The sequence below is a fragment of the Vicia villosa genome, linkage group LG5 (genome assembly GCF_029867415.1).
Source record: "Vicia villosa cultivar HV-30 ecotype Madison, WI linkage group LG5, Vvil1.0, whole genome shotgun sequence".
NCBI classification, from domain to species: domain Eukaryota; kingdom Viridiplantae; phylum Streptophyta; class Magnoliopsida; order Fabales; family Fabaceae; genus Vicia; species Vicia villosa.
In genome coordinates, this window is record NC_081184.1 from 103,206,432 (window position 1) to 103,278,520 (window position 72,089).

The following is a 72,089-nucleotide window of genomic DNA, read 5'->3' on the forward strand; positions in this document are numbered from 1 at the left end:
TGTATATTAAACAAGACATTTACTTTACTACAAAGCAAATGAACACAACTTCACCAACTATGTCTGATTTTCAATATATTCACACCATGTACTCACCCATCAGTTGGAATACTGGTTGTGGTCAACTTTACAGGTAACAAAGGATGTGATACTGAAACCCAAAACCTATACGAGAGAGAACAGCAGAAAGCACGAAATTAGTGACAACAAAGTAAAAATGCTAAATAATATAAGGGACAGAGAACCTTCATAAAAAGGCTAAATAGTAAGTATCAGAATCTGTATTCTGTAGACGTAACTTGCAGATTAAGAAATAACATTATAGTAGAAGAGTAAACTTAAACATACTCACAACCTCTACAACTATTAATGGGTCACATTGGGGAAACAATAACAGCATGTCAATAATAAAATTATAACAATGCAACCCGGTACCATGTCACAACTACAAAGAAAGACCAGTTCATTAAACCATCAGCTGAGTACTACAATCACAACCTCCCGCTAAAACTGTTTCAGTAAAACCCTTAATACAAATTTAAAAATAAAAAATTAGCACTAATTCATGAAGATAAAAAAATTCAAACAAACCATTATCATTCACTCCATGACACAGCTATTAACTAAAATAAGAAGGGAACATGACATACGGGTCTGCACGACTGAGTCGACATAGTTCACAATAAAATTTATCTGGAACTGGTGGGATGCCTTCCATAGGTTTCTCCGGAATAATAACGCAACTGACGTGTTGCCACACTTGGCATCTTGCATCATCGCACTGCATTAAGATGAGAAAAGTTGGAGTACTAAAGTTATCAAATGTAAGCAACATGCATGAGGTCTTAATGAAAATTACACGTGATCACAAAAAAATGGACACAGTAGTTAGATGGTTATTATCAATAAAGAAATGTGTGTACAATTGCATACAATTTTATGGACCATAGAGAACAAAGAACCATATTAAATGTTTCACCTTGATCAAATCTTCTGTTTCCAATGTACTTCCACAAAGACAACGAATCTTTGTAGTTGTAGTTGTAGTTGTAGTTATAGGTGCGGCTGACTGAATTTGAAGGGAATCGTCAACTTCAGCTTTAACCTTCACATTACTACTATCTGACACAACCTGACCCTTTGATGCTAGATCAGTGGCCCCTGATATCTGCATTTTCCTGGGTAAATGCAAAATACAAAAGTTCCAGTGAAGTAATAGCCAAGCCAAGCGAAAGGATAAAAGAATACTAGAAGCAGCATAATCAAGCCAAACCAGACCTAATAACGAAGTACCACATCATTTCTGTGAATACATCCAAGCATTTTAAGTTTTGACATTAAAGCAAGAAAATGATATCAACCATTGCTCCTAGGTGCTACAACTGACCTATATGTGTCGTCCACTAATTTTGCCACCTGTTCTTTCCCAACAGCATTCTTCCTAGACCACAATTTGGAAGCTGGAACAAAAGTAACAGGTTTCTTAGTTTACAGGAGAGAGGATGAAGGAACACGAGGAAACCGATCCCAAGTAGTAAGATCACAAAATAAATTACATGCACAATACAACAAACGCTATATGATCGAATAACACATGAAAATAACCACCATTTCAAAATATTAGACTGTGGAGCATATAAAAGAGAAGGGGGAAATAAAAGAAATTTGGGTACAAAGAGAAGCCTGGATAAATGCAAACAGCTTGAATTTATCTGATAATCATTGCGGGGGAATAGGGCCTTGGCCTAAATCTAAAGTTGCACAAAGGACAATTACTATAATAACTATAATCGCTAATTCCAATGGGATATTGGAAGAGATATACAAACCAATGCAGATAAAGCCAATTTAGTAAATGATTCGTATTATAGAATCTACATTTTCATATGCAGTTATTGTTGAAACTTCCAATACCTAGGTATTATATTATGACAACCCAGACAAAAGCATAGTAGAGAAATATAAAGATAGAATTGGACCCAAAGAATCCAGGTATAATTTTACCTTGCTCATCTGAGAGAATGGATAATATCCGATCAACGAGGTCCTACAGAAGAAGAAGCACTGGCATTACCACATCATCTCAAAACTCCAAGACATCATTTAAATTCAAGATTAAAAAGGAAATAGCACATGGACTTCAAACTGAAGTTAGTAGCATTCATGTTTTGTAGAAAAAGCCAAATAAATAACTAATGGCAGATTTGGTAATAGTTTAATTGCCGCACCTGCTTCTTTCCCTGCTTTGAAAGTCCTAACTGTGTCAGCACATCTTTGAGCTCTTTTATACGGAAATATGTTAATTTCTCCTACAAGAGATGTCAGGAGCATAATAATTATTAACATTTCAGTGAATTAAAACTTAACACTAACATAAACCTAATAAGAACAAAAAGAGCAAGAATTCAAATATGCCAGAGTTTGCAGAAGTAATGTAATAGAAATTCAAGTGAAAAAATATAATAGCTATGTATCTATATTTCATTTCGTTTCTATAATAGAATCATAATCATAATAAAATAAACTTAAAAAGCATCTAACTATGAAATCATGTTCTTCACAAAGTGTAAAATACTTACACAAACTATAAGTCATGTAAAAAACAGTGATTGATTTAAAAGAAAGGAAAGGTAAAAGCACATAATGAACACCTTAGTATAATGCTTCCCTGTTAGCTAAAACTAAATAACACATGAAATCCAACCAGTCAAAATATGCACCCCTATATATATTTCATATATAATTGTTCAGTAAAAATGCCATCTAAACCTCTAAACCCATCTAGCTCATTTTCTGAATCAATAAAGAGTAGAGTAACCTCAAATTACAACACATGGAAAATCAATGAAATTCATAAGGAATCATATCAGTTGATAATGAAAATCTGTTATCTATGATGTGCCTGTGTCCGACACCGATATCCACACTTGTGATTAAGTTTAATTTCCTTACTTCTTCAAACTATTACCAGTGTCATGTTCGGAGTGGTGTTCAGGTGTCCGTGCTTCATAGATTATCTTTCTCTATGAAATTGAAGCATAAAAATAATCATGTAAAGAAAACTAAGAAAAGAAAACTAAGAGCACATATGAAATTGAAGCATAAATATAAATATAAATATAAACAGGTAAAGAAAAGTAAAAGCACATGTCAAATACCTTGACAGTTGTTACCAAATCCATGTCCTCAAACCTAATAATTGAGCACAAAACCGAATCAACAACGAGATAATCTATCTACAACGAAGCTAAACGCATACTGACGCCGCAGGAGCAATGATTCTGATCAAATCAAAACGAAAATCGATCGAGTTAACGAGTGAAATCAAAATCAATCCGAAAAAAACCGATTCGATTAGCATGAATTGAGCTGAAATAGGAAGAAACAAACCAGGTAACAGAATCGAGACGGTGGCGATTAGGGTTTGGAATGACGCCACCGACTTTACGAAAACGTTTATTGTGGGAGGATGAGTTGCGTTGCGTGCTTCCGTTGTTTATTTTGACCAAAGAGACCCAAAACCAGAACCAATCTCGCTCCACTTACAAAGTTGCGGACCTATCCACGATTATCCAATACGGTTAGTTTGCGGCAACACGTCCGGGCTGCGTTTCGGTGTGCTCGTGCTCAGGTGCAAAACACGCCTTTGTGAAATTTTTTTATTTATTTTTATTTTTTAATAATAAACGTATATAAAAAAATGTAGTAGGTAAAGTATTTCTTAGTAATAATCAACTAGTCTTATTTTTTCCATTTAAATATAAATTGGGGTTTGAAGATAGGAATATTTTTTTTGCAAATAAAAAGGGGAAACTAAACATGTATATTTCTCATGATATTGTTATGTATAATGAATGAGTGGTGCTCATTTAAAAGTTGTATTTCTTATGGTGCTATCATATACAATGAATGAGTGTGCTTCTTTAATCAAACAAGATATAATTCAAAGAGGAGTATCATGTTAAGTAGTATAATAGAGTTAGGTTAGGTATAAGTGTATAACACATTTTTAAGAAGGTGTGAAGATTTTTAAATTGTAATAAAATTATTTATTATTTATTGATGGACTTGAGTGGAAAGTCAATTCAAAAATATAAGGGCTATAATATCTCCTCATTCTTGACTATTTTAGTCAACGATTAGATTAGGTGGCACATTCGTTCGGATTAAAATGTTTAGTTGGATACACATAGTCTCATTCATTAAAAAAAATATTTATTGTCATGTCAACTTTTAAATTATTTTTTCTAAATAAACTAAAAAATTTAATTAATTTGTAATAAAGGTACCTGTATCCAACTATTTATACAACTATTTATTATGAGTACTAAGAATTTGAAGAAAAAAATGCACTTTTTAAATTCATATTAAGAACAAAAGCTTACACAAATCTAAATCAATTCTTTATTAAGAATAAGCACATTAAAACATATAAATTTTAAACAAATAAAGAAACATATATTATAGTTAGGGATGGCAATGGGTATGATTTTGGTAGTGTACTATAGTATCATCTCTATATCTATAATTTGAAAAAATCCTCGTATCCGAAATGATACCCTCATGGGCACCAACTTTTATACTCGTACTCGTATCATATGGGTATCTAAGTATTCATACTCCTATATGTTATTTGCAATTCTAGTAAAAATAAATTAAAAAATTAAAAAATATCCTTTTTATATTTTTAACTACATGAACAAAAAATTTAATGGTGATTTATTTTTTAAAGACTATACATTGTGCGGGTATGAAGCGGACTGGATACTAAGGTACATTGTGCGGATATGAAGCGGAATGGATACTAAGGTACCCTTACCTGCATCCACACCTGCTTTATTTTAGTGGATAATTATCCATCCCCGCATCCGTACCTATACTTTTAGCTTTTACCCTACCTATTGTAGGTAATTTTTGCGGATACTCATCGGATATATGTATAATTATCATCTCTAGATATAGTATTTGTTTCACAAATGAACATAACCATTATATTTTTCCAATAGCTCATAAAAAATCTTGGAACACTCTTTTTTTTTTAGTCAAAGCATTAATTTATCATTATCCAAAAACAGTTCATACACACTGATCACTAGGATCCAGGTAATTCCAACTTGACTCAACTAAGCATATTGGGTAATATGTGAACGTAGTTTTCTATGTATACTACTCTTAATTTTTACACTGTGTCTAATCTCATCAATGATTCTTGGATTTTGATCTTTTTGGGTAGAAATCTTTTCATTTCTACTTCTCCATATTGTATAAACCGTCCCAGCTAGTGCAATTTTTACAACTTGACTTCTGAGTCCCTTCTTCTTTGATTTAGTCACCAACCATTTAATTTCTCCATTCTAGTCCATAGGGTGTCTCCCTATTCCAAGTCATTGTAGCATTTTGCTTTAAATCTGTTTGGTTCCCTTACAGCTGAAGAAAATGTGGTTGATGCTTTCATCATTATCACAAAAACAACAATTCTACTCCACAATCATGTCAAATCTGCATAACTTGTCCCGAGTAGGGAGATTCCCTATTAGATCCATCCAAAGGTAAATATCGCTCGAGGCCTTGCATAGTTATTGAATATGACTTTCTTCCATTGAACTTGACTTCTACTGCCTTTGAGTTATTTGTACATTGTGCTAGTTATGTACTTACCCTATTGTATCGCATCTGCCCAATGTCTAATATTTCTGAAAGTGTCCCTGATCTTCATAATTTTCTTCATAATCCATGAGCAAAACTAGGAGCTACCTGTCATGTCATAACATCTTGTCCCTTGATGTAGTATGTATCCAACCACCTAATCCAAAGTTTGTCAGTTTTTGCTTGGATATTCATAAGCAACTTTCCCACTGTTCCTTTATTCCAAACCGGTAGTGATGTGATATTGAGTCCACCAACATTCTTTGGCTCATAGACTTTGTCCCATGCGACTGGAGCTTTTCTACTTACTACTTCAGTTCCACTCCAAATGTCTTCGAATTCCAACAACTACACTTTATCACTTTTTAATTTCTTTCAACAGGACTTTACCCTTCGATTTTTGTTAAAAACCGAGGTAAACAATAACGCAATTTTGAAAATAAAAAAATGCACCTTCTAAGGATTGAACCCGTGATCAATATTACCTTTTAATTTTTTAAAATTATTACCTCGATTTCGCTAAAAACTAAGGGGTAAAGTAGCGTGTTTTTTATGACCAATTTAATAAAAAAAAATTAAGTAACGAATATTTGCCGTCCAATTATAAAGTAACAATGGTCAAGACATTTCCAACTCATCAATCCACATGAAACATTAATGATCCGCACGAACTCTCACTAGCCAATCAAAATGTGAATGCCACAATTATCCATCTTGGATGCAAAGTGCTGAAATTTTATCTTAACATATTGAAAACAATGATAATGAAAGCAAGAGCAGGAATTTATTCTTTTCTACCCATATAGTATAAATTCTTTAATCGCTTATCAAGTACAATGTTTAATATTGTTGTTGTTGTTGTATAAATTTTGTATTTAACGATTCTATTGATTTTGTTTATTTGTCGTTATTGCTGATGTTGTTGAGATTTAATATTTAAAGACTCCATGGATTTTGTTGTTATTGTTGTTATTGTTGTTGTTACTTCTGTTTCGAGATTTAATGTTTAAGTATTCTATTGATTTTGTTTAATTATTGTTGTTGTCGTTGAGATTTAACATTTAAAGATTCCATGGATTTTGTTGTTGTTGTTTTGTTGTGAGATTTAATGTTTAAGGATTCTATTGATTTTGTTTTTGTTGTTGTTATAGGTGTTAGTGTTAATGATGATGAGGAAGATTTAGAATTTGTCAAAAAAAGTTAGTGCTTTGTAGATTAAAACGGAAAAAAAAAAACAGGTTAAAATTAAAATTTTATAAACAGGACTTTACCCCTCGATTATTGTTTAAATTCGAGGTATAAAGTAAGGGTGGCAAAACGGGATCGGCCTGTTAGGAATGCTTGTTTTTACTGCACTTTTGTGAGGGGAGGGCACAGGTTTTAGTCCCTCATCCTCTAATTTAACCGCCCCGCCCCATTTTTTATGAAGGCTTTTACGGGCACGTGCATTAACATAAATTTTGCAATTTTAGACTTATTGGCGCATCAATTTCTACTATACTTGCAATTTTTGTAAAAGTGATTTGGAGTTGCAACTATTTTTTAGACCAAACAACTTGCTAGTTATTTAAGTCTATTCCAAGTATAGTAGAAATTGTTATTTGTAGTGTAGTTCTTATTTAATTGTTACAAATAACATTTCTTAATTATTATTTGTTGTGTTTGTGTTCTTTTATCAGTGATGGATATACGAGCATTTCCCCACCACCTATGATAGGAGGGTGCATTATATAGAGGCGGCCACTTCATGAGTGAGGAGATGCAAGGCTAGGCAAGCACATCCAGGTGGTGTTATGGAGTACAAGATGAGGCTTGATGCGCTGACAATAGATGATATCGTCTAGACACCATACACATGTCACAAAGTCAATTGTGAGTTTGATGAATCATCTTTATTTTGTGGTTATATGCGGTAGAAGACCTTGGTCGCTAGACACTTTCCTAAGAGGTGTCTGCGACAATATGGTTGTGTCTAGAGCATTCCACAACCAATTATGGATGCTTCAGCTTCGGGCATTGACAAGTGGTTTCAAAGTAACATCATCGGCTCTTCCCGTGCCGTAATATATGGCACAATGAGGGTTAAGTACGACTCGCAGTGTGAGGATGATTACCTAGAGCGGTACCTCATTATATCACACCATCGCATCATCTAACTTGTTGACCATGCAGATGATGTTATGCCTTTCGATGTTGGGATACCTGCCGACGACATGCCACCACCTCTACCTGATGTTGATTACTAGCAGCGCCTACAGATGATCACTTCGATTATGGATAATGTAACACCTCAATTCTACCATAGAAATTATACGATGATCAGAGTATAGAAATTCCAAAACATTCACATGGATATCACATTTCGACATTTAAATCATATACTGCATTCACGCCTTCAATATAGATACATAACACCTTTAATCAAAACGGACAAACTTATAACAAATAATTTAATCCTTAAAAGTCATTTCATCAAATAAAATTAACCACACAGCGGACTCACAAACTTCCCGAAAAATCAAGTTAAATCGTAGCATCTTCGCATCAACGCAAAACAACTTCAAAATTTCAGTTTGAATGTAAAACACCAATAAAATTCAGCAAAATAAATAATAACTAAAACATGTGTTTGTCCCCCCGGGTGCTACGTATCAGAGCGACAACCGACTCGAACTCACGGTGGCTAATCTTCACTAACTGCTATCAACTGCACGTTGCCAATATAAAGGCAACGGCGAAACAAATAAAGGGTGAGATATCAAATAATATAAATAGAGTTATGATAAACAATTTATTCAGGTTCAAGTCATAATATACATCACTTCACATATTCAACCAAAACGATTTAATTTCAATTCAAAACTAGTTAGAGACTCGTGCTGTCTCCCGGATGCATTATTTGCGGTACAGTATTTTTTGAACGATACGAAAAATGTGAAGTAAAAAAGTTTGACTAAATTGCATATATAAAATGGAAATTAACCATTTAAAAATGATTTACTATAAGATATTAGTAGTATGAAAATTAAGTTCTAAGTTAAAATAATTATCCATAAAAAAAGTTTAAGATAGGTTAAGATCCGTTCGTCCACATGGGTAAAAACATTTATATCTTAAATTATTAATTTGAAATGGAATTAAAATAATGTAAAATTTAGACATGAAAGGATCATAACATAAACATAAATTATCCATAGGCCAATAACCACGATAAAGAATTAATTGAGTATTAACAAAATTATGAAATATTAATTAGGAACATATATTACACTTCATTTATATTTCATAACAACAATGGCAGTTTAGTGGTTGAGTGCCAAAGGTTAACATGTTAAGGTATATAGAATGATTCTTGGTTTTTCTTTTTGGGAAATTGTAGTTCTATACTTCTATACAATAATAATATTAAAATAACAAAAAGAAGAATTATTAGGTGTAACTTATTAAAAAATCCAGGGGCTGCAATTGAAGCCCTCATCCATGCCTAGCTCCGCCCCTGGTGCGGTAATACCAATAATATATAACTATGACAGAATAAATGACAATAATGCGGCAGTTCAAACTCATAAGTGGATAAATGACAAAGTAATGTGTCAGTTTGAATACATTAATCAAGTTATATACATTAACTAAGTTAATATGGTATATACATTAATCAAGTTAATGTGTTATGCTTGTCAACACAATGCTAATCAATTTTCTGTCATAACCAAGTTATATACATAAAATTGAACAAATAGTTAACTGTTTGGCGTAGTAGTGGTGAAAAAAATAGATAAAGACATCTTGCACAAAAACTGAGCCCTGTGTAAAAACAACTCAACATGTAGATTAAACTGTCCTGCTAACAAACCTATTAAACTGTCTTGGCGGCCATGTGTAAAAACAACTCAACATGTAGATTAAACTGTCCTACTAACAAACCTATTAAATTGTCCTGGTGGATGCCTCGGCAACACCTGGAACCTATGATCACTCTAAAATCATATACGATTCAGTCATGCCGGATTTCAATAATATAAACAGGAATGACAACTACACTTCTCTAGTTTCCATACTATTCCGAAATCATGATATCTTGTTAATTTAAATGGAAGTAGAATACCGACATCTATAATTATTGGATGATAAAGTAAGAGTTAGAGAAAACTACAGTAGAAAATACTTGTTGATTATTGTCATCTGAAAATTCTGGTATGACAGACTCGGATAGCAATTCTGATGTCAAGACATCTGACCTGTTATTAATGTAGCACAAGAAGAATACAAGGATCCCTCATTATTTGATTACTCTTAGGGAAGAGTCAATGAGACCTGGGATCACACATGTTCAGCATACATAACCAGATTATAATTTTTACATGGTTATGTATAGGAACAGCTAACACTTCTGAACCTGATGTTATAGACAAAGTCATAACATTCATAACTGAACAAATAATGCAGAAGATAAATAACACAGTTAATTGTTAACCCAGTTCGGTTCTAACTAACCTACTCTGGGGGCTACCAAGCCAGGAAGAAGATTCCACTATCAGTAGTAATATTTTATATAAACAACCTCTGGTTTACCTAGTCGCTACCCAATGCAATCTCTATCTCAGAACTCCATCCAAGATAAGAAAACCTTTGCTCACTCCCTGGTGATACCTAACTGTTACAACCCTGCAACAGCTATTTACACAATTAACAATGAACACATACTTGATCTGCTTCACAGCTTCAATCAAGCTTACAATACTCAACTCTTACCTACAGGTTTCGAGTGAGGACAATCACTTCTCTAACCTACAGGTTTCGAGAAGAACAAATCAGCAACCTTCCCACAAACCGGGAGGTTCACCTACACGGCTAAGCCTAATGGTTACATCTTTCTAAATGCCGGTTAGCTTACTTGACTAGGTTACAAAGTTTCCTATTTATAACCTGATCCCAATTGGACTTGGGCTTACAAATCGCAGCACTCTGGCTGTTACAAATATGCAGAAAATATTCTGCTACAAATAAGGTCTTTTAATCCTGAGTTTCTTAAATTAGAAACTGTTGAATCTTCAATCTTCTGATCTGATTCTTCCTGAATCTTCAATCTTCTGATCTGATTCTTCAATTATTCTTTTGACCTTTAAATGTGCACCACATAGGATTACATAATATTCACATAGAATATTATGTATCTGTTAAGTACAAACTGAATCTTCCTTCCAGTTCTGCAGGCGCGGTGTCATGAGTTGATGTCATGACATTCCATCTAACATCTTGCTTGTATCTGTTTTGTTCTTTATAAACTTGCAAGATTCACATTAGTATTATGTTTTACTGCTATTATGTTTTAACCAAACATAGATGCCAATCAGCTAATAAAAGCACTAACAATCTCCCCCTTTGGCATATTTTGGCTAAAACATAAAATTACAGCAAAAACATAAAACCTTCAAGACACCAAGGAAGAACAGAATTTTACATTCTCAGAATTGGGTTTACCTTCTGTTCTTCAGGACTTGAACCACATCATAACATCGTCAGTCTGCTACACAACTTTTTGCAGTAACAAAATCAGAAGATGGTATTCTTCTCCCCCTTTTTAGACACAATATGACAAAGAAAGAACCGATGTCATAATATGCAGTGGAACATCTTCATGCAACACTGATGTACATGAGGAAGAAGATAGGAGAAGCCATGCGTCTTGGAGGACCAATGGTGGCATAAGAGACCCCTTCCGCAGTCTTGTACCAGAAACCAAATCCTAGCATAGACCTCGAGAGAAGACTTGAGTGAAAACTGTCCACCAGTCCTAGTAACTCAGAACACAACTCACAATTGTGTTCATAACTCAGATCACAAATCACAACGAAAATGCTTCCTAAACTGAAGGTTGTATATAGTGGAACATCTTTGTTGTTTTTGCAGAAAAACCCATGGTAGAGACCATCAACATCCCCAGCCCGTGTTTTTCTTTTTCTGAGATAGTTTTGGTACAGCAACCCATCATAATACCAAACCCAGACTCGACTCACAAGAACGCACACGAACGACATTTTAGAGAGTTTGATTTCTGCAATTCACGAAGATGCTATTATATAGCAAATGAAGATCGTAGGAATTAACAAAGGTCTTTGGTCTTGTTCAATGGTTAACGGTTAATTAGGAAACAGTTCCAAAAGCTTTTACTCTTTCCAAAGCAGTTTTTGACTATTTTTCTTATAGAAGTTATCTTGAATTACCAGTGCATGCATAGTCATTGAATGAACTTTACACCGACCGCTGATGTGTAGATAAACTTCAATTCAGATTTCCTTGTTTGACTGTGAAGATTCAATGTCTTTAAACATGTCATGACATTATGTCAGACATTGTCACTTTTCTTTCCTTCAGGCACATAGCCCAAGATTCCGTAAAAGATTAAGACAGAGCATCAATTAGACCAATTAACAGACTCCCTACTTACTCACTAGTCATAGGCATAGACTTCTGTTGTTTTTGAACACCTTGAGACTGTTAGCACACAGCTACCTCATTAGTGTAGAGAAGGAATAGTGGTTACTTGTTGCCCATGGTTGACTTGAACCATTCAAATAACTAACAAAAGTATCACATTTTCTTCATGATGTAAAGGTATTTTTAACCAAGAAATTTTTCTTGAAAAAATAAGTTACTCCCCCTATCTGAGATAGTTTGAGCTCCCACAGACGGAATAAGCTTGAAATGATGAATGGAAAATATAAGACACATCTTCATATCTTCAAGAGCCGCACCCTCTGTTCAACAGTTCTGCTGAACACACTCATTATAGCAAATTTGTTCCTCACAATAAATACTTACACCAGAAGTAGAATGTCATAACATTGTGTCTGACATTTGTACTACCAGTATTCTCCACAAGTTTCATCCCCTTTTCTTTTCAACAGACCCTTGCCTAAGAACTTATCTTCTTCAGAAATGATCAACAGATGACCCCTTGATACTAAAATCATTCACAGAGAGGTTGCCACAATCTCAACAAACAGAACTGCCACTCCTTGAATTTTGTTGAGCATAACCCTACCATGTTTGAATCAGATCATGGTCTGCTTCAGATACTTTGAAATCTTTCTTGATAAGGTGTTTTTCAATCTCACACATTGATTAACATACTCTTTAAACATAAGAGATTCTCCTTTATCTTTAGCTGTGTTGATCCGATCATAGAACTTTTGTCTTCATAGTCATCTTCACTAAGTGAAGTCTTCATCATGGAAGTAATTGTGTATGGCCAGAACACATTACTTACATCCAAATCAGAACCTGCCCATTCTAATCCACATTATGTCCAAACTGCCACTCTAGACAATAATGTTGCTTTTTCAAACTTCTATATATTCGCAGTCCTTCTACTAGGGAATATGTGCTTTGTGATGTTGATACCTAAGACACAAGTTCATCTGAACTCAAACAAACTCTTGACTATCCATAGAGATAACACATCTCTATAGAGGACTTGGAACACAAGAAACGAATTGTGTTCACAACTCAAAATAAGACTCTTTATTCTTTACCAAACAGTTGTAAAGAATGACCTCAGACTTAGCAATGTCTGAACACTACCCTTAAACCCTATGATTGACTCAAATAGACAATCATAACCTAGACTCTAGATACTTCTCATATTCGAAAGAAGAAAATGAGGGAATCAAACAAGACTCAAACAAAAAGAAAAGACTCTATAATCCTGAGCAGTTTAAACAACATACTTGGACGTCATCCAAAGTCTTAATCAAGAAATGTTATTTGAGAACAAACTGCACCAGGTGGACTCGTGCATAGGTTGGATCATGCACTTAGATCAGAACAAGTGATACACACCATCAATTCATGTCGTCAGATGATAATGCAAAGAATATTCTTTGCTGGTCTTTGAGAATACACATGAGTTGAGTTATGTTCTGAGGATTTTGTGTGACTTTGTTCTTCTTTCTTCAAGATTAGTCTTTGAAAGACTTTTCAAATGAAAAGAAGTAGAAAAACATTGTCTTTGCTGATCTTCATACTCCTTTACTCCCCCTGAGATATACAACTTTAGGACATCTTTGATGTTCATCCTTGAAGTTCCCTTTATTTGGAATTTGCCATAGATTCCAAGTTTAGAAACCTTAGTTTGCTTACTACACAAGATCCAGATTGCCACATTCTGTAACTTGGAATAGAAGAAACTATGATTGTATAACCATAAATTGATCTTCAGTATACATGTCTGAGTTGTTTTATACAGACTTTGTAAATATCCATCTCCCATCAAGATATTTAACAGAATCAGTATCCCACATCAGAGACTTTTGCCTTCTTCTTTGATGCGTGAAGATAATTGAGAACTCATGGTTATAAGAACTTCTTCTCAGCATCCAGGTTCTAAACCTAATAAGTACTAAGTCTCCCGTCAAAGTACTTACCAGCTTTTCAGTTAGAATTTGCTACTCACACTAGGTCATTCTGACTGATTACCTCTTCACATTTATACTTTCTGTTTTTGGCAAATCCATAAAATAACTAAAGACCTTGAGATGTTGTAACATCAGATGTGACATCATCCTTCATGGTTCTTGGTTAATATCTTTAATGTCAATATTGACAATACTCAAGTTAGTAACAGAATAATCCAATGGTCAGCAATATCCAGACACATCAAGGGATAAAATAGCCAGCATCTCAATAGACTTTTCTTCAGACTTTAATTCTGATTTTGAGATGAAGGATGCCATGATCTGTACCTATAGAGGAGATTCCCTCAGCTAGGTTTCTGGAACAGACTTAGTCATAACATAACACTGAATTAGTCAGATCCAACTGACTTCCTTGATTTAAAACATACTACCCTTTTAGGATAACAATTAAGGCTGTACACATTCTTGACCATATTTCACTGTGATAGAGACACAGTATTCAGCTCCAACAACTGCTCTATGGTTATGAATACTTATATGGTTTTGTTGATCAGAGGAAACTTACAGATATAGGCTCTTCAAAAGTACAACATAAAGGATTAGGAAGGAATACCTTTATGAGTTTTTCTTAGTGGAACTGAGCACATGTTAATCGTGTCCTGATTAACTTAGCCAGATGTCTCCTCTTCCAGACCAGGAGTAGGTTCCAAGCCAATGTTCTCACACTACATTAGTTTAGCACCAGAACATCTGTTCTTCAGCTGGTAGCTGCATACCAGTTCTTAATGTCCCAACATTAGATAGGACATCTGTTCCTCCTTCTAGGAACACTTCAACCTTGAAGATTTCAAGGTACACACTTGCAGATAATTATGAATATCATTGATCAGGTGACATTCATCAGCTCTAATAAACCATGCCATTATGAGTGGACTTGAGAGGATACTCAAGTATCTTTGACACTTTAATTATGGTTGTCAATACCTGCCATACTTTTTGTTGAACCTTCATAGCCCTAGGGTTTCTCAGAGATTATGCAGCGGAAAAATAGTCATATATCAACAGAATTCATACAATGCTTACTTTAAGTGTTAGTAGTAAGCATGACAACTACAGATTGATTAATACTCAACCTTGCACAATGCTTGCTTCTGCACCAAGCAATTGATTAGACCAAACCAAAATCCTGACTTGATGAACTCACAGACAAAAGAGGTTACCTTATCAATATCTTCACTCCCGCATGAAGGTTTTTGATGAGCTTCTTCTCTATTCATAGATACCATTTGAATTTGTATTTAAATTCAAGTTCTTCACTCCCGCATGAAGTCCTTAGACTTATCACTCTTCGTTCCAGCATCACAGCTCTTAGGTCAGGTTGGTCTAATCATATAGGTCCATCCTCCACTTCAAAGGACGATACAATATGAACATTCTTGGTTCAAACACTCTTCTGCTTTTACCACAACCAGAACTTATCCCTTATGGATCTCATCCAGAAACAGACAGGATGCCTACTCTGATACCAATTGAAAATTCTGGTATGACAGACTCGGATGTCAATTCTGATGTCAAGACATCTGACCTGTTATTAATGTAGCACAAGCAGAATACAAGGATCCCTCATTATTTGATTACTCTTAGGAAAGAGTCAATGAGACCTGGGATCACACATGTTCAGCATACATAACCAGATTATAATTTTTACATGGTTCTGTATAGGAACAACTAACACTTCTGAACCTGATGTTATAGACAAAGTCATAACATTCATAACTGAACAAATAATGCAGAAGATAAATAACACAATTAATTGTTAACCCAGTTCAATTCTAACTAACATACTCTGGGGGCTACTAAGCCAGGAAGAAGATTCCACTATCAGTAGTACTATTTTATACAAACAACCTCTGGTTTACAGATAAACAACCTCTGGTTTACAGATAAACAACCTCTGGTTTACCTAGTCACTACCCAATGCAATCTCTATCTCAGAACTCCATCCAAGATAAGAAAACCTCTGCTCGCTCCCTGGTGATACCTAACTGTTACAACCCTGTAACAGCTATTTACACAATTAACAATGAACACATACTTGATCTGCTTCACAGCTTCAATCAAGCTTACAATACTCAACTCTTACCTACAGGTTTCGAGTGAGGACAATTATTTCCCTAACCTACAGGTTTCGAGAAGAACAAATCAGCAACCTTCCCACAAACCGGGAGGTTCACCTACACGGCTAAGCCTAATGGTTACATCTTTCTAAATGCCGGTTAGCTTACTTGACTAGGTTACAAAGTTTCCTATTTATAACCTGATCCCAATTGGACTTGGGCTTACAAATCGCAGCACTCTGTCTGTTACAAATATGCAGAAAATATTCTGCTACAAATAAGGTCTTTTAATCCTGAGTTTCCTAAATTAGAAACTGCTGAATCTTCAATCTTCTGATCTGATTCTTCCTGAATCTTCAATCTTCTGATCTGATTCTTCAATTATTCTTTTGACCTTTAAATGTGCGCCACATAGGATTACATAATATTCACATAGAATATTTTGTATCTGTTAAGTACAAACTGAATCTTCCTTCCAGTTCTGCAGGCGCGATGTCATGAGTTGATTTCCTGACATTCCATCTAACCTCTTGCTTGTATCTGTTTTGTTCTTTATAAACTTGCAAGATTCACATTAGTATTATATTCTACTGCTATTATGTTTTAACCAAACATAGATGCCAATCAGCCGATAAAAGCACTAACATCATCAACATGGATGTCAAATACATTGCACCTGAGCGTTACAACACTATAGTCACCAAGAAAAACTATTCCAAATTCTAGGTTTATTGATGGAACTGTGTAATCAATTCTAAAAGTAATCTCCAGCCACAGAAACATATCATATAAGAATTAAAGCAATTGAGTAAACCTGCAACATCATCAGCATTGAAGCAAACTTACATAACATCATATCCATAATGCAATAAATATGCATATGCTTCCTGGTTTTCTCCAAATTTCACCCCAAATTTCCTGGTTCTTGTATGCAAACCACTGCAAAATAAAAGATACATATTAATTATTTTCTATAATGATGTCATAACTATTAAAACATTTGAATTGAAATGAAGTAAACTCACCCCAGTGTAGCCAGAGTAGGGATCCACTCCATTTCTTAAAAAGAAATGGAGGTGCATTACTATAGTTTCATGTGTAAATTGCACATATTTCTAAGACATGTGACACATATTTAGTATTTATTTACTTTTATACATACAAAACTATAGTAATGGACTCTCAATTTCTTTTTAGAAAATGGAGTGGATCCCTACTCGTGTAGCCAATGCCTACAACTTCAAGAACTCCAGGAACTAAAGAAAGTCTATCAATTGGTTGTTATAGAAATTAATTAAGTGATGGTCACTACTTCCAAGAGCTTGAGAATTAGCAACCCAAGTAAGCATACAGTAGTATCTGATTATTTTCAAAGTTATCTGCATGGCTACAAACATTTATTGCATAGTGATATCTTTGGTTAGTTTTCTAACATTTATATTGAGGCCATTTTTTTGGACAGATATTGCATATGCATTTTTGTAATGTATTCCATGTATGATGATAATATATGTTTATTTGCCATCATTTATATTGAGTTAACTTTTGTTTGTCCCTAAAACAGTAAATTGCTCTTTGAGATATGCTAGTTGCACTAATGTCAAAGCCTTTGCAACAACCTGAAACTATTACATGTTAAGCATAATCATCAAACAATCTTAACAATAAGTTTCATAAACAATGACAGTACATAACCCTAACGCTGATTTGTGTAAAGAAGATGAGCCAATGTGTGCTTTGACATTCTAGTGGATTATCATATCAAACGGGATCTTTCTATCCTCTAAGTGGTTTACCAGCCATGGATGACCTAAGCATGAAATTAAGTTATAATCTAGAAAGATCATCGGATTATAAGATGAGAAATTTTAATACCACGACAATCAACAGAAAAGAGAACACAAACTGAGATCCTGGGATGCAGTTAATATTTTACGAAAATCTTTATTCAACAACCTTTTTACAAAATCTTTTGCATCAGCTGATAAAGAAGGCCAAGTAGCATCGTCAAATCTTAGACATGCATTAAGTACCGTCCAAAATATACCGAAAACTTGAGTGTCAAACAAACTCAAAGATGGCATGAAAGTGACGAGGATTATCAAAATGTATAGTATTTTATAATATCATAATGTAAGTATATGAATTCATAGGTTAAGAAATATCATACATGTCCAGACTATGACAAGAAGATTATTCATATACCCATTGTTGTTAAGCCTTGGATGCAACAAATCAATTTTCCATTCACCGTCAGCCCTAAACTTGATCTGTAACAAAATAAAAAGAATTCAATATTTCACTTGTTGTGTATATATTATTCACAACCACACAATGAACTACAATTTGGAATTCAATGTCAATACTTACTATTCCATCAAAACATAATTGTTGGTGTTACAACATACTTGAGAAATTCTATTATGTGAAAACGTATTTCATTAACAAACTTTACTAAAATAGATAGGAAAGAAAGCAATATGTAATACGGTGGGAGAACTGACTTTTTAAAATGTTGCGGATAGCAAGAGTCGTCACCGACTTTTATTTTAACCAATTGGAAAGGCAAAAAGAACATGAAAGACCTTTGAAATATTTTGAGTACGGGGGGTAGGTTATACAAAGGGAAGGTGTAAGCACCCTTTGTATCCATGGTTATCTATGGGCTCTTAATTGCTTAGCTTACTTTTTGTTTTCAAAAATGATTGAAGTGTAATGTGTGAATAAGAAAAGAGTTTGAAGAAGAACTTTAGCTTGTAAATAAGCGTAGTCTTTTTGAATTGATTTGAAAGAAGAGTGGGAAATGTATTTGAGTTTGAATAGAGCAAGCATTTAAGAGCACCTACCCTAAGTTTAATTTTTCTGTTCTTTAAGACTTTTGTTTGAAAGGGCTATCCATACCATAAGGAGGGCAGGTAGTCCTTTCATTGGATTTTGAAAAGGGTCATCAAAGGTATCGTTCGCCATAAGACCGTCCCTAACATAAAGAGGGCAGGTAGTCTCAGGGAAGGAGATAATAGTCATTTTTAGGCAACCAGTGAGGATACCTTAGCAATCGAAAGGGACTATCATCATTTTATCGTTGGCAACATCGACGGACTAGATCTCATATGATGATTTTATTCGTAGGCAGCAGGCTAAGGTATCTTCGTATTCGAGGGACTTGACTATTTTTTAAATTGAAAGGCAACAGGCAGCATGCATCATAAGAGGAGGTTACCGTAAAGGTGTGTGTGTGTGTGTCACAATCAAGTGATTCAGTTCGGATATTTTATCTTATAAAATTAGTGATTCTAAATTCAATTCATGGTTTTCACTCCCTAAAATTGAAGGATAGAAAAACACTTAGAAATGGAGGGTTTGAATAAGTGTGACTTTAAAAACTCTTAAGATAAAAACAATTGCACAATGATTTTTATCCTGGTTCATTGTTAACGAAACTACTCCAGTCCACCCCCTTAGAGTGATTTACCTCAACTGAGGATTTAATCCACTAATCAATTTTGATTACAATGGTTTTCCACTTAGATACCTGATCAGTCACCATTTTTGTTAGTATTTCACCATTTAAAAAGTAAGAATTCAGGTAAACTGTTTGTTTTAACACGCGATTTTAAGTTATCTTTGTTCTTTTTAGTAAAAAGTATTTTGCTTAAGGCAATCTCTTTCTGGTTTCTTTTTACGCTCTTTTTGGTATAATTAGTGGTTCCAGGTTTATGAGCATGGATGTCCAAGATTAGGAGCACAAAAGCTGTGACAAGCAAGAAAGGAAGAAAATCCAAATCAAGGCAGCCCATACGCGTATGGACCTTCTGATACGCGTATGGCTCAATCAGCCACAAGTCCCATACGCGTTCCTTAAAATCCAAGGCAAAAAACAAGTCTGATCATACGCATATGGGAATGTCATACGCGTATGCCCCCTAGCCTATACGCGTCTCATACGCGTTTTGTTGAAATCATGTGCAAAATTGACTCTGCCCATACGCGTATAGGGAGTATCATACGCGTATGAGGCCCAAAATGTTGCCCATCTCAGACCTATATAAACCAGTACTGCGAATTTCACCGGGTGGGACGATTTTTGACTGCAAAGACACGTTCAGAGCGCTGGAGAACTCAGAATTTGGCAAGGGTTTCACATCAATCAAGAGTTTACACAATTGAAGATTGATTCCTCGACAGATTTTGTAATGACAACAATTCTTTTCATTGCTTTGTTTTTGATTATGAGTAGCTAAACCCCCTTTTGCTAAGGGGGGTGACCCTGATTCTGAATGTAATGAATTCGTATTTGTCAATGCATTAATTTCTATTATTCATTGTTAAATTGATTTGTTCTTGTTATCGTTCTTAATGCGTAAACCGTCGGAAAAACGGATTATGAGTTTTTATAAATATTAAGCTGGGCAGCTATTGTTTATCGACCTGAATAAGAACATTTGATAATAAATATTATCTAGGACTAGAAATATTTTATCTTGACCGGAAAATTCTCGATATCTGAATGCTTGATCATTACCGTAATTGACTATGGACATAGAAGTTAGGGTATGTGTTCAAAGATCTTCTGACTAAGGATTTAGGCTTAGATGCTCAAGAGAACCGGTAATCAATTGCTGTGAAGTATATTATTGCACTGATAAGTCGAAATTATTGCAGGCAGAATCATTCACCTACCCCTAGCATATTACTCATATCTGTTATTCGTTTAACTGATTTATTCGCTCTTTCTGAATTGCATATTTTATTCATTTTCTTATAAACCAAACCATTTACCAGTGATCTTTTGTTTAATTGAAATCATATTCCAACTCTATATCCTCAAGCAGTCCTTGAGATCGACATTCGGAGAAAACTCCTTTTATCACTACAATAGGCAAAAATAGTACACTTGCTATTTTTCTATCAATACCCTCTAAGTCTTCTAGAGTATTCTGATCACACCTTGATCACTCTAGGAAATTCACCACTTAGAAACTTCTAAGTCTTCTTGAGTCTAATGATCACAATTTGATCACTCTAGGAACCTTTTACAAATCAATGTAAAATAAATGTTTACAAGAGCATACAAGTGCTTCTTAAAAAGCTATAATCACAACTATGATATTTCTCTTAAGTTATAAGCTTAAATCTCACTAAGATATTACAAGAGTAGTGAGGTTGAAGATGAAGTTTGAGAGCTTTTGAATTTGACAGCGTTTCTGTATTTTGTGCAAGAGTTATGTCTTCAGCTTCTCATCAGAACTTCTATTTATAGGCGTTATGAGAAGATGACTGTTGGGAGAATTTAATGCGTTGCATGATCCGTACAGCTTTGCATTTAATGTTTCACTCTTTTGTCAACTACCTCGAGCCTTGCTTTTCCTGCTTTAACTGACTTTGCCTTTAATAGCTTCTAACGTTCCTTTTGTCAATCAGCGTAGCCTGCCATCTTGTACTTGCTTCTGATCTGATGTTTGTAGATACAACATTTGAATATCAGAGTCATTTAGCTTGGTGCAGAGCATCTTCTTGTCTTCTGACTTTGAAGTGCTTCTAGCGTGATACCATAAGAACTTCAGTGCTTCTGCTTCTGAACTCAAGTTCTTCTGATGCTTCATAGACCATGTTCTGATTCTGCTTGACCATCTTCTGATGTCTTGCGAGAGCATGTTCTGATGTTGCATACTTGAACCTTCTGAGTCAGTGCTTCTTGCGCTGAATTGTGCATACTCTTTATATATTTCCTGAAATGGAAAATGCATAGGATTAGAGTACCACATTGTCTTATACAAAATTCATATATAGTGTTATCATCAAAACTAAGAATATTGATCAGAACAATTCTTGTTCTAACAAAAATTACTAACCACACAGTTAACAGCTGTTTATAATTTGCGGAAAATAAAATGTGGAAAGTAAAAGTCCTAATTACTATTACATCAAAAAACCTTGCGACCTATACACATTTTCTAGAATTTAAATAGCAGAAAATAAATAAATTAAAATAAAGGCAAAGAATTTAAATAAATAATAATAAAATCGAAATTTAAATAAAATAAATAATTAAAATTAAAGGCATGTGACAATCAAGGGAGTATGAGGTGAGAAGAGAATCACGCTTGAAGAAATTCAATGTTTGATTACAAAGACGAACCTAAACCTAGAAGGTAAAAAAACCAATAGGGTAAAAAAAACTAGCTTACAATTTAATAGACAACACCTACCACTTAATGGGTTAACACGGGTTAATGGGAAACTAATTACTAAACCTAACTGCACTAAATTAAAATGGCAAGGAACAGTCAATTGATTAAATAAACCTAATTAGCCTAAATTGCTTAACCTAAATTAAATTAAAAAGCCCTAATTATTTGACCTAATTTATTTAATCTAATTATTTAACTAATGGGGATTATTACTAAAATTAAAGCTAAATCATTTAGTCTAAATTAATCAGTTATCTTAAATAAAAAACCTATTAATTCAATTATCAAAACTAAATTAAATTAATTATCCTATAAAAAAAACTAATTGATTTAACTAAAAAAAAAAGAACTTATTTGTTAAAAAACGTTTGAAGTTTTTCGAAAAGAAATTAAGTGAAAAAAATAAAATAAAAAAATAAGAAAAGGAAACATACAACATAAATATAAATGAATAAAAAAACGTGGGCGCAGTGATTCAGTGTGATGAGTTCCTGCAGGTGCATGGTAGACCTGCAAGCTTGAGACCTTCAGATGTGGTTCTACGAAGATCCAACGGCATGAAGGATGGAGCGTATGCTGGAGCTGCATAGCCTGATTGCGCTGAATCTGCAAATAAGAAGAAATAAACAAAATAATGTCGTTAGTGGGAATCGAACCCAGGTTTGTGGTGTGATGAGAACTTCTCCCTTGCCAGCTGCGCCAGTTGTTTCATTCGTTATTGGAACAACCATCAAACAATAAATATAAAAACAAATGACAAGTGGAGAGATTCAGCGCGTGGGCCCTTGGTTCTTTGACCAGCCAATGAGAAGGCGAGAGAGAGACAGATAGTTGACCATCCAATGGATATGTAGTGCGTGTGGTCCAAGGGTCAAAGTGCCATGTCATCGTCTTCATCCTCATTACCCGCGGATTCTGCTGGGACTTTTGTTGCGGATTGACCTTCGAATTCCTGCAAAATCAAAACTCAAGAAAACACGTGAATCCAAACAACATGAAAGCCCAGATCCACTAAATATCATCTCCTGAGTTCAATGGTGCAGTTTGTTTGGCCTGGAACGCGCTGTAGCTATGAAAACGAAGGTGAGCTTCGTTTATGCCCTAACAATGGTGGAACATTGTATTTGCATCCAAGCTTCACGCAAATGGTTCTAATTGCTTCTATACATCATCATGAACTCAAAAATGTGGTTAGCTAGTATCAAAATACGATAAAACATGAATTTATGAAAATTAAAATATGCATGAAGATGGTGAATTGAACGTGAGCGTTTTAAAGGTTATATCCATTATGTATTGATCCAAACCTACTATATATCACCTCAGGAAGAGAATGGGATGCTTGTTTGGCTTTAAGATTCCTTGCAATGATAAATACGAAAATTCACTATTCTTTGATATTCTTGGAGTTTTGAAACCCTTGTCCTCTCTCTCAAATTCCGTCCCCTATTCTTTTGAGCTTGATGAATATATATATTAGAAGGAATTAGGTCAGACTTGGGTTTGGATGTTTGTGTTTTTAATCACTTGGAAATTTGATAAAATTGGTACAAATCTTTCTATTTTTGGTTCCAATATTTCTCATCTCTTTCCAATATATTTTGCATGAAATTGACTCTTATTTTAACCCATTGAATGTTTAAGATTGATTGGAAAATTAATCACATGATTTGAAACTAATTTTTTCACTTTTATAATGATTTATTCATATTTAAATGAATTAAAAATTCAAATAAATAAGATAACTATTATAAAAATAAAATAATTAGTTTAAGGGTGATAATAAAGTCCATGGACATGTTTGAAATCCAAAAGTTAAGCCCAAAAGTTCAAAACATCAAATTTCTCCACTTTGCATTTTATGTATTTTCTCAAAAATCGCCCAACTTGTACAAGACATAACTCCTTCAATTTTTATTGTATGGAAGTGTTCTAAGACTTTTTGGATAGCCCAAGATGTCCTCTAAAAGCCACTTTGGAACATATTTTCCATTTGGAGATTTTATCTTGATGATATTGCACCTGACAAAAACAGCTTTTTGCGAGCTTCTAGAAAGACCTATAATGTTTTGACCCATATCTCTTAGGCGGAAGCATTTATTGACCTTGTGTAGCGGGGAAAATCTGAGATCGAAGCCATGGAATTGACTCGACTCAATATTTCTTTTGAAATCGCCACCGCGTTTTATTGTTTCCAAAGAAAAAGGGAAAAGAACGAAAAACCCAAAGTTTGTTTTTAAAAAAAAAGAGAACTCAGGTTCGGGTGTTGATTATACAAGGGGAAGGTTTTAAGCACCCCTCATATCTGTGGTACTCCACAGGAACCTTTTTGAAAATATGTGTCGTGTGTGCTAAAAAAAGGGTTTGTTTTATTTTTAAAATAAGCTCGTCAAGACGTTAAGCCTTGTGCCTACATACCTCCTCGGTGAAATGGAGAAGTCAGAGCTAATGTAGTTCCGCTTAAAAGGGAAAAAGGTTTTAAAAACGAATAAACACTTTATCGTCGTCGGAGAGAAATACTCAGCCATTGATCTTGAGCATGAGAACAAATAAGTTCTTTGCATCGCAAATGAGAGAAGGGCTCCAACTCGGATAAAATCAACGAGTATGCCACTAGCTCTCTCACGCGAAAAAGATCTCATTATATCAATCAATTTCAAAATCGTGGGGTATAACCACTCATTTCAACAATTAATCGTGTCTAAACTTTTTGAAGAAAAGGGCCACTAAGGGCAAAAGATATTTTAAGAAAAAGGTTTTAAAAGAGGTTTTACAAACATAAGAAGGTTTTTGAAAAAGGGAGAAAATTTTGAAAATTAAAGAAGGGGAGGAGATGAAGAGGCTATCCTATTGCGTAAAATAAAAGCTAAGGAAAAGAACGGTCGAACCGAAATAAGAAGGCAACACTTGACATTAAGAGTCAAGGTAGATTTATCATCCTTTGGACTATCAATATCAAACCAACACATTACCACTTGGGGATCCAGATGAACTTATTGTCTTTAGCACCACTTTGCATTAAGCACATTAGAATTCTGACGAAAATCGGGCAGAGTAACGGCTGTTTTCGGGTAAAATACTTATCTCAATGCCTTGGTATTAACCATCAAGGACTTTCAAGGAAATACCTGCATACACAAACAGACAACAATCCAATGCAAGACAGACAGAACAATCACAGAGTAATAACAAAATAAAGGTCCAGAGGCACTAAGTTCATAAGTCCAAATCTCCAAAATGCTCGGGATAGTAACCAATAGTCCGAAAGAGAGCCTTATGTGTTTTTTAGATTTTTGTTGATTATTAGTGTTTTAGCATAAAAGTAAAGTATGGTCCAAGTGGACAAAAAGAAAATAGCGGAAACATAAACATAGTGTCCAAATGGACAAAGAGAAAATAGCGGAATTTAAATATGATATAATGATAAAGCATAAAGCAAAATATAAAGAGCAATATAATAAATTGCGGAAATTAAAGTCAATTGTTAGATGTTAAAGATAACCATCTTGAAACTTGTCAAGTATGTTATTAAAGTTAGTAAGAAAGATCGATGGTGAGTGAAGGATGTTCTCGGATTTAAATTCAATGGACATTTATCAGAAGCTTAATAAAATCATAGCGACTACACGATAAATCTCCATAAGTCTTAAATCAATCGCATACAATTCTCTTCCATATTTGATCTTTTATGATTCGGGACACGAAATATTGCGCTATGTTAAGCAGATCGCCAAGTGATTTATGTAGAAATCACCCTACAACGAGGCCGGTCAAAACTTTATGTGCTAATGCATGCGAGAGAAGCGATATGTAGATCACTCTCCGAAAGCAATACCGCACGATAAGAAAAATAAGAAGCGATCTAGTCTTTACCAAGAATCCATAAGAATTCTCAAGGTATTAAGACTTTCATCGATCAAAATAAAAAGAAGCAAAAGATGGAACCACATTAAAAGCTCCTTTCATCCGTAATTTCAATCACTTAATTTTGCGGATTTGGATTCTCATCCTATCGACGCCCTAAGTCCATTGAAATTAGAGACAAATTAGGCCTCTAATTTGTGATTCAAAGAAAATATTAAAAGAATGGAGTAGAAGAAGAGTTAGAACCAAAAACAAATCAAAAATAGCAAAAACAAGCATTCTGCCTCACTGGAAATCGATTTACCTCTGTAGGAAATCGATTTCCTGCCTGCAGACTTCAAATCTGGCTCAAAAAACAGAGTGGAAATCGATTTCCCTCTGTAGGAAATCGATTTCATGCGCACAGTTTTAAAAAAAACAGCATTATGAACCATAAAACTTGATTTAGGCAAACATTCAAACACCTTATGATCACATATCAATTAGAGCACGAATTTTCCATCAATTCACCATCAAATAGAACCAATATAGCATCAATGATGCATTAAACACAAGCACAAAAGAATCACATTAAGATAGATGAAAAAAGATGAAGAAAATTACCAAATCTTGAACAAAGTTTAGATCTACTTCAAGAATCACCAACACAAATCTTGATCTCTCAACAATTGAAGAAAAAAGAGTGAAATGGATGGTGGTTTAGCTCAAAGTTTGTGAGGTTCAAGATGTGACTCACAAACTTTATGAAAGAAAAGAGAGCTTTGGTGAATTTGGTAGGGATGAGAAGAGAAATTGCAAGGGGTTTGTTGGCTTTCCAAGCTTGAGAAATGAGAGAGTAGAGACCTCTATTTATAGGATGGGAGCAAGAGTAGTGGCAATTTGGTCATTTTGAATTTGGTAATTAATTTGTGTTTAATTGGTGTTTAAATGGGTTTAATGAAAGGAATTAATTTTGGTGAAGTGGAAAATTGGTAAAATGACAAAAATGATCAAAGAAAAAAGGTGCCAAAATGATGTCACACTTCCCTCCTTATTTTTTTGAATTTTGCGCACAGGAAAACGATTTCCCATAAGGGTAAATCGATTTCCACCTTCAAATTTTCAAAAATTTTCTTCTTGCACTGTTTTGATTTTTGTCCGATCTTTTACTTCTAAAATATAAACAAAAGAGACAAGAATGCATATTTTTGAATTTTGGTTAGTATTAAACAAATAAAAAGCTAGAAATGCTCGATAATTCCCCTCACAGATAATCACAGTACCAAATATAGAGCTTCACAATGGTGCTCTTGATTAGTGATTAAAATGCAAATGATGTATGATCTTAGGGTCAAAAATTGGGGTATGACACCTTGAGCCCAACATCAAAGTTGTAGAGAATTGAATTTCCTTGAGAATGAGCTTTGGTTGGGGAATTTCTGATAAAACATGTGGGAGATATGATCAGTCAAAGTTCAGTTGACTTTCTCTTACAAAACCCTAATTTAGCATTTATGAGTTTTGTTAATTTCTAAGCTTTCCTTGATGAATCATGATCAACCCTTGATCAAATGATGAATATTACTTCAAAATAAGGATGTTGACCAAAAATCAGGAGTTTTGACTGTAATTTGACCATAGTTGACTTTTAGGTCAAACTGATCGACTGTTGACCATTTGAGCAGTTGATTGGGCAATCTTGTGACTCAGGGCTTGAAAATTGGCATGAGGATTATTTGAGGCATATAAGAGGCCATGAAATCCATTTGAGGTCTTAGAACTTGATTTGATCTAGAGGGAAACAAAACCCTAGTTTTGGAGCCTTTGATTAGGAGATTGTGCGCTCAGTTAAGTTTTGAGCCTTTGATACTTGAATGAGCTTAACAGTAAAAATATGATGGGCAAATTTTGGGGTATGACAGCTGCCCCTGTTAAGTCTTCTTAAACCTGAGGATGTAGAATGGTTTGTATGTCAATCGGTATCTGAAGGTGGAAGAGGATTGAACACTAGAATACCCAGAAATTTGCCCATGCTGAGATAGGGAATTTTGCCGGAGATAGTCTTGAAGATGCCATCTGGTTTTGATAATATGAAATTCAGAATGAGTCATACATTAGACTGTATCCGAGCTTGAAGTATTGAGAAGTGCTTGTTGGAGATGGGCTTAAAGGTGCCGTCTTAAAGAGATGGTTGTTAGAAGTCTAGAGGGTGATGCTTTCAAAATATGCACCTGATAGGAATTTTCAGAATGTCCGGGTTTCGAGCTTCCGGAATGTATATCTGATAAGAATGTTTCAGAAGTCTGGGGGTCAAGCTTCTAGAATGTTCATCTGATTGGAACTTTCAGAATGTCCGGGGTTCGAGCTTCCGGAATGTATATCTGATTGGAATGTTTCAGAAGTCTGGGGGTCAAACTTCCAGAATGTTCATCTGATTGGAACTTTCAGAATTTCCGGGGTTCGAGCTTCCGGAATGTATATCTGATTGGAATTTTCAGAATGTCCGAGGTTCGAGCTTCCAGAATGTATATCTGATTGGAATGTTTCAGAAGTCTGGGGGTCAAGCTTCTAGAATGTTCATTTGATTGGAATGTTTTAGAAGTCTGGGGGTCAAGCTTCCAAAATGTTCATCTGATTGGAACTTTCAGAATGTCCGGGGTTCGAGCTTCCGGAATGTATATCTGATTGGAATGTTTCAGAAGTCTGGGGGTCAAGCTTCCAGAATGTTCATCTGATTGGAATATTTCAGAAGTCTGGGGGTCAAGCTTCCAGAATGTTCATCTGATTGGAACTTTCAGAATGTCCGGGGTTTGAGCTTCCGGAATGTATATCTGATTGGAATGTTTCAGAAGTCTGGGGGTCAAGCTTCCAGAATGTTCATCTGATTGGAATGTTTCAGAAGTCTGGGGGTCAAGCTTCCAGAATGTTCATCTGATCAGAACTTTCAAAATGTCCGGGGTTCGAGCTTCCGGAATGTATATCTGATTGGAATGTTTCAGAAGTCTAGGGGTCAAGCTTCCAGATTGTTCATCTGATGGGATTGATTTGTTGATGGTATTTGTCGGACCTGTTGGTCGACCTGAAAGGCAAAGTCAATTTCTATGCAATGTCATGATGTATGTATTATGTGATGAGCCTCTCAAAATAAATGAGAAACTTGCATGTTATGTATGAGGTACTGTATGCAATGTATGAATATGTTTATGATATATGATGTATGAACATGATTTATGCTATATGGAGTATATTAGTGATTTTTCTTGATTGAGAAAATAAATCTTTATATCATTGTGGTTTTGATGTCTGATCTTGTTTTGAAGATGCTCAGCTGGGGATTTATGATTTCTGCTTGGGGATGGGAGCCATTTGAATGATTGATCCTTGATGCACCCTGACTAGGGATAAGAGAGATTAATAGACCCTGTTGGAGGAGCGATTGAAGATAGCTACTTGAAGATTACTTTGTGGGGATATGATCCTGTGACACTGGCTATGTGGGAGGACGTGGATGCCTTGAACATTGCCCCCAGTGGTTATAGTAACTGTCATTCCTGGACTTGTGTTGATTGGGACACACCAATGTGTGTTGGTCGAAGTGTCAAACCTTCCTTGCACAGCTTTGCCCCTGCTAGTAGGGAATTTGAAGAGGTTCGCCTCGTGATGACCTTATGAGATGTGTACTATGAGTGACATGCCCCTAGCACCCATGAACTTAGTATGATGCCCCTGACTGATCGGGAAGTAGCTTCAGGCCTACTTGGGTGTATGCCCCTGATTGTTTGGCATTCTTGAGAGATTCTTGGAATCTTGACCTGATTTCCCCAGATCGATTGGACAAAATATGTCATGCCCCTTGTAGGAGATGCTGCTTCTAAAGTGATTTTGTCTGTCGGGATAACTGTTAGTCATTAGTCATACCCTGTGCAGATTCTTCCTGTTGCTAACGTTTGAAATTATGTAGCAGAATATGTTTAATAATGATTTCATGAGATGCAATGCATATGTCTGTGTTGAGTTTTGGAAAAACATTAAAATAGGAGATGTAAGAGCATGATATTTGTGAAAACGCGATATCAACTCAGCATTTATGGTAAACCTTAAGGAGTCAGGATACCTTTTTGGCGACAGTATGCTTTCAAGCTAACCATGCCTCAGTTAGGACTTTCAAGGGTTGTAACGTGGCTTGGTTCACGGTTTAAGAAACAAAGGATAATGGCTCAAAGTTTATTTGTACCCATCCCAATCTTCGTGATGTTCTTCGATCCTATGCTTAGTTAACTTTGCTTTTAAGTCCTAGCAGAGCTTGAAGTTGTATCATTGACATTTTGATGATGGTTAAAACACTGGTAGTTTATTTGGACAGACAGTCATCCTCTTTTTTTTTTTGGTAATTCTTTTTCTTTTGTTGAGGATTTGTAGTGACCTCTTTTTTTTGACTTTGTTATCCCTAACTTCTGCCTGAATTGTTTATTTTGAGATTATAGTCAGCGGGATGTTTCAATTTTTGATAAGTCTCCTTCATAAGTTTTGACTTAATAGTTTTTCTCTTTTTGGTGGATATTGACTGCCTGACTTAATGGTTGCGGGAACCCATCATTATTCGTGTAGACAACAACTAGTATAATTGAGTTAACCGAGTAACTACTCTGCCCCAGGTTATGATTAAGGTTTCAATTTATATGTGAAAGAAAACTTCTACGCTTTAGGCTCAAAGGGGTTGACGAGGGATTAACATCCTTATATCTCCACTGTTTAGGAATTGAAAGAATGTCTGTATATCGTTAGCATAGTCCGTTCAAAAGCATACTGTATGAAGTTGCGGTATCATTTTCGTCATCCTCCCTCAAAAGGCTTACAGCTTAGTAGGAGTTGATTATCACAAACAAAAACAAAGTAAAGACACAGTTTAAATGAGTGATAGCGAAATGATTTATTAGAGACAAACATATGCAATGCACTGATGATGATGATTAAAACGAATAATGTTTATCATAAGTCGAATGTGTAAGCAAACAGAATATAAATTGCAAATGAGAGTAGAACTAATGATCTGAAAGTCCATCCTTCTAGACATTAATCAGTCTTGTCATGACTAGGCATGGGAGCGGTGATCACCACAGGAGTCTTGGGAGGGTTGAACTCAATTTCACCAGCATCGATCATATCTTGGATATTGTTCTTCAACGGCCAACAATTATTTGTGTCATGTCTAGGAATGTTGGAATGGTACGCACACCTCGCATTAGGCTTATAGCCATGAGCAAAGGTGTTAGGATTCTTAGGAGGGTCCCTCGGAGTAATTAACTCTGCCTTCAACAAATGTTGTAATGCCTGAGCCAGTGATATATTCATCTTTGTGAACTGACGCTTAGGCGTGTCTTGCTTGTTTAGACGACTTTATTGTGGCGCCACTGTGGAGATCAGAACTGCCCCCACAGATTGGTTGTGTTCATTACGACTTTTATGGTTGTGCACAGCATCAGCCATATGAGGTTCCTCAGATGAATTGAAATCAATGATCTTGTCATCGATTAACTCTTGAATCCTATGCTTCAATGGTCCACAATCCTCGGTATCATGACCAGGACTGTTCGAATGATAAGCACATCTTGCATTATACTTGTACCTAGGAGCAGGGTTGGCAGGAACTGAATATGGAGGCAATAGGGTCATCAAGTTTTGATTGAGCAGTTGTTGCAGAACTTGAGACAGCGGCATGTGCAACGAAGTAAATGATCGCTTAGGTTTGGATTTTCGATTATCTTGACTACCTTGCTGCCTATGCTGATCCTTCTCCTTCTTGATTAGCAGTGCCTTTAATTTTTCTTGCTCCTTGGCCAAGTTAAGGATCATCTCTTGGAACTGGGCATTCTGGGCTTGGAGATTTCTGATAGATTGCTCGAGATCCATTTGTGCTGAAATAAACAGCGAGAGAGGATGAAAAACCTGTTGTGAAAACCCGTTATGCGATGTTCATGAATGCAAATGCAATGTTTTCAAGGATCTTTAAGGAATCTACTTAACAACATTAGATACGGATTTGGTCACATCTTCATTTGAAGAACTCTGGTTCTTGGATGTTCTTCTATGGGAATCAAGCTCACCGTATCCAGTGGGTCATAGCCTCTGATTCGGGACACTTGTTCCTGAGTTTGAAGGTATAGGACTAGAGGAAAATAAATCCTCTTGCCCTTTGATAGGTATTGTGTCTTTGAATTGGAAGACATATGGCCAGAGGAAAATAAATCCTCTTGCCCCTTGATGAGAATTTAGTCCTTAATAATGGCACCTGAATTGTGCGCCCTAAATTCCTAAGATCCTTGAAAGGGTTAGTTAACATGCTATGCTCGTGATGTCATGCAGATGTAATGCAGTAAGCAAAGCATAAGATAGTAAGGACAAACAAGTCCTACAAACAATTCCTGCAAGGAAATCAGAGGGTTAGTAGCACACACAAGGAAGTCACACAAATGTCCTTAGGTTTAAAGGCTTGCATGGAGTCTATAGGTAAGTACCCTTCCCACTGAAGTTTAGTTGGTTCAACCTGTCCTAAAATAGTAACCGGGTTCTATGGTGCTCATATTAGAGCTGTCAAAATGGGCCGAAGCCCATGGGCCGGCCTATTTGGCCCGAAATATCTGGGCCTCATTTTTCGAGCCCATTTACATCCGGGCCTTTTTTAGCCCGACCCTAAAAAACCCTAAAAATTATGGGCCGACCCGTATGGGCCATGGGTAGCCCACCGGCCCGAAAAAATTAAATATTTTTAATATAATTAAAATTTATCCTTTCCTAATTATAATTATTATAAAAATTTATAACATTTTCTTGTTATAATTATCATAAAATTATAATTGTCATGAATATTTATAACTTAAAATTTGTTGGAACAAGTTATTTAATTATTTGTGCTACATTATATAATTTGTGATGTATTTTGGATAGTTTAAATTAAGTTAATGTGTTGTTTTACATTTTAATTATTAACTTATATGAATTATTAAGAAATTATAATTTTGGATATAAAATTTAATATATATATATATATATATATATATATATATATATATATATATATATATATATATATATATATATATATATATATATATATAATGTATTCTTACATGCAATTATATGGTTACTTACAAAAATAAGGAGAAAATTTTAATTTTTTTTATAGAAATGGGCCCGTTTAGGGCCGAAGCCCATTTAGGGCCGGGTAGCCCGCAGCCCAGACAGGGTCGGGCCTGGGTAGTAAAATTAGAGCCCATTTAAAAATGGGTTTTTTGGGCCCGGCCCTAAAAAGCCCGAAGTCCATATGGGCCGGCCCATATGGGCTGGGTAGCCCATATTGACAGCTCTAGCTCATATCCCTGATCTTTCTCGCGGGCATTATCTCAACATGGCACTCGAACGGCCAGCCAAAAACATCCCTAGAGTCCAATCTTAATGAGTGTAGCATCGAGTCTCAACCAGCTTCAGTCAGGAATCCAAAGCCAGCTATCTCGCTACTTCCTATAGGCCAAAGTCAAGTTCAACTAGGGTTCTAAGGGCAAATTAGTGCATAATGACACCACGCGGCAGTCAAATGTCTCCTCGATCACTTTCAAGGGCCATCAAGACAAACCAAAGCGTCACACTAACGGTGGCCACCAGATCAACCATATCGATACAATTCGTACAGTCTCCTTGGTCTATTGCCACATGCCTAAGATACACTAGATCCGGGTGTAGGATCTTTCACACAAGAACATTCCCAAGCAGTACCGTTAACAATAAAGCAAACAAGACAAACAATTTAAAGTGATCATAGCTCTAAGGTAACCCCTCTTTTAAATTTCCCAACAGAATCGCCAGTTCTGTAATACGGTGGGAGAACTGACTTTTTAAAATGTTGCGGATAGCAAGAGTCGCCACCGACTTTTATTTTATCCAATTGGAAAGGCAAAAAGAACAGGAAAGACCTTTGAAAGATTTTGAGTTCGGGGGGTAGGTTACACAAAGGGAAGGTGTAAGCACCCTTTGTATCCATGGTTATCCATGGGCTCTTAATTGCTTAGCTCACTTTTTGTTTTCAAAAATGTTTGAAGTGTAGTGTGTGAATAAGAAAAGATTTTGAAGAAGAACTTTAGCTTGTAAATAAGCGTAGTATTTTTGAATTGATTTTAAAGAAGAGTGGGAAATGTATTTGAGTTTGAATAGAGCAAGCATTTAAGAGCACCTACCCTAAGTTTAATTTTTCTGTTCTTTAAGACTTTTGTTTGAAAGGGCTATCCATACCATAAGGAGGGCAGGTAGTCCTTTCATTGGATTTTGAAAAGGGTCATCGAAGGTATCGTTCGCCATAAGACCGTCCCTAACATAAAGAGGGCAGGTAGTCTTAGGGAAGGAGATAATAGTCATTTTTAGGCAACCAATGAGGATACCTTAGCAATCGAAAGGGACTATTATCATTTTATCGTAGGCAACATCGACGAACTAGATCTCATATGATGATTTTATTCGTAGGCAGCAAGCTAAGGTATCCTCGTATTCGAGGGACTTGACTATTTTTTAAATTGAAAGGAAACAGGCAACAGGCAGCATAAGAGGAGGTTACCATAAAGGTGTGTGTGTGTGTGTCACAATCAAGTGATTCAGTTCGGATATTTTATCTTATAAAATTAGTGATTCTAAATTCAATTCATGGTTTTCACTCCCTAAAATTACTAACCACACAGTTAACAGCTGTTTATAATTTGCGGAAAATAAAATGTGCAAAGTAAAAGTCCTAATTACTATTACATCAAAAAACCTTGCGACCTATACACATTTTCTAGAATTTAAATGGCAGAAAATAAATAAATTAAAATAAAGGCAAATAATTTAAATAAATAAATAATAAAATCGAAATTTAAATAAAATAAATAATTAAAATTAAAGGCATGCGACAATCAAGGGAGTATGAGGTGAGAAGAGAATCACGCTTGAAGAAATTCAATGTTTGATTACAAAGACGAACCTAAACCTTGAAGGTAAAAAAACCAATAGGGTAAAAAAACCTAGCTTACAATTTAATAGACAACACCTACCACTTAATGGGTCAACACGGGTTAATGGGAAACTAATTACTAAACCTAACTGCACTAAATTAAAATGGCAAGGAATAGTCAATTGATTAAATAAACCTAATTAGCCTAAATTAAATTAAAAAACCCTAATTATTTGACCTAATTTATTTAATCTAATTATTTAACTAATGGGGATTATTACTAAAATTAAAGCTAAATCATTTAGTCTAAATTAATTAATTATCTTAAATAAAAAACCTATTAATTCAATTATCAAAACTAAATTAAATTAATTATCCTATAAAAAAAACTAATTGATTTAACTAAAAAAAAAAGAACTTAGTTGTTAAAAAAAGTTTGAAGTTTTTCGAAAAGAAATTAAGTGAAAAAAATAAAATAAAAAAAATAAGAAAAGGAAACATACAACATAAATATAAATGAATAAAAAAACCTGGGCGCAATGATTCAGTGTGATGAGTTCCTGCAGGTGCATGGTAGACCTGCAAGCCTGAGACCTTCAGATGTGGTTCTACAAAGATCCAACGGCAGGAAGGATGGAGTGTATGCTGGACCTGCGTAGCCTGATTACGCTGAATCTGCAAATAAGAAGAAATAAACAAAATGATGTCGTTATGGGAATCGAACCCAAGTTTGTGGTGTGATGAGAACTTCTCCCTTGCTAGCTGCGCCAGTTGTTTCATTCGTTAGTGGAACAACCATCAAACAATAAATATAAAAAAAATGACAAGTGGAGAGATTCAGCGCGTGGGTCCTGGGTTCTTTGATCAGCCAATGAGAAGGCGAGAGAGAGAGTCAGATAGTTGACCGTCCAATGAATTTGCAGTGCGTGTGGTCCAAGGGTCAAAGTGCCATGTCATCGTCTTCATCCTCATTACCTGTGGATTCTGCTGGGACTTTTGTTGCGGATTCACCTGCGAATTCTTCCTTCGAATTCCTGCAAAATCAAAACTCAAGAAAACACGTGAATCCAAACAACATGAAAGCCCAGATCCACTAAATATCATCTCCTGAGTTTAATGGTGCAATTTGTTTGGCCTGGAACGCGCTGTAGCTATGAAAACGAAGGTGAGCTTTGTTTATGCCCTAACAATGGTGGAACGTCGTATTTGCATCCAAGCTTCACACAAGTGGTTCTAATTGCTTCTATACATCATCATGAACTCAAATATGTGGTTAGCTTGTATCAAAATACGGTAAAACATGAATTTATGAAAATTAAAATATGCATGAAGATGGTGAATTGAACGTGAGCGTTTTAAAGGTTATATCCATTATGTATTGATCCAAACCTACTATATATCACCTCAGGAAGAGAATAGGATGCTTGTTTGGCTTTAAGATTCCTTGCAATGATGAATACGAAAATTCACTATTCTTTGATATTCTTGGAGTCTTGAAACCCTTGTCCTCTCTCTCAAATTTCGTCCCCTATTCTTTTGAGCTTGATGAATATATACATTAGAAGGAATTAGGTCAGACTTGGGCTTGGATGTTTGTGTTTTTAATCACTTGGAAATTTGATAAAATATGGTACAAATCTTTCTATTTTTGGTTCCAATATTTCTCATCTCTTTCCAATATATTTTGCACGAAATTGACTCTTATTTTAACCCATTAAATGTTTGAGATTGATTGGAAAATTAATCACATGATTTGAAACTAATTTTTTTCACTTTTATAATGATTTATTCATATTTAAATGAATTAAAAATTCAAATAAATAAGATAACTATTATAAAAATAAAATAATTAATTTAAGGGTGATAATAAGGTCCATGGACATGTTTGAAATCCAAAAGTTAAGCCAAAAAGTTCAAAACATCAAACTTCTCCACTTTGCATTTTATGTATTTTCTCAAATATCGTCCAACTTATACAAGACATAACTCCTTCATTTTTTATTGTATGGAAGTGTTCTAAGACTTTTTTGGAAGGCCCAAGATGTCCTCTAAAATCCACTTTGGAACATATTTTCCATTTAGAGATTTTATCTTGATGATATTGCACCTGACAAAAATAGCTTTTTGCGAGCTTCTAGAAAGACCTGTAATATTTTGACCCATATCTCTTAGGCGGAAGCATTTATTGACCTTGGTCCCAACATCAAAGTTGTAGAGAATTGAATTTCCTTGAGAATGAGCTTTGGTTGGGTAATTTATGATAAAGCATGTGGGAGATATGATCAATCAAAGTTCAGTTGACTTTCTCTTACAAAACCCTAATTTAGCAACTATGAGTTTTGTTAATTTCTTAGCTTTCCTTGATGAATCATGATCAACCCTTGATCAAATGATGAATATTACTTCAAAATAAGGATGTTGACCAAAAATCAGGAGTTTTGACTGTAATTTGACCATAGTTGACTTTTAGGTCAAACTGATCGACTGTTGACCATTTGAGCAGTTGATTGGGCAATCTTGTGATTCAGGGCTTGAAAATTGGCATGAGGATTCTTTGAGGCATATGAGAGGCCATGGGATCCATTTTAGGTCTTAGAACTTGATTTGATATAGAGGGAAACAAAACCCTAGTTTAGGAGCCTTTGATTAGGAGATTGTGCGCTCAGTTAAGTCTTTAGCCTTTGATACTTGAATGAGCTTAACAGTAAAATATGATGGGCAAATTTTGGGGTATGACAGCTGCCCCTGTTCAGTCTTCTTAATCCTGGGGATGTAGAATGTTTTGTATGCCAATCGGTATCTGAATGTGGAAGAGGATTGAACACTAGAATATCCAGAAATTTGCCCTTGCTGAGATAAGAAATTTTGCCGGAGATGGGCTTGAAGATGCCATATGGTTTTGATAATATGAAATTCAGAATGAGTCATACATTAGATTGTATCCGAGCTTGATGTATTGAGAAGTGCTTGTTGGAGATGGGCTTAAAGGTGCCATCTAAAAGAGATGGTTGTTAGAAGTCTAGAGGGTGATGCTTTCATAATATGCACCTGATAGGAATTTTCAAAATATCCGGGGTTCGAGCTTCCGGAATGTATATATGATAAGAATGTTTCAGAAGTCTGGGGGTTCGAGCTTCCGGAATATATAACAAACTCGTACAAACAACATTCAGTGACTGACATGTCGGTACAAAAGCAAAGCATGTCACTGGGTTTTTCGAATCAAGACAAATATATATTAATACCTGAAACACTTATGCAAGAAAGAAGCAATGGAAATCAAAACCTGAAAAACCAAAACATTGTCATTGTTCTTCTTCAGTGCCACATCAACAGAATCAACAAATATTGCAAAAGTATTTGAAACGAAATAGTAAGAGAAAAGAAGAATGCATATCTAAGATTGTTTACAAATTTTAGATGCTTGTGAGAGTGAGAAGAAATTATAATTTCTGTATTGAAGAATGGGAGGAGAGAATGAAGGCGACTGAGGTAGGGTTTGAAGGAAAAGAGAGAGAGCAAAAGAGGTAGGGTTTGATGAGAGAGAAGGGCGAAAAGAAATGAGAGGAAGCGCCCAAATTTATTTTTGAATTGAAGAAGAATTCAAGTTGCCAAGTGTCAATTGTTGATTGTAAATTGAAGGGTTATTTTGCTAATTACCAAATTGGCCATATGATAGTGTAATTAAATTTGAAAGAAGGGGCATTTTGGGTTGTTTGGCCAATTGATGAGTAAACGCTTGATAGTAGATCACACAACGTCATAAATAATACAAATGAATGAGACACGACAAGTGCAAATGCATGTGGTACCTAGGGCTTCATCCCCCATCGCCAATTGCCAATTATTAGAGGCATTCCAACAGGCATAAGCTTTCGTCACTGTTTCGCCAAATGCAGGCCGTCACCAAAACAAATGCAATTCATGCGACACGAATGAAATGCAACATTCACAACAAAATTCACAAAATAACATCACGAGGCATTCACCTATATCATAGGAAAATATCAATAATCATTGATAAATTATCGTCGCTTTATTTCCTTCACTTCACCGCAATTCACAAATATTCACTGCGTCACAACAACACAAAACATCGCAAAACAACGGTTAGCGGACTATTCCCAGAACACTCCTAATATTATCCAACTCTGCTAAATTATTTTTGTCTGCTATTGTTCTATTTTCTGCTACTGCCACTGATATGCTATGGAATTGGTTTTGCTATTTTAAAAAGACACTGCTAGCAATTATGCAGAGACTACAAAACCTGTTATTAATACTACTCTGTTTCCATTATCATTCGTATGCACCGGCTATATCTAAGGTATTCTATTTTCAGCTACTGAATTCATAATGTTCTATCTGCAAGTTAATTTTAATTGTAATCATCCCTACTGAATTAAATTGTGAGGTAATTAATACAATTTTAAGGTACCTAATTTATACCAACCATAATACACAGGGTGCCTAATAAAAAGTAACATTTATACCTGAAACCCTCGTCCCGATAGAATTTGGCTGATTCTCCATAGCATGAGCCATCTCTTCCAAAGCAGCAACAATCACAACATCGTTCCTTCCAGCCATCTCAACTTATCACTACAACATAAACAACAGTTAGAACTAAATATCAATACTTGATTGTTAAACGACTTAACAACTTGGTCGGACTGACCGACTTGATTTAATACCACTAATGTAACACCCCAAATCTACCCAACGTTTATAATAAAATCAGAGTGCTAAAAATTCCAACCAACACGAGGTATTACATTTCAACTTGAAAACAATCGCATAAAAACTTATTACAATAGATACATAACACATATAAATAGGGAGAACCTCATAACAAGCAATTAGTCTTCAAAACGAATCAATATAATAAAACCATGCAGCGAAATTCACAACTTTTAAACTTCAACTGATAGCATCTTTGTCTAACTTGAAACAACTAAAATTGACTTCTCCAATAACAACTTAAAAGTCAACTTCAAAACAACAAAGAACAAAACAAACTTTCATTCCCCCTGAGTGCTACGTATCAGAGCAAATGACACAAACTCGAACTAATAACGGTAACAGCTACTCTTCTTAGTTACCTCCACGTTACCAACAGAGGGTAACAATCAAACATAAGGGGTGAGATATCGAATAATATAAACAAGTGCATGATAATTAATATATTAGATAAGAATCATACAATTGCGCTACTTTATAACAACAACAAAACGACAATCAACAAACAACATAATAATAACGACAACTTCCAAATGCGACAAAATGAGACTCAACTATGCATATGCATGTGGTACCATCGGAGTAGAACTCCCAACTTAAATATATGTCAGTTTAACGAGGCATTTCAACAAGGCATAAGCCTTTAAATTTCAACGTTGTGCCATCAAGGCCAACTTAATCATGTAATGTATGAAACGTTATGAATGAAATACAACAACAACATTAATAACAACAACTTAAACATGCATCAATCGCATCAACTTAAATTAACACTGGTCATTCGACCTACAACTCAAACATGCCCATGAATCGGGACAATTCAACTTCGGCTGTACCTGCAAACCAACATATTCAACATCGTTCCGAAAAAACAAACCAGTCACAATTACATATTAATATATACGAACTATCACGATGAATTTCAATCGATATCGAACAACTAATTCCTATTCTTAATTTGCTAAATCGGCCAATTCGGTTATGTTTCCATTCACTGTTATCACGACCAATTAATAACGCAACTTCTGCTAATTTTATAACACTACTATAATTACTTCCTTCTACTAAATTTATTTAATTATGCTATTGTTTCTGTAATTTAATCCTCCCACTGCTACTAGTTTCACTTCTGTTAGTACAGCCAAACCACTACACCACTACACCACTGCATTATTATTTCTCTGCTAGTATCTTATTCTCATCTTAACTCTACACAACTAAATGAATGATGTTAAGATAGTATTCTGCTAATTTTCTAACTATATTCAATTGCACTAGGTCGCAGAAGAAGAAACCAGATAAAACAAGTAAACTGCATGACAGAAGATCACAACAACCAAAATAGCACCCTGGCCCACTCCCATGGTATGTCGAACGACATACTTCCTCTTTCCTCCCATGTTCCGATCAACACAGGCCTTATAGAGCCTCCCTGTCGTTCGACAGGCTCCTGGAGTTCACCACCTTCTACCTTCAATGCAGTTTTCCAATTCGCGGGCTCGGTTTATAGTTCCGATTCAGTTTTTCTTGCATAACAGAGGAACATAAAACAATTGCTTCACAGAAATCATGATCGATTAACTTGTTTTCTAATCGTACCCACAAACAACATGGCATCAGAAAATCAACACAGTAATTACTTAATTTCAGACAACATCAACAACAATATCAATCGACAGTAACACACCTAAATTCATTCAACATAATTTCAACACATGTAACGGAAAATCATATAACCCCAATCCTACATACTAATCATCATATTCTCGGTTATAAAATCGAACCTACCCTTACCTTGGATTGAAGGCAACTCGAATTTCTCGATCGAATTTCGCTCCAGTTCCGGTTATAGTTTCTCACGGCGATAGTTTTTCCTCAAACCCTTATTTCTTTTTTTTCCGCAATTCCACGTTCTGGTTTTCTTTACTTGTTTGTTACTAGTAATACTACTTTTTCATTTTTTTATTTAATTATATCTTCTAACTATTCTAATGAGTCTAACAATTAACACCCCCCATTTGCTATTTCTTTCTCACAACTTGACCCAACTAATTAAATCAACATCTACTAAAACTAATATTATTAACTAATATTAATTTCTCTCGGCTAAATCAACCATTTACCCGATTGCCAACATATCAGCTCAAACAACTTATTCAACAAATATACGGAAAATACTTAAAATATTCAATTAAAACATTTAACTAAATACGGATGTTACAATTCTCCCCCACTTAGAATATTTTCGTCCTCGAAAATCTTACCTCAATCAAATAACTCGGGATAGGAGTCTCGCATCTTGATCTCCAGTTCCCACGTTATGCTTTCTCTGTCTGCTCCCGACTACACTACTTTCACCAAAGCAATCTCCTTGCCTCTTAGAGTCTTCATTTCACGATCTACAATCTGCACCGACATCGTCTCTACAGTAAGATTATCCCGTACTTGCACATCATCCATACGAATCTCGTGAGATGAATTCGGTATATACTTTCGGAGTTGCAACACATGGAACACATCATGCAAATTCGAAAGATTTGGCGGTAACACCACCCTATAAGCAACCTTTCCTACTCTGCCCAATATCTGATACGAACCAATAAAGCGAGGAGTCAGCTTCTTAGACTTTAATGCTCGTCCAACACCGGTTACAGGCGTGACTCTCAAAAACACATGTTCACTTTCTTGAAATTCTAAACTTTTCCTCCGCTTGTCATGATAACTCTTCTGTCTACTCTGGGAAGCTTTCATCTTTTCCCGAATAAACTTCACCTTTTCGGTAGTCTCTCGAACAAGTTCAGGTCCAAGTACTACACTTTCCCCCGACTCATGCCAACACAACGGTGTTCTGCATCTTCGACCATACAATGCTTCAAAAGGTGTCATCCTGATACTAGAATGATAACAGTTATTATAAGTGAATTCTATCAACGGAAGGTAAGTATCCCACGAACCTCTTTCCTCAACAACACATGCTCGCAACAAATCCTCCAATGACTGATTAGTCCTCTCTGTCTGACCGTCCGTCTCAGGATGATACGCCGAACTCAATCTTAACTTAGAGCCTAACGCGTCTTGCAAACCTTGCCAAAAATTAGAAGTAAACCTCAGATATCTATCCGACACAATACACAATGGAACACCATGCAGTTTCACGACCGCCTTAGTATAAATCTCCACAAGCTTCAGTACAGGAAAACTGATGTCAATAGGTATAAAATGAGCCGACTTCGTAAGCCTATCAACAATCACCCAAATTGAATTATGTCCTTGTACCGTATTAGGTAATCCCGTTATGAAATCCATTGAAATACTATCCCACTTCCATTCTGGAATTTCCAACGGTTGCATCAACCATGCAGGCTTCTGATGTTCAACTTTCGACTTCTGGCAAGTTAAACATGCATACATAAACTGCACAACATCAGGCTTCATCCCAGGCCACCAAAACAATTTCTTCAAGTCTTGATACATCTTAGTAGCTCCCGGATGAATGCTTAACTTACTTTTATGGCCTTCTTCAAGAATTAGTCTTTTTATCTCTGCATCATCAGGAATACAAATCTGATCACGAAATTTCAACACACCTTGCGCATTCAAATTAAAATCACTATTTCCAGACTGGTCGATCCCCACCATCAAATCTACCAGCTTCACATCTAACTTCTGAGCTTCTTTGATCTTATGCAGGAAATCATTGTTAATCTTCAAAATTCCTAGCATAACACTATGTGGTGTCGTTTCGCAAACTAAACTCATATCCCTAAACTGCTCAATTAATTCCAACTCTTTAACCATCATTGCTGACATAAGCAGAGTCTTCCGACTCAATGCATCGGCCACTACATTAGCTTTACCTGGATGGTAATTCAAACCAAAATCATAATCCTTCAATAGTTCCAACCATCTTCGCTGTCTTATATTCAACTCTTTCTGATCAAACAAATACTTCAAGATTTTATGGTCACTAAATACTTCAAATCTAGGACCATACAGATAATGCCTCCAAATCTTCAATACGAAAACAGCTGCAGCAAGCTCCAAATCATGCGTAGGATAATTCTTCTCATGAATTCTCAACTGTCTTGACGCATACGCAACTACTTTATCATTCTGCATCAGCAGTCCTCCTAACCCCATCTTAGAAGCATCACAATATACCATAAACGGTTCTCCAGGCTTCGGTAACGTCAAAATCAGAGTCGGCGTCAACCTTTCTTCAATTCGGTAAAACTTTCTTCACATTGAGCGTCCCACACAAAAGCTTTACCTTTACAAGTCAATTTAGTCAACGGGAGTGCCAACTTGGAAAAACCTTCAATAAACCTTCTGCAATAACCATCCAACCCTAAAAAGCTTCTAATCTCGATAGCCGACTTTGGAGTTTCCCATTGCAACACTGCATCTACTTTATATGGATCTACATTAATGCCACTATTCTAAATGACATGTCCAAGAAAGCTAACCTCTTTCAACCAGAATTCACATTTGGACAGCTTCGCATACAATTTCCTTTCTTTCAAAATCTGCAATACTGTCTTCAAATGTTCTGCAAGCTCTTCTTCCAACTTAGAGTAAATCAAAATATCATCAATGAACACCACCACAACCCGATCCAAATAAGCATGGAAGATATGGTTCATATACTCCATGAACACTCTCGGCGCATTGGTAACACCGAAAGGCATCACAGAATACTCGTAGTGTCCATAACGCATTCTAAAAGTCATCTTCTGAATATCTTCATCTTTCACTTTGATCTGATGATAACCCGATCTCAAATCGATCTTGCTAAACACACTAGCACCCACTAACTGATCCATCAAGTCATCTATTCTTGGAAGCGGATACTTGTTCTTTATCGTCACTTTATTCAACTGTCTATAATCGACACATAGTCTCATGCTTCCATCTTTCTTCTTTACTAAAAGCACTGAAGCTCCCCATGGTGATACACTTGGTCGTACAAACTTCTTCTCAAGTAAATCTTCCAATTGCTTCTTTAATTCTGCCAACTCAGATGCAGACATCCTGTACGGTGCCTTAGAAACAGGTATGGTACCGAGTACAAGATCAATGCCAAATTCAACTTCTCTTTCCGACTGTACATTTGGAATTTCATCAGGGAAAACTTTAGGGAATTCTCGCACCACTTGCAACTCTTCAATTATAGCTTGATTCTCAGCTGATAGAGATGTCGTCAACGAGAATATCTGAGCTTCACTTATCACCAACTTCTTTAGTTGTTTGATAGTCAATAAACCAGCCTCTTCTTATTCAAGTGAAGAAAACCTCCCCGACTAATTATACCAATTAATATGAACATAGTTATATTCTAACTAGTTCATACCTAAGATTACATCCAATCCACCCAACAACAAACAAAATAAATCAAAATCAAAGTCTCTGTCGAAGATCGACAAAGGACACTTTAAACACACAAGCGGAGTAGTCACCGATCCTTTAGCAGGAGTCTCGACAACCATTTCTCCATTCATAGAAGACAATACAAGACCCAATCTTTCAACACAATCAACAGCAATAAAGCAATTAGTAGCACCAGTATCAATAATAGTAATTAAAGGAGCACTATTAATGAAACATGTACTTCTGATGAGTCTTTCCTTACTAGCTGTCTGAGTACCGGCTAACACGAACACTCTTTCACCGGTCTGCGCCTTCTTTGGCTTCTGACACTGACTTCCAATGTGTCCCTCTTCACCACAGTTGAAACATACCATCACGCGATGCTTACAATCAGACATAGCATGCCCGACTTTGCCACAACGGAAATACTTCTTCACTTCATAATTGCACGCATTACTCTTATGACCAGTTTTTCCGCAATTAAAATAAGTCACACTAGCAGGAGCATCTCCCCCACTAGTCCTTCGACCTTTAGCAACTCTCTATTTGCCCCGAACAACTAGAGTATCATACGACTTACCACGGTTCTATTGGTGCTTCCCTCTTTTCTTCTTAACAATCTTGTAATGAGCATCCCTATCCTTCTCATAAATCCTGCAGCTATCAACCAAATCAGGAAAAACACAGATCTTCTAATACCCAATTGCCTTCTTGATCTCAGAGTGCAACCGTTCTCAAACTTGATGCATTTTGAAAATTCAGCATTAGCACCATCAAAATGCGGATAAAACTTAGTCAGCTCGACAAACCTTGCAACATATTCAGTAACAGACATATTACCCTGCTTCAGCTCAAGGAATTCAATTTCTTTTTTTCCCTGAACATCTTCAGGATAGTACTTCCTTAGAAACTCTCTATGGAATACATCCCAAGTGATCTCTTCACCTGCGGCTTCCAACCTCGGCCTTGACTGCTAGCATATGAGTCCCATAACAAACCTTATGCGCTGGAGTTAAGTCCATCACACGGAAGATCCTCTCGATTTCCTTCAACCAATCCAACACCTCATCAGGATCATACTTGCCCTTTAAAGTAGGCGGATTCTCCTTCTGGAAGGTCGCCAAGCTACGAGATCCAGCATCCCCGATAGCATTCGACTGATTCTCCATAGCATGAGCCATCGCTTCCAAAGCAGCAGCAATCATAGCATCGTTCCTTCCAGCCATCTCAACTTATCACTATAACATAAACAACAATTAGAACTAAATAACAATACTCGATTGTTAAACGACTCAACAACCTTGGCCGGACGGACCGACTTGCTCTAATACCACTAATGTAACACCCCAAATCTACCCAACATTTATAATAAAATCAGAGTGCTAAAAATTCCAACCAACATGAGGTATTACATTTCAACTTGAAAACAATCTCATAAAAACTTATTATAACAAATACATAACACATATAAATAGGGAGAAACTCATAACAAGCAATTAGTCTTCAAAACGAATCAACATAATAAAACCATGCAGCGGAATTCACAACTTTTAAACTTCAACTGATAGCATCTTTGTCTAACTTGAAACAACTAAAATTAACTTATCCAATCACAACTTAAAAGTCAACTTAAAAACAACAAAGAACAAAATAAATGTTCATTCCCCCCGAGTGCTACAAATCAGAGCAAATGACACCAACTCAAACTAATAACGGTAACAGCTACACTTCTTGGTTACCTGTATGTTACCAATAGAAGGTAACATTCAAACAGAAGGGTGAGATATCGAATAATATAAACAGGTTCATGATAATTAATATATTAGATAAGAATCATACAATTGCGCTACTTTATAACAACAACAAAACGACAATCAATGAACAACATAATAATAACGACTACTTCGAAATGCGACCAAAATGCGACTCAACTATGCATATGCATGTGGTACCATCGGAGTAGAACTCCCAACTTAAACATATGTCAGTTTATCGAGGCATTTCAACAAGGCATAAGCCTTCAACTTTCAACGTGGTGGCATCAAGGCCAACTTAATCATGCAATGTTTGCGACGTTATGAATTACATACAAAAACAACATCAATAATAGTAACAACAACTTAAACATGCATCAATCGCATCAACTTAAATCAACACTGGTCATTCGACCTACAACTCAAACATGCCCATGAATCGGGACAATTAAACTTGTTCGGCCGTATCTGCAAACCAACATATTCAACATCGTTCTGACAAAACAAACCAGTCACAATTACCTATTAATATATACGAACTATCACGACAAATTTCAATCGATTTCGAACAACTAATTCCTATGCTTAATTTGCTAAATCGGCCAATTCGGTTCTGTTTCCATTCATTGTTATCATGGTAAATTAATAATGCAACTTCTGCTAATTTTATAACACTAATATAACTACTTCCTTCTACTAAATTCTTTTAATTATGCTATTGTTTCTGTAATTTAATCTTCCCACTGCTACTAGTTTTACTTGTGTTAGTACAACCAAACCATTACACCACTGCATTATTATTTCTCTGCTAGTGTCCTATTCTCATCTTAACTCTACACAACTAAATAAATGATGTTAAGATAGTATTATGATAATTTTTCTAACTATATTCAATTGCACTAGGTAGCAGAAGAAGAAACCATATAAAACAAGTAAATCGCATGACAGAAGATCACAACAACCAAAACAGCACCCTGGCCCACTCCCATGGTATGCCGAACGGCATACTTCCTCTTTCCTCCCATGTGCCGATCGGCACAGGCCTTGTAAAGCCTCCCTGCCGTTCGGCTTGCTCCTACTTGGGTCCACCACCTTCTACCTTCAATGCAGTTTTCCAATTCGCAGGCTCGATTTATAGTTTTGATTAAGTTTTTCTTGCATAACAGAGGAACATAAAACCATTGCTTCACAGAACTCATGATCAATTAACTTGTTTTCTAATCGTACCCACAAACAACATGGCATCAGAAAATCAACACAGTAATTACTTTATTTCAGACAACATCAACAACAATATCAATCGACAACAACACAACTAAATTCATTCAACACAATTTCAACACATATAACAGAAAATCATATAACCCCAATCCTACATACTAATCATCATATTCTCGGTTATAAAATTTGAACCCCACCCTTACCTTGGATTGGAGGAAGCTCGAATTTCTCGATCGAATTTTGCTTCGATTCCGGTTATAGTTTCTCACTGCGACAGTTTTTCCTCAAACCCTTATTTCTTCCTTTTCCCCAATTCCACGTTCTGGTTTTCTTCTACTTGTTTGTTACTAGTAATACTACTACTCCTTATTCTTTATTTTATTATATCTTCTAACTATTCTAATGGGCCTAACAATTAACACCCCCCATTTGCTATTTCTTTCTCACAGCTTGGCCCAACTAATTAAATCGACATTCTACTAAAACTAATATTATTAACTAATATTAATTTCTCTCGGCTAAATCAACCATTTACCTGATTGCCAACATATCAGCTCAAACAACTTATTCAACAAATATACGGAAAATACTTAAAATATTTAATTAAAACATTTAATTAAATACAGATGTTACACGTCCCAAAAGGGACACCGAAAGCATTAAGGGCGCCCGCCCCTCACTATGGGCCGCCCGTCCCACAACATTGTGGGGCCTCCCCCACTTTTTCCACATGGGACGTGCGTCCCCTAATTGTGGCATTCGTCCCACATTATTTTTCTTCTCCTTCCAGTTTTATATTTCCTTACTTCACCTTCATTAATTAACCCAGAATTATTCCGGTTCCAGAAATCAATAACACCACATCTCAGAATAATTAACAACACAGTACAGAAAATTCATCAATCAATAATTCCAATTCATCCAAAACTCACAGACAGCACAATTAATCAATAATCAACATAGCACAATTTCACATGGAATTTTCCAGAGATTTCAACACAGCAAACACCACGGACATCAAAATTATACTGAAACACAGAGATAACATTATTACCCTAAACCCCACATACGGTTCATTATATCCCCATTTATAGAGCAAGAACCCCACCCTTACCTTTGGATCGAAGGTTGCTCTAAATTCGGTTCCGGTTGAAATCACCAAATTGCTCTTCTATGCAATCTCTGAAACCCTCTTCTTCTCCTATCTCTCTTCTACTACTGCTATTCTCAATGTTATGTTTCTAATCTCTCTCCAAACCTAAGTGATACCACTTCTAAGTTTCTCAATTTTCTATTTGGGCCAATTTAAATGCACGTACAATATATACTCCCTAAGCCCACTTATTAATTTAAGTATACTCCCCTATTATTATTATTATTATTATTATTATTATTATATGTCTCAATTACTCGGTTAATTTAATTAATCGAAATATTTCCCAAACGCCAAATATTACTCTACTAATATTTTTAATACTAAAAATACTAAAATTCACTGTTAAAACTCGACCCTCTATTCCAGTAAAATACCCGACTCGACTACTCAAAACGCGCTATAACATGATAGATACTAAAATTAACCAAATTTAAACATTAAATCGCATTACGGGTGTTACATATAACCTCATGGGTTTGGTAAACCCACATGGTGAGGTTTTTACCAGGTTAGCGCGAGCATCACACACAACATGTGGGGGACCTATTTAGTTATTTGATTTTACAATTGTATTATTCGCATATTTTATGACTCAAACTACTTAGAACTGTACCTTTTATTACATAATATTTTGTCGATTACATGTTTCATAGATGAACATAACTTAAGACATTACAAGTAACATGAATTAACAATAACGAAACATAGTTAAAACCTAGACACTACCAGATGATTCTGGATGTTTCAACATCTTAATTATGTCATTGATAGATCTTGAAATCTCACACCAAACTCGATCGGACCATTGGTTAGCCTACGAGGAAATGATCTCCATATAACTGTCAAATCTTCACCGCTCTTCAGCTCAATAAAGTTGTACTTCACCCTTCCATTTGTATCAATCTAATCTTCATGAAACTCAATCTTTTTCACCTTTTTGTTATCGGTATCAAGCAACAATTCATTCAAATTGGATGTAAATGAGGCGAGAAATGTGGTGTCATCTGGAAGTCATAACTCTACATGAGGTTTATCCCCGTTGAAGTACACTTCTGCCATAATCAAAAATTGGGGAACAGACATTTTGAGATGTTTTTTCTCAACAACAGATGACCCATATTTATACAACTTCTGATTCACTCTGGACGACACAAAACGGTTGATGCAATCACAGCCATACAAAATCGTCGGCAGAATTCGAACCGTTGAAAAATCTATAAAATTGCACCATCAAAAATTTCGCTTTAGTTGAAATTTTTGGCATCACATGGCATTTTTTGAAAATATTGATATTACTTTTAGTGTATCGGAAATTTTTGAGATTCCTAGCATTAGTTCATACCAAAAATTATAAATACACTACCATGAATTTTGTTTGTATCGGAAATTACGTATGCGTATTTGTCTTCAAATTTAAACAGAGGTACTTTTGAAATTATGAAGTAATGTGGAGGTGTCAAGTATAAATGGGTGGGAAAGTTAATTCTTCAAAAACTCCTTTGTGTTCGAAATTATACATGTCACCCCCCAAATTATACATGTCACCTCCAATTTTTTATTCCAATTTTACCCTTGATGAGATAAAAAGAATTTTCGAACGAAATTTCTGGTACACCCTACCAAATTTTTGGTACGAGGAAATTTCCGATAGTGTATTTGAAATTTTTGGTATAACTTAAATTCCGGTATGTTTCAATGTTAAGTTTTTTTAACGGTTGAGATTTTGCCGACACTTTTGGAGGGTCTTGATTGCACCGACACATATGTGTGGTCTAGAATGCATCACTATTTGTATAAATATGGGTCTTAGGATTATTGGATAACATATCTCAACAAAATGTCTCTTCCTCATTATTTGATTAATGTAAAAGTGTATTTCAATGGTTGCAACCCTGCTGTGGAAACCAAGGTTCCTCAACCACCGGCTCCTCAACTACCTGCTCCTAAGTACCTGCTCCTCAACTACTTGCTCCTCCATAGTAGTGGATGCTCTACCAGTTCAGCGTCGAGGTGCGCGAAACCCTGTCACCACCTGCTGCTCAGCCCTCCGTTCCCGGTTAGAACCGATCGGAGGAAGGCGTCCAACACGTAGCTCTGAGGCATGCGCCTCATCAGCAGCTCAAGCAACCGCGCCAGCTCTATCGATGGTCCGTCCCGCAATAGAACCATCCCTACCTCTAGTCCTCATTGCAAAATTTAAAAATATAAGGAAAATAACTTCTTTTTTTAAATTGAAATACCGGAAATTTCCGATATGATAATACGCATCGAAAATTTCAAAATTTCCAGTAATATTGGTAAATGATAATACCGGGAATTTTGAAATTTCCGGTAGCAAATATCGGAAATTTTGAAATTTCCGGTACAATATATAAGAAATTTCACAAAATATACCGTAAATCTTATTTGTTTTCGTCAAATTTCCGGTATGCCTTTGAAATTTCAGGTATCGTCATAGAATTTGAAAAATCTGGTTATTCCCTTAAATTTGTAAAAAAATGGTAATGAAAATTAGTTGGACAATTAGTCTTTTCATAGATTTGGGGGGTGCCACGTATAATATGAGGGGTGGGAAGATAAATTCTCCTTGTGTTCATCCATCAACCAACCCATGAAGACACTACGGGCTTTCATTTCAGCCCGTTCTTTGTTCATTATTTAATTAACTTTTTTGAAAAAGAAAATATAAAAATAGTTTTCTTGCGCAAAGGGAAAACAACGGAGAGAAAAATTTCTGATATTAAAACCAAAACACACAAGCACTTTTTCTTTTCTTTTTCAGCAAACCAATTCAATCTTATTGCACAAGTTTTCATTCTGGCGTTCTTTGAAACTCTTCAGTTGAAAATTCAAACAATGGACTCTGTAACAGAATCTCAACGAACTCAGTATCTCTTCTCTTTCTCGCTCTAATACATTCATTGATGCATGCTTCGTTCTGTGTTTTTCAATTAAACTGAAATTGTTTGTTTCATTTCATTCGTTCATTGTAAAATCGTTTTTAGTTGTTGTTGAATTTGACCTAAATTTTACTTGGAATTTTAGGACCCCGTATGTGACTGGATCATCTGTGATTGCAATCAAATACAAAGATGGGATTCTCATGGCTGCTGATATGGGAGGTTAGAACCAAATGCTGATGCAACTTTGAACCCTATTTTACATATTTCTCTTGTACAGCATTAGTTAAACCCTACTTTGCTTATTTTAGTATATGTTTGGTTTCACGGTTCGAGCAATTAGAATTGATTTTGAATGTGTAGAATTGATTCCTTTTCAGAATTTATCATACTTGAAGCTAGGATTTGATTTTTAGCTTTTGAGTCTAAATGTAATTTATACCGCTCATTTTTATAAGAATTTCTCCAAATATAAACCACTTTACCTTCAAATCACTTTTAGTCCGAATCAATTCACTCGGAATCAAATTTTTTTGACACAGAGCCAAACACATGCTTATTTAGTTTAGGTCGAATTAACTGGAGTTTGGTATCGGGCTGGAACATTACTTAGTTGGAATTTATTTATGTTTCGGCCGAACTTTGGATTATTTGGGTTTTTTCCCTAGGACTTAGAGTATTAAAAGCCAAAAAAATGTTTGTTAGTTTGAGTTAGTCTTGGCTTATTTGTTAGAATTGAATGTTTCAATTGTTTTATTTTCTTTTCAATTATTTTGTTGTAAAGCGAATATTTTATCATGTATTCCTTGGAAGTGCTTGTTTTAGTATTAAACTAGTAATAATGTATGAATCATGTTTGTGTTAGCAATATGAAGTTCAAATCCCCTTCTTGAAAATAATGGGTTCACTTTGTGTCTTGTGTACTGATAGGTTCCTATGGGTCTACCCTGCGATACAAGAGTGTTGAGCGGTTGAAGACTGTTGGGAAACATTCCATTATTGGTGCCAGTGGAGAAATAAGTGATTTTCAAGAGATTCAGCGTTACCTCAACGAGCTTATGTAAGACTTTGGTTAATTCTCATAAGATAAAGACAGTAGGATTTGATTAGTCAACTTTTTTGCCTTTGCTTTTGCTTGATTTTTTACTTTATTTTCTTCAAACTTCACAGAAATGAATTTATCTGTGCCATCCCTCCTCAATTATCTCAGATTTGATTACTTCATTATTACCACGTTAGTGTTGATTTTGAACTTTGATTGTTGTAGCCTCAATGACAATATGTGGGATGACGCGAATTCTCTAGGGCCTAAGGAAGTGCACAACTATTTAACTCGGGTGATGTATAATAGGCGTAACAAGTTCGACCCTTTATTGAACTCCCTTGTACTTGGCGGTGTGAAGAACGGTCGAAAGTACCTTGGCGTGGTAGGCCTCGGCTTTTCTTTTTACTTTGTTCAACAATCAGTACTCTGCAAGTTTATTCGGTTGGTATACTTATGAATCTTATCCAGGTGAACAACATTGGAATTAGTTTTGAAGACAACCACATAACTACTGGGCTAGGAAATCATCTTGCTATGCCCGAGCTCCGAAAAGAGTGGCATGAAAATTTGAGCTTTGAGGAAGGTGTCAAGTTACTGGAAAAATGCATGCGTACGCTTTTATATCGCGATAGGACCGCTGTCAACAAAATACAGGTTTGATTTTCCTTGAAGTGAAGTGGGTTATTTCTTATTTGTTGGTTTTCACATTTAGTGAATCTGTTATGTTGATTTTACAGATGGCTAGAATGACTGAAGAAGGTGTAACTATGTTCCCACCATACTCATTAACAACATACTGGGAACTCTCTGCTTTCAAAAATCCCTCGGCTGGCGCCGAAGGTTCGTGGTAACTGTTTGGATATGAAATCAAATGAAATTGAAATATTATACGTATAAGAAATGACTTCAAACTCTTGGAGATTACTGTATTATTTTGTAGTGTTTTTTTACAGAAAAAATCTACCTAGGCTGTAATTTCACATTTCGACTTTGCACTATATGACATGTTTTGTTGATCTATTAATATAGTGTTTCAACTTATTGACAATGGTTTTCAGTTACATTATGTTTTCTGCCCCAAAACAAAGGCTAGCAGGTTCATGTAACTAAGTATTGCTAGCTATGTCCCAAATCAAAACTTGTTATTTTATATGAGAACTAGTCAGAGACCCGTGCTGTCGCCCGGGTGCATTATTTGTGGTGTAGTATCTTTTGAACGATACGAAAAAATGTGAAGTAAAGAAATTTAACCAAATTGCATATATAAAATGGAAACTAACCATTTAAAAATATTACTAATAAGATATTAGTAGTATAAAAATTAAATTGTAAATTAAAATAATGATCCACAAAATGAATAATAATCATAAAATTAATTGTAAAATGAATAATGATCATAAAATTAAATTGTACAGTATTAAATAATAAATAATAATTAAAAAAAAACTCGTGGAATAGAGAAATGTGAGATACAGAAAAAAAAAATGATAGTTTAACATTGGAATATAAAAATTGTGTCTATCAAATAAATGTAATTATTAATTAAAAAATATTAATCATTGAGAATAATTTTTACGCATCAGGATCTAACTGGTTATGTCCCGTGTATTAATTAAAAAATATTAATCATTGAGAATAATTTTTACGCATCAGGATCTAACTGGTTATGTCCCGTGCATCCGCACAGATACGGCCATTTATATAACTTTTTATTATTCGTTACGTAAAATTTGATAATTTAAAAATTAGATAATCAATAATATGTAAAATATCTATATGTAAGTATAATCTCAAAAATATTTAAAACTTAAATGATTCACCATGGTATATTGGAAATCTATTAGAATTAATTTTAATAAAAACGATGTACTCAGTGGACAATTTACCTCAAAATATAGAAAACCTGCATGGGTAAAATAACTTTCTACAACACAACTATACTTACATACACGTAAGAATACAATTTATTAAATGTATCTTTAAAATAAAATCATATGTATTATAAAATGAATTGCTTAAGGATAAAAAAATAACAATCACATCTTCAAAAACTTATTTTAATAATAATGAAAAGAGTTATCATAAGAAATCTGCACATTTAACTTCTAATGAAATCACGTGTAATTAAAACATAAACACAATAGTGCTCTGCAAATTTTTGCACGATCCTCGGTTTGAACGATATTAAAATGCAGCATCGAGATCCATATCCAATTGAACATTGTCAATTTGATGATTCCGCACAAACCTCCAATACTGTAGATAAAAAAATATTCTACAAACACCCCGACAGTGTCTGCACTATTAAGTAGAACTACATACTATAAAACATCTAATGAGCTACTTCCCACCAAGTGAATATGCATAAAGGCAGCTGTCTAGTTTTTTTTTGAAAGGGCAAATATCATTAGCATAAAGCTTGGCATAAGGGATGTCAATAACAAACAGTACAGCATACATGTCAAGGCATATCGGATGCCAAAATTACACCCGTTCAAACTCCTAAAACCATAAAAAATATATCCTAATAAAATTATTAACAGGAAGAAAACAAACACATGCCGAGAGAAACTATATATCTAAGAGAACTCCCTAATTGAAAGCATAATATTCGAGGTGTCGACAAACGTTACAGAGCACTAAAAAGCTGCCTTGCCAAACTCACAACCGATGGGATAAAACCGACGCCTGAATCTTTGAGCATCTCGCACCTTTACAGAAACCACACCAACTCCACAACTGTCTAGTTAATCAAGAAATTTCACTTGCTGTTGTACATTGCTGGGACAAGTTGAAGGGACACTTCCTCTCTTTTCAGTCTATGAAGGGATAGGTTGCACCAAAGAGTTTAAAAATAAGTCACTTCACTTTAACTAATGACATATTGAAGGTAATATAAAAATGTATAAGTTGAATATTGGTAGAAGTGCCCTACAAAAACTAAAGTGTACCGGCTAGCAAACTTGCATTGGAACCAAGAATGTAGTGACCGCAATATGTATACATGTAGATGGTAGCAATTGGACTATCTAGCTGAAAAAAGCAGGAAGTTTGTCAGCTTTTGGTATAGTATAGCAATGTGTTCTCTCTCTAAATAAACAAATAATCACACATTATTGATTCAATGTTCACTTACAATAGTGCTAATTGTAATTGTTTGATCTTACATATGTCTGGAAAAATTTACAGCCATAATATTTAATGAACAATGTTAGAGCCTATAAACTAACATAAGCAATAAGTATAAGTATCTTGGAAAAATTGATAGCTTAATGATAATTAACATTAAATCAAGAATATAAATAAATATGGCCTACAAAACAACTATATCTTATCACAACAACAAAGCCATAATATGCACAACAATATGAAATCTAAACGATTCATTTCTTCAACATGACCTTTTTCAACTTGTTTCAAATCTTCAGCCAACATCTCATAAAAATGTTACTCTTATGTTACAAAAATGTGTGTCTAAATTATTCAAATAAAAACTCATAAAATATTTTTTTCTACAAATTAACAGGAAGCAATTAGTTAGCATCACACCTTTGTTTATCATCACATCTCATGAATATATTAACATCTCATGAATATTGAAACAAATAATAAGGAGTGATGAACTGCATATAAGAAAGCATTTTGACAAAAGCATAATCCATGGGCATTAGAACTTTTCAAAAAGGAGAAATACCTCTCACAAAAAATAATTTCATCAATCCTAACCTTCCTATAGAGCTTATGCATTCATAACTGACATTAAAACCCGTTGAAAACACCAACATAGCAAAAAATTGAGAAGACAGGGAACAAATTTTAAAATTGACAAGAAACCGACAGAAGCATTTCATCGAGCATTTTGTAAGCAAGATTGAAAGCGAAATTTTCTTCTCATCGTCGCTTCACCTACTACTACTACTACCACTGGTGGTCAATTACTTGTAAAAGGAAAATGCAGGAGCCAAACCAAACACCTCAAACAACACTTACATGTAAAAACACCAGACCATGCAAGAAACCAATGATAACTAAGGCCAGATACATTTGAAAGTAATACACCTGCAAAGACCATAGAGTTAGTGAGCTACTTAAACTTTTTTCTTTTGCATAGATAATGAAGTGTTGAGGCTAAGGGTGATATATCACAAACCACAAAAAAATTTGATGTTGAGAAGCAAAGGACCAAAACTCCAACAATATTTTGTAAGTGTGATTCCACTGACAAACCAAGTAAAAGAAAAGGTTCATTAGATTAATAATGCAGATACACAAATAATAAGGCCACAATTCAAATAAATTTATTTAACATTCTAAATACTTGCAGCATACTTCCAACAAACAAAGTTAAACAAAATTATATAAAAAAAAACCTTATCCTGATTACTAAAAAGAAAATGTCAAATTTAAACCAAAATAGTGAAACAAAAAAATATATAAAAAAACTTATCCTGATTGCTTGATAGTTGCTTCTTTAGCTTTAGCTCTTGATGATGAAGAGACTCTAAGTAGTTGATTTCCAGTCACTAAAAGATATTAAAAATAGAGTACAATATTTAAAAAAATGAATATTGTAAATCCAAAAATAGAATAAAAAGCACTCACATACCGTTGTTTTGTCACTACCCTTTCTATCATGATTGATTGCTTATAACAACTGTCAAGAGACCCAGCAGAAACCCTTTGAGAGAGGAAATCCTAAAACGAAATATTTTTGCAAGAATGAAGAGACGAGAGTTCATCTTTGGTTGAGATTTGTGAGAGATTAGATATGAGAGTGGAGCGGAGAGATTGAGAGGAAAGGGTTTTTGATTGAGAGGCATAGAAATTGAGAGATAAGGTGACTCACGGTGCTTAGGGTTTGAGAGGAAAAGCTTAGAATCCTGAAAAGAAAAGTTTAGAGTCATGGCTAGGAAGCAGAAATCGAAAGAGAGAAGAAGGATGACATTGAAGAAGGTGGTGAAAGAAGAAGCTGATATTGTTGAAGAAAGAACATGAAAAATGTGGTGAAAGGAGCGGTTGTGGTAGGGTTTATAGGGGAAAAGGGAGAGATGAAGAAAGAGACGAGAAAGAGGGGGAAAGGGTGAGGGAGAAGTGGGTGTTTCAAACGAGGACCAATAGGAGTGTAACACTTGGTGCAAGAATTCAGAAAAGTAGCTATTTTGGAAGGGTTAATTTGTTAATTACTGTTTTGGCCATTTTGTAGTGTAAAATAATTTGAAAGGAAGGGCATTTTGGGTAGTTTGGCCAATTGAATAGTAATGGCTTTATTATAGTAGATAGTAGATAGTAGAAGAGAATTTAAAAATAATTTTACAAAATCGTCATTAATATAGTAATAAATAATAAAGGTATAAAAGAAAATACATTATTAATAATTCATTGCTAATGTAAAATGACATATAGTTATGTATAAAGTTTTTTTTTAAAGCAACTTATAATAAAAAAAAAAAAAACTGAAGAGGTATAAGTCGTTAATATATGTAAATTGAGTCCTTCTGTCTTTCTTCAAAAGTCAGCCATAGGTATTAACAAATTCTTTGAGCAACAATTCCAACTTTGTATTTAACAAATTCACCATTTTTATTTTGTTTTTTCACAATATTTCATGTGTATAACTAACTAGCTACACTCGTTTAGGTGTTAGTGTTAGATATATATTTTTTATTTTGATCAATCATATCTATATTATCTTAGTTAATGATGATAGTTACATTTATCAAATTTAACGTTACATATGTTTAAATATCGTGTCCTCTAATTTTTTTAAAGTGAAAAGAAAAGTTTATTAATTGAGAATCATAGAAACCATATTATGCTATTCTCAAAAAGACTAATTTTAACATCTTATAACATAAACATACATTATTGAAGATCAAAACATAGGAAAAAAAATACTAATTGTTAGTTGGTATAATGGTAATTGACACTGGATTGACTAGGGAGGACAACTGTGCCGGAACCACTTGATTTCAGAACTGATCCTGAATCGAACCCAATAGTGAAAAGCGGAAAAAAACATAGAAAAAAAATACAATTTTTAAAAAATTTATATTTTAAAGATAATCTTTATAAAATAAATATTTGAAATAACTTTTGATAGGCTTGGTTTAGTTTTTGTGAGAAAAAAAAACCAATAAAAAACAATTAATATGCTTAATTCAAAAATGTGTGGCCACCAACTCTTGATAAGAATATATTATGTACCAAACATTATGATGACAAAGCCCCAAGATCAATCATATCCTTTGTTTAAATCCACCAAGAATGATGTCTTAAAAGCCCTTGAAGAAACTATCAGATCAAGCACCTTAAGAAAGAAAAATGTGGATAGGCTGATTAAGATGATGTCCAAAGAAGAGGATGTTAAGGAAGAGGAAGAAGTTATTCACATGCCCCAAAGGGTTTGTGAAAGTTGTTTTCTCCATGTCTTATGGAGCCATCTTTATCTGGTTATGACTGGAATATTCATCCATGAAGGAGAATACCGAGGACTGATCCGTGTTGTCAACCAATACATTGATGTGAAGTAATGGGAAATCGTCTTTTAGACTTGCTCTATTCAGATCTCGATGGTCTACGCACATACGTACCTTCCCATATTTCTTAGGAATGGGCATGATGTTTGCAACCCATTGAGGATATTCACACACAGATAAGAACCCTGCGTTGAAGTGTTTTTCAACCTTTTGTTTGATCTTGAGAGCCATATCTGGTCGAGTTCTTCGTGGTTTATGCTTTACTGGTGGACATTCTGGCTTGAGTGGAAACTTGTGCATGACTATATCAGTGTCTAAACCAGGCATATCCTCGCATGACCAAACGAAGACGTCAACATACTCTCGAAGTAGCTCAATCAACCCCTTCTTTTCTTCAATTTGTAAGGTAGCATCTATCTTAACTTCTTTCTTTACCTCCTCTGTCCCAAGGTTGATGACTCCTACGACTTCCTGGTATGGTTGGATAACCTTTACCTATTGCTTTAAGAGTCTTTCCAATTCCTCAGGAACTTCATAATCTTCACCACTGTCTTCGTCAGCATGGTCAATTGGACTCTCAAAGACATAGGGAACCATAACAATATCGTTTTTTTATGGATTTCGAGGCGGATCTGCATGATTGATGAATCATGCTTGATTTTAGAATGTTAAAGAAAAAGAATTGCCATTTTTGAAAAAAAGTAAAGTAAAATTAAAAGACAGGGAATAAAACTGTATGCAAAAATGCAATTTTTTATTCGTTTTAAACAAAGAATGAAACATATGGGGGCCCTTTTTACAAGATGTCACTATGCCTCGGGCTAGGTACATGACTTACTGAAATAGGAAATTACATGTCAAGGAAGACAACTTTGGGAATGTCCTTGGCAATGCAGTTCTTTAGCTTCTGATCTGGTGCGATATGTAACACCCCATATTTTCCTATTATTTAATTTTATCATAATTAATTATTTAGAATTAATTAATTCATGGAATTATTGGGAAATTGGGGAATGGAGAGCTATTGGGCTTAAGTTGTGGTTAGTAAAGAGGGTGTGTGATGGTTAGGCCTTTTACTTAAGATAATTTCTATTTTTCATAAAATAGAGGAAATTGTGAAAAAGGATTCAAAAAGGCAAAAAGGGGAGAAGAGCAAGAACACGTAAAAGAGGAGAGAAGAAGAGGAAGAACTATCAAGACTTTGAATCAAAGTAAGGGGGGACTCTTACTTTTAGTATCTCTTATGTGATTATAGGTGATAGAATTGATTAAGATATGAATTGATTCAATTGGATATATTGGGATTGTTAGGTTTGGGGATGCCATAGTTTAGGGTAATTGATGAAATTGCATGAACTATTGTTTGAAAACCCGTTTTGTTGATGTTTGATGATGTGTGATGATGTATCTGATGATTTTATACCTTTAATCGATGTTTAGAAGGGATTTTGGATGAAGGATGTGTTGAATCGCAGGTCTATCACAAAGGTGAATTTCTGCATAATCGCACGTCCGCTAAGCGGCCCCTGGCTCGCTAAGTGGATGTTGTTTGTTTTTCAAAAATTAATTAGGCTCGCTAAGCGGAGCTAGTCCGCTAAGCAGAGGTCCCAACGTAGTTAGCTTCTGCCATAGACCGTTTGAAGCGGGGTTATTGAAAATTCAAGTGCATAAGCGCGCTTGAAGGTCACTGAGCGGACCTTGCTGTATGCAACTTTTTCCAAACTTTGAAATAGCGTATCTTTTGATTCGTGTATCCTTTTTAAGTGTCGTTTTGGGCGTGCAAAGCTAATTAACTGTTTTATATGATAAATTGATGAGATGGTCAGTGGCCCAATTTTATTTTAAAATTGTTTTGGTGAAATGTACATTGTGTATACATGTGATTTTGTGAGTATGGCAGTGTATTGGTGTAGTGATGAATGAATTGTGATTATTACCATGTTGATTTCGGTAAATTTATAAATGATTGAATGATTGTGGAGGCATGTGCATACTTGTTGGTGATGATAATGGTGAGTTATGGTGAGACGATGTATTTCATCGGACCGGTGATGTTGTAAGTATGTCATATGTGTGCATTCATTTCATAAATCATTTTGGTGATGGATCCCGGTGATGTTGGATCATTGGTGGGCATAATTCCCATTGTGTAGAATTTGTGCCGGTAGGACCGTATCTCGGTGATGTTTAGATCGGTCGGGTGGATTAATTCCACAGCTTATTGGTACCACATGCATAGTGTCAGTTGGTTCATATGCATTTTGTCATAACATGATTGAATGGATTTCAGTGTTATGTTGGGTGATGTATTTGTTGTGTTTGATGAATGACAGTTGAAAATCTGAATATGTTGTAATTGGGTGAATGATATATTATGACGCTTTGTTGCTTATGAATGCATAATATTTATTAATTGTGAATGAGACTCACCCTTACATGTTGACATTTTCAGATTGAGAAGTAGCGGCGTATTGCTCGGTGAGGATGGCTTGTAGAGTTCATCCGTTAGTTGGTGTCGTGTTAGTCATGCTCTGATAGTGTAACACTGGAGAACGATTTAGTTTAGAGTTTAACTAAGTACTCTATTTCATAGTTTTCGGTTTTGTTTTGTTACCTTGGTTTCGGTGATGTGTATTTTCCGCTGTGTTAAACATGATATTGTATTTTGCCAAATCGTTTCTAATAATACATGACAGATGACATATGTTTTGGTTTAAATTAATTGTGGCACCCTTGGTTGCATGTTTTTACTCTAACTATCTTAATAATTGTCGCGGGGTTTAGAAGGGTGTTATAATAGTGGTTTCAGAGCATAGTCGGTCATTGTGACTAGAGTCTTGGTGTTAGTCATTCCCTTGTATGCGATTAGTGCGAGTTATCATTGTCGATGCTTTTGGTGCTAATGGAATTGTTTTGTGATTAGCAGAACAATGGATGGAAGAGGTGGAAGAAACGACGATGCTACTGCTGAGGCTCTGGGCATGATTGTTGGTGTGCTGGGAAAGAATGCCAATAGAGCTGGGATTGGTGATGACAGGAAATTGGGGAATTTTCAGAGGAACAATCCTCCATTGTCCAAGGACACTCATGATCTAGAAGGTGCTCAGAAGTGGCTGAAGGAGATCGAAAGGATTTTCAGAGTCATTGATTGTGCTGAGAACCTGAAAATGAGGTATGGTACTCACATGTTGTCTGAAGAAACAGATGACTGGTGGGTCACTATGAGAGCTGAACTGGACGCTGACAGTGTAGCTATTTCTTGGTCTATATTCAAGAGAGAGTTTCTGAGGAAGTACTTTTCTGAAGATGTTCGGGGAAGGAAGGAGATAGAGTTCTTGGAGCTGAAACAGGGTAATATGACGGTACCGGAGTATGCTTCCAAGTTTGTTGAACTAGTAAAGTTTTATGTTCACTATAACAATGACGAAGTCGGTGAGTTCTCGAAATGCATTAAATTTGAGAATGGTCTTCGGGACGAGATTAAGCAAGGTATCAGGTATTAGAGGATTCGCCGATTTGTCGATTTGGTGGATTATAGCAGAATCTTCGAAGATGATAACCTTAAGCTGAAGTCATCTCACTCTCGCGAGTTAGTTGACAAGAAGGGTAAGAAGCCTATAGACAAGGGTAAGCCATATGGTAGAGGAAATCCAAAAGCTGGTGATTGGAAGAAGCCGAGTGGGGGAGATTCTAGTGCTCTCGTTAGGTGCTACAACTGTGGTGAGACTGGACATAGAAGTAATGAGTGTAAGAGTGGGGAAAAGAAATGCTTTAAGTGTGGTAAGGCAGGTCATGTTGCTTCTGATTGTAGGATGAAGACTGTGACTTGCTACAATTACGGTGAAGAAGGCCATATCATCCCACAGTGCACTAAGCCAAAGAAGAATCAATCTGGTGGGAAGGTCTTTGCTTTGTCTGGGTCAGAAACTACTCCAGAAGATCGACTGATTAAAGGTACGTGTTCATCCATGGCACACCTTTAATTGCAATTATTGATACTGGGGCGACTCATTCGTTCATTTAATTGGATTGTGCTAAACGATTGGGATTAAAAATATCTGATATTAATGGAAGTATGGTTATTGACACTCCTGCGTCGAGTTCAGTAACTACTTCTTCTATTTGTTTGATTTGTCCGGTTGATATTTTTGATAGAAAGTTTGGGATGGACTTAGTGTGCCTTCCGTTGGAACAACTTGATGTCATTTTGGGTATGAACTGGTTGGGATTCAACCGGGTTCATATTAATTATTTTACGAAGACGGTTATCTTTCATGAAGAGAGCAGTGCTGAGGATTTGGCGATGACTGCTAAGCAGGTGAATGAAGTAGTTAGAGATGGGGCTGCATTGTTCATATTATTTGCATCAATGGAAGTGAAAGGGAAAGCGGTGAGTAGTGAATTACCGATAGTACGAGACTTTCCAGAGGTTTTTCCAGAAGATGTTAGGGAGTTGCCACCTGAGAGGGAAGTGGAATTTGTAATCGAATTAATTCCTAGGACGAGTCCAGTGTCGATGGCGCCTTATCGTATGTCGGCATCTAAGTTGGATGAATTGAAGAGTCAATTAGAAGAGCTATTGGAGAAGGAATTTATTCGTCTTAGTGCTTCGCCATGGGGTGCGGCGGTGCTGTTGGTAAAGAAGAAAGAGGGTTCGATGAGACTATGCGTGGATTATAGACAGCTGAACAAGGTCACTATCAAGAATCGGTATCCATTACCAAGGATTGACGATTTGATGGATCAGCTGGTGGGAGCAATTCTATTTAGCAAAATTGATCTGAGGTCTGGGTTGTTAGAACAAGATTTGTTCTGATCAATATTCTTAGTTTTGATGATAACAATGTATATGAATTTTGCTTGAGATAATGTGGTACTCTAATCCTATGCAATTTCCATTTCAGGAAATATATAAGGAGTATGCACAAAATCAACGCAAGAAGATGCTCTGCACCAGGCTGTTTGACTCTGATAATATTCAAACGTTGTTTACACAAACATCAGATCAAAAGCAAGTACAAGATGGCAGGCTACACTGACTGACAAAAGGAACGTTAGAAGCTATTAAAGGCAACGTCAGTTACAGCAGGAAAAGCAAGGCTCGAGGTAGTTGACAAAAGAGTGAAACATTAAATGCAATGCTGTACGGTTCATGCAACGCATTAAATGCTCCCAATAGTCATCTTCTCAAACGCCTATAAATAGAAGTTTTGATGAGAAGCTGAATACAACTTTTTGCGCAAACATACAGAAACGCTGTCAAATTCAAAAGCTCTCAAACTTCATCTTCAACCTCACTTCATTACTGTTGTAATATCTTAGTGAGATTAAGCTTAAACTTTAAGAGAAATATCACAGTTGTGATTATAGCTTTTAAGAAGCATTGTAATACTCTTATAAGAATTAGTTTACATTCATTTGTAAAAACTAGAGGAGATCAAGTTGTGATCGGATTCTCTAGAAAGTCTTAGAGGGTATCTAAGCATTGTGTTCCTAGAGTGATCAGGTTGTGATCAGAATACTCTAGAAGACTTAGAGGTTATCTAAGTGGAAAACCATTGTAATCTTGTGTGATTAGTGGATTAAATCCTCAGGTGAGGTAAATCACTCCAAGGGGGATGGACTGGAGTAGTTTAGTTAACAACGAACCAGGATAAAAATGATTATGCGAATTGTTTTTATCTTAAGAGTTTTAAAACTACACTTATTCAACCCCCCCCCCCTTTCTAAGTGTTTTTCTATCCTTCAATTGGCATCAGAGCGCCGGTTCTAAGGTGCAAGCACTTAACCGTGTTTAGAAAAGATTCAGGAAGAGAAAAATGCTTAAGTCAAGATGGCTGGTGAAGATCCAACACCTACATCTACATCTGGCTCTACTGAGCAATACAATGGAAATGGTAACAATGGTTATACTAGACCACCAGTATTCGATGGTGAAAACTTTGAATATTGGAAAGATAGACTTGAAAGTTACTTTCTTGGTCTAGATGGTGACTTATGGGATCTTCTGGTGGATGGTTACAAACATCCAGTGAAAGGTAGAGGAGTAAAGCTAACAAGACAAGAAATGAGTGATGATCAAAAGAAAGAATTCAAAAATCATCACAAGTGTATGACTATTCTGCTGAATGCTATTTCTCATGCTGAATATGAGAAGATATCAAACATAGAAACTGCCTATGATATATATGAATCATTGAAAATGACTCATGAATGAAATGCCCAAGTCAAGGAGACCAAAGCTCTTGCCTTGATCCAGAAATATGAAGCTTTCAAGATGGAGGATGATGAAAACATTGAGAAAATGTTCTCAAGATTTCAAATGCTAACTGCTGGATTAAGAGTTCTTGATAAGGGATACTGATCGGTCACCATTTCTACCTAATTTCTATCATGGATTCGGTCTAAATTTGTTGATTCGGTAACACTTTGATCAATGTTTTATTGTTTTTGTTTAAGTATTTCATGTTTGATTGTTTTTATGTTTACTTTGCATTATGTTTTAATTTAAGTTATTTAGATGCTTTTTATGCCGTTTGGTTAGTTGTGTATGAATTTCAGGTTTGAACAAGTCATCTTAAGTGTCAAAGCAACTATGAAGGAAGGAGAGGCAAGAGAAAGATGAAAATTCAAGGTTCTGGGGTCTAACACGGCCGCCCGTGCTTCCACGCACGGCCCGTGTCAGGAGAATGACACTCTCCATACAAAATCCAGGGACCACGCACGGCCGCCCGTGCTTCCACGCACGGCCCGTGTCAGGATGGCTGGGAGCAAAAAAAAATAAAAATAAAGAGCAGCACGCCGCCCGTGCGTCCAAGCACGGCCAGTGCTGCTGTGAGCGTGAAAACTTCCAATTTTAGGGCTTTTTCACTAAATCTCCACCTTAAGGGTACTTTAGACATTTCATTTGCATGAGATTTGTACCTAGACTATTTAGTTGAGTTTGAGAGAATTATTTTGGGACTTTTTTGCATCATACGATAGAAAATCACAGAAGAGAGAAGATAGCTTCACCAAGGGTTTCGGAGACGGAGAGATTCAACGGTGGACACCATTGAAGATCAAAGTTCCCAATTATCTTTGTAATGTCTAAATTCTTTACTTTGTCTTTCTTGAATATTATGAGAGGCTAAACCCCCCAATGCTAGGGGGGTGGTCCTGATTTGGTTTTTGTAATAACGATGAATTTGTGATTTCGTCAATACATTGGTTTATATTATTCAGTTAAATTATGCAATGTTCTTCATGTTTTCTTTATCGGTCAAATAAGGATTAATCCATGGCTAACAAATACAGGACTGTAGTTGTTAGGGTTTGTGCATAATTTGATTATAGTAGATATCACCTAGGACTAGGGATACCCTATAATTACCACATAATCTTGATTATATAAAAGCTTGGTTTCAATTTAGGTTCCTAAGGACTTAGGATTTAGGTTGGAAGACCAAAGGTTTCCTCACTAAGGACTTAGGAGGAAACACCCTAAGGATGTGGTAACTGAATGTTATGAACTTGTTGAAGAGATCTTAATTCTGAAGTGTTGCATGCCAAATCAACCACTCACCCTAGCATCTCATATATTTGATAACAAAAATCAATTTATTTTCTCATTATTTTTCTTTGTAAGGATTCAATCCACAAAACCAAAACATTAATCTTTTGTTCAATTGAATCATATTTTACGAATCTGTATTTCCTACGCAGTCCTTGAGATCGACATTCGGGGACTTTCCCCTATTATTACTACAGAGGCAAAAATAGTACACTTGCTATTTTTTCGATCAAGTTTTTGGCGCCGTTGCCGGGGACTGCCAAAATACAGATTTTTAACTTAAGTTCAATTGAAATTTTGTTGCTCTGCGACTAAAATTTTATTTTCTGCACTTTTTATTTTTATTTTATTTTCTTTCTTATTCTAAAAATTGTCTAATCTGTTTATGTGAGGTAAGGCCTCAGCTGAATTTCTTTTTGACGCAGAAATCGAAAGAACTTTGCACGCAAGGCGCAGACAAGCTCGTCGAGAAAATCTGGAATCTGAAGAAGAAATTATTTCAGTTCATTCTGGTTCAGATTCTGAAAGTGAAGGAGAAGTCATGGGAGAGAATCCACCAGCGCCGGAGAGACTTCTTGGTGACTACGGTGCTACAAACACGCCGGGAGGTAGACTGACAATTGTCAACCAACCGGTAAATGCGGCTAACTTTCAATTGCATCCGAGCACAATAAATCAGCTGGAAAGAAAACCTTTCACCGGAAAGGTTAATGAAGATGCAAACAAGCACCTACAGAGGTTTCTTACCATGAGTACGACTTTAAAAATTGAAGGGCATACCGAAGAGGCAAAGAAGCTGAGAATGTTCCCGTTCACCTTGGCCGAAGAAGCAGAAGAATGGTTCTACTCTCTTCCAGCAGGTAGTATCACGTCATGGGAAGAGATGGAGAAGGCTTTCTTGAATGAGTATTTTCCCGCATCTGTATTTATAAGGAAAAGGTATGATATCTTGAACTTCAAGCAGAAGGAGGGTGAGCCATTAGGAGATGCTTACAAAAGATTCAAAAGAACTCTAGTAGCATTTCCCACTCATAATATGGACAAGACTGAACAGATGCAAGTATTTGTCAATGGGCTCAGAATGAAAACAAAGCAGTTGATTGATACAGCAGCTGGAGGCTCAACAATTTTCACAACAGCCTCCGGCATCATCAAAATCATTGAAGCAATAGCTGCAAATGAGCATTTGGAGTTGTATGACAGGTGTGCTAGCAAACCGGAAGGAATCATTGATCTTAAACTGGAAACTTCAAAAATCCGGGTTGAAGATGCGATAGCTGCAGAGGTAGAAAAGAGATTAAAGGCTGTGAATATAGGTACTCAACAGGTTGCTCAAATCCAACAAGCTCAACCTGTAAGTTGTGAAATTTGCCAAGGTCCTCACCAAACTATATACTGTGTTGCTACTCCCAAGCAGATTGAAGAAATCAAATTCCTGAGGCAAAACAATCCGTATTCTAACACCTATAATTCAGGGTGGAAGAATCATCCCAACTTCGCTTGGAAAGATCAACAACAAAATCCTCAGAAGGCAGAGTGGGAAGTAGCTATTGAGAGATTGATTGGACAATGCTCTCAGTTTCAAGAAGAGACGAGAAATAACCACAGGAACACCACAGCTTCAATAAAAAATCTGGAAGTTCAGGTGGGTCAAATAGCACAACATCTCACTCTACAGGCACAAGGTAGCTTTCCGAGCGCAACTGTGAAAAATCCGAAAGATCAAGAGAAGATTAATGTTGTTACTACAAGAAGTAAGAAAGTGGCAGAATCGGAAAAAGAAAAAGAGGAAATAGATGACCCCATGGTAATAGAGGTGGATTTGGAAATAAGAGAAAATCCAAAAGAGCCAGAAGTTGTGATACCACCGGTTAAACCAGTTGAAGAAAAAAATAAGAAAAAGGCTGAACCGGTGATCAAACTACCTTTCCCTTCCAGAGTGACAAAGAAGGACTCAAAAGAAAAAGACTTTGAGAAATTTACTGAATTGTTCAAAGAGCTAGAGGTGAATTTACCCTTCTTCGAAGCACTTGAGCACATGCCATTGTATAAGAAATTTCTGAAGGAGGTAATGACAAAGAAGAGATCAGTGGAAGGAGAACAAAAGATTGCAACTGAGAAGTGCGGTTTAGTCTCGTCAGTAAGGAAGATCCCAACCAAGAGGAAAGACCCTGGAGTTGTGGCAATAACATGCACTATCAAGAATCGAATGTTCAAAAAGGCACTCATTGATTTTGGTTCCAGTGTAAGTTTAATGCCACTATCTATTTTCAAAAAGCTTGAATTGGGAGAGGTTAAGGAAAGTAAGAAAAAGTTAAGGTTCGCTGATCACACCACCAAGAAATCTTATGGGGTAGCGGAAGATGTACTAGTGGAGGTTGACAAATTTGTATTCCCTGTTGACTTCCACATCATGGACATTCCGGAAGACGAAGAAACACCTATCCTTCTTGGGAGACCCTTTTTGTTGACAGGCCGCTGCAACTTTGACATTGAAAAAGGGACACTAACGCTAAAATCATTTGATGAAGAAGTAACCTTGAAGATGTTGGGAGTTAAGAAACATAGGACAGGTGTAAATGATCAAACTTCTGTGGATATGGAGGAAAGTGAAAAAAAAGACAAAAGGCCTGAACAGCTCCAAGAAAAAGTCTCAAGCATAGCCTCTCGGGTGGAAACAACTCAGGGAGCTATCAAAAGTCCGAAGAAGGCTAAGGAAGTCAAGAAGAATGCGGGAAGTGAGTTGAAGAGAAAAGTGGTACATGCTTATCATCTTCATGAGTTCTTGGGTGAGAAAGTAACAAGCAACAAAGTTTGGAAAAGGAAATACCCTCCATAATAAAGGGTAATGGACCGTCGAGCCATGCGACGTTAAACGAAGCGCTTCGTGGGAGGCAACCCACAATTTTAATAATTTATTTCTCTGTTTGTTTATTTTATTTTCAGGAAATAAAAGAGGGCATCTCTAGTGAAAGCTCGGAAGTGATCATTGGAGTGCAATACCCTCTGTAAGTAACCCCTCCAAGGCTGGTTCTAAAACATTGAGGACAATGTTTAGTTCAAGTGTGGGAGGGGTTCTTTTCATTTGCTTTTAGTTGTTTTCCATTTTTGTTTTTGTTTGTGTGTTATGTTGACATTGTGTTATAGATTGACTTATGGATGCCGAATGAATGATGAATGGTATTTAGTGGATGAAAGGTGCAACCTGAACCTATTCCCCCAAGGCACCCTGGAAGTTGATGCAGACGAAAGAAAAGTAGTTGTTGGACGCGACTTGCTGATACTGGACCAAGAGGATTGTATGGTATACCTGCACCGGAAAAGAGCCATATGACACGAGGAGTGCTTTGGAACCTGTAAGCTTATCCAACATGGTGAGGTTACAAAAAGCCAAACACAACAAATAATCATCATGAGAGTTCATTCAAGTATGACTTTATCATTCTGATTTTGCGTATGTTCTATTGACACAGCATAATATGAGGACACACACTGAGGCATTTGTTTGTTTTACCACCTGAGCCTTTCTAGCCATCCTAAATTATATGTTTATCCGTTGTTACCCCAGTTGAGCCATATCCTTTTGTTTGTTATAACCATATCTGTAACCCGCAGCCAAACACTTCCAACCCTTGCTCGGCATAAATGTTGTGGTTTTCAGAGTTGTGCTAAAATCTAAGTTTGGGGTAGTAATCATCAAAGAAGAGGGCAAGTAAAAAAAATGAAAATAAAAATTTTGAGACATATGAATTTATGTCCCATAAAAAAGAAAGAAAGAAAAAAACTTGCCCGAATGAAAGACTCAGTTACATTAAGCACTCACGGAAGAATGAGTGAAGCAAAAGAGTCTAAGTCGAATAAATTCCTAGTGTAACAAGTTGAGCACAATTACGAGAAACACAGCATGAATGTCGAACCCAAAACCATTTGTTTATCCATTTCCTTGTGTATCCCACCGTACCTAAACCCCATTACAACCCAGAAGACCTCGAAAAGTGTGTGAACTTTGTTAATGTAGTGAAGGTAGAATTTATTCAAAATTAAGAGTTGATATTGCATACCTTTATTTTGTGAGTGCAAAACACTTTAACCCTGAGAGATTTGGTGAGAAGTGTGAAAAAGCTTGCAGGTAAAAAGGTACTCTGAAGTGGAAGTGTGGTAGAAAGTTTGGTTCGGCAAGCCAGAGATTCTATTAGAAAGGTAGACGCAAGTTGCGAATAACATCGGCAGTGTTGTGGAAAGAAAAATCCAAGGTGACCTCTGTTTGGTCTCTTGCATCGCTTGAGGACAAGCAATGAGATAAGTTTGGGGTTGTGATCGGTCACCATTTCTACCTAATTTCTATCATGGATTCGGTCTAAATTTGTTGATTCGGTAACACTTTGATCAATGTTTTATTGTTTTTGTTTAAGTATTTCATGTTTGATTGTTTTTATGTTTACTTTGCATTATGTTTTAATTTAAGTTATTTAGATGCTTTTTATGCCGTTTGGTTAGTTGTGTACGAATTTCAGGTTTGAACAAGTCATCTTAAGTGTCAAAGCAACTATGAAGGAAGGAGAGGCAAGAGAAAGATGAAAATTCAAGGTTCTGGGGTCTAACACGGCCGCCCGTGCTTCCACGCACGGCCCGTGTCAGGAGAATGACACTCTCCATACAAAATCCAGGGACCACGCACGGCCGCCCGTGC

At 35.7% G+C, this 72,089-nt stretch overlaps 3 protein-coding genes and 1 long non-coding RNA gene across 4 annotated transcripts in view; 1 reads left to right on the top strand and 3 right to left on the bottom strand.

Moving 5' to 3' along the window:
- Positions 1-3,642, bottom strand: part of LOC131601919 (E3 SUMO-protein ligase SIZ1-like) — a 10,348-nt gene extending 6,706 nt beyond the window's left edge. Inside the window, exons 1-8 of the mRNA XM_058873849.1 lie at positions 3,391-3,642; positions 3,159-3,281; positions 2,229-2,309; positions 2,005-2,047; positions 1,388-1,460; positions 980-1,178; positions 651-781; positions 97-165 (exon numbers count right to left, since the gene is read on the bottom strand). Coding sequence (XP_058729832.1) covers positions 97-165; positions 651-781; positions 980-1,178; positions 1,388-1,460; positions 2,005-2,047; positions 2,229-2,309; positions 3,159-3,182 — 620 coding nt within the window. The 5' untranslated portion in view covers positions 3,183-3,281; positions 3,391-3,642. The remainder of the gene's footprint in view (positions 1-96; positions 166-650; positions 782-979; positions 1,179-1,387; positions 1,461-2,004; positions 2,048-2,228; positions 2,310-3,158; positions 3,282-3,390) is intronic.
- A 40,725-nt stretch (positions 3,643-44,367) lies between these two features.
- On the bottom strand, positions 44,368-46,521 carry LOC131605094 (uncharacterized). The gene is made up of 6 exons (XM_058877491.1): positions 46,294-46,521; positions 45,876-46,172; positions 45,581-45,753; positions 45,279-45,448; positions 44,998-45,197; positions 44,368-44,688 (listed from the first exon to the last, which is right to left on the bottom strand). Exons 1-6 carry the CDS (start codon positions 46,519-46,521, stop codon positions 44,368-44,370), a joined length of 1,389 nt encoding a protein of 462 aa, XP_058733474.1.
- A 5,622-nt stretch (positions 46,522-52,143) lies between these two features.
- On the top strand, positions 52,144-54,419 carry LOC131601920 (proteasome subunit beta type-4-like). The gene is made up of 6 exons (XM_058873850.1): positions 52,144-52,314; positions 52,472-52,548; positions 53,257-53,386; positions 53,594-53,753; positions 53,840-54,025; positions 54,109-54,419. Exons 1-6 carry the CDS (start codon positions 52,283-52,285, stop codon positions 54,220-54,222), a joined length of 699 nt encoding a protein of 232 aa, XP_058729833.1. The 5' UTR covers positions 52,144-52,282; the 3' UTR covers positions 54,223-54,419.
- Positions 54,420-55,520: 1,101 nt separating this feature from the next.
- LOC131601921 (uncharacterized) lies at positions 55,521-58,474 on the bottom strand. The gene is made up of 5 exons (XR_009283882.1): positions 57,978-58,474; positions 57,522-57,894; positions 57,362-57,430; positions 56,323-56,404; positions 55,521-56,190 (listed from the first exon to the last, which is right to left on the bottom strand). It is a non-coding gene; the product is annotated as an uncharacterized LOC131601921 (long non-coding RNA).
- Positions 58,475-72,089: the final 13,615 nt, after the last annotated feature.

Excerpts from the sequence above, each read along its gene's own strand:
- LOC131605094 (XM_058877491.1), bottom strand. The coding sequence starts at position 46,521 with ATGGCTGGAAGGAACGATGCTATGATTGCTGCTGCTTTGGAAGCGATG. Across the intron at positions 45,754-45,875 it reads GAAGCACCAATAGAACCGTG|AGTAATGCGTGCAATTATGA; the intron begins GTAAGTCGTATG and ends ACTGGTCATAAG. Across the intron at positions 44,689-44,997 it reads TTGAATTTGGCATTGATCTT|ATCAAAGTGAAAGATGAAGA; the intron begins GTACTCGGTACC and ends GGTTATCATCAG.
- LOC131601920 (XM_058873850.1), top strand. The coding sequence starts at position 52,283 with ATGGACTCTGTAACAGAATCTCAACGAACTCA. Across the intron at positions 53,754-53,839 it reads GTCGAAAGTACCTTGGCGTG|GTGAACAACATTGGAATTAG; the intron begins GTAGGCCTCGGC and ends AATCTTATCCAG. Across the intron at positions 54,026-54,108 it reads CCGCTGTCAACAAAATACAG|ATGGCTAGAATGACTGAAGA; the intron begins GTTTGATTTTCC and ends TTGATTTTACAG.